The 72,089-nt window shown below is 41.6% G+C and overlaps 1 protein-coding gene across 2 annotated transcripts; it reads right to left on the reverse strand.

Moving 5' to 3' along the window:
- Positions 1–48,736: 48,736 nt before the first annotated feature.
- Positions 48,737–53,923, reverse strand: LOC136508079 (MADS-box transcription factor 13-like). 2 transcript variants are annotated; one of them, XM_066502694.1, is made up of 8 exons: positions 53,766–53,923; positions 52,372–52,571; positions 50,594–50,678; positions 49,999–50,063; positions 49,769–49,868; positions 49,510–49,551; positions 49,373–49,414; positions 48,737–49,208 (listed from the first exon to the last, which is right to left on the reverse strand). In XM_066502694.1, exons 2-8 carry the CDS (start codon positions 52,551–52,553, stop codon positions 48,918–48,920), a joined length of 807 nt encoding a protein of 268 aa, XP_066358791.1. In that variant the 5' UTR covers positions 52,554–52,571; positions 53,766–53,923; the 3' UTR covers positions 48,737–48,917. The 2 variants fall into 2 exon arrangements, with proteins under 2 accessions (XP_066358791.1, XP_066358792.1); XM_066502695.1 differs by lacking the exon at positions 53,766–53,923 and adding an exon at positions 53,059–53,567.
- Positions 53,924–72,089: the final 18,166 nt, after the last annotated feature.

The following is a 72,089-nucleotide window of genomic DNA, read 5'->3' on the forward strand; positions in this document are numbered from 1 at the left end:
ATATAATATGTTTAATGCAAAGTCTAATAATAAGTCCACATACAACAAAGTCAAATAATAGCATATGTTCACCTAGAACAAATTCATTGTTGGATTGACCACATACAACAAAGTCCACCTACTCTTCTACGAAACTAAGCCTATATCAACTTCCAAATAAGAAAAGCGATGACCATAGCCATAAATAAAAGCATGACATCTTTCCAAGACCAAGGAGCAATTCTCTTAATCTTCACATCTCCAGCGGGTGGCTTCTCTTTGATCTCCAGTGCCAGCGGATGGCCATAGTTTGCATTCATTGGACCATAGTAGCCGGTTGGCCATGGTTTGCAAGGTAGGCCGGATGACTATAGTAGGCCCTCAAAGCTTCAGCTTTTGTGTTGTATTTTTTGTGCAAATTACCAGGGTAGCGATTGACTTGAGCATAGCAATCTTCCCAGGTTCGATAAATCCCAGGCATGTGACCAACATGCACTACATACCATGCCATGGTTGCCTGTACATTTAAGTAAATTAGGCATGTGGTAAGTGGTAATGGTAACTCACTAAACAAGAGTTATTATTCAAGTTATATGGTCTCTGAAAATAGCATTATTTTTAAAATATACTAAAACTTATACAAGAAATAAATAATTTCTTGTAGTATATATAAGAAAATATTAGATGAAAGGTCAAAGCAAAACATCTACAACAGAAAGGAAATAGGCAAGTCATTGTAATTAACCAACATGACCAGTTAAATAAAGTAGGACCCTATCAAAACACCAGAAAGTTTCTACAAACATATTTCAAGGACCATATCAAGGTTAGATCCTAGCTAGGGATTCAATAAACCTAAGGATTGTAAAATTAATTAAGATGAGATTGTAGATAACACCAGAACCAGACTAGCTATTACGAAGTGAGATAAGATTGTAGAAGGTAGTGAACCTGTTTTACGAAGTGAGATTACAAAGTGAGACTAGCTATTACAAAGTGATATTGTCTCAAAAAAATAGAGGTGATTTTAATATCCTGCAGACATGAGGAATAAAAAATGTGTTTGGATCAGTGACATTGCATAGCCTGCAATGGATAGAGTTGCATACATTCTTCATCTTTAAAACTATTTAAAAAAATTAAGTCCATTTCTTGTGCCTCCGAAAACAATAAAAAGTATACAAGACAACTTACTTCCTAATATTGTTTGTCAATGTAAAGTCCATTTCAGCTGCTATTGGGAAGACAACAACCGTGGGGCATTTCATTTCATCAAACACTTAGCGGGCAGTGAGCCAGCACTCACCATGGGGGTGGGAAAGCAGCTATCTGTGCGCTCCTGAAGGCCTCGGTGGTGCTCCGACATAGGGCGGTGGACGGCGTGGGGAGTGCTTTAACGTGGTGGGGAGTGCTCCGGTGTGGGGCGGTGCACGGGCGTTGGCGTCGAAGAAGAGGAGCGCGTGGCTAGGAATGGTGACGCGGGGGCCTGTGGACGGGTTCTCCGACATGGGGCGGTGCATGGGTATCGGCGTTAAAGAAGAGGAGCGCGGGGCTAGGAACAGCGGCATGGGGGCGGTGGACGGGTGCTCTAGCGTGGGGCGGTGCACGGGCATCGGCGTCGAAGAAGAGGAGCACGGGGAACGGTTGGCGCGGGGTTGAAATTTGGATAATTTCAACCCACGGCGGCCTTTTATACCAGACCTCATCACTGCCGGTTCTAATTAGAAACCGATAGTGATGTGGGTACACCACTGCCGGTTGTAAGTAGGAACCGACAGTGATGGGGGTACATCACTGTCGGGACATTCTTTAAACCGGCAGTGATTTCCATGTAGCGGTTACAGCATAAGTAACTTATCTTTTCCACTTCTTTCAAATATCTCCTACTGGCTCAACGGTTAAGGCCCCATAACTTAGCCCCCGATACCCGTGTTTGAATCCCGGGCGGTCCAATTTTTTTGGTTTAATTTTATAATTTATTAAGCGGTCTAAAGGTCAAAAAGATAAAATAAATGTGTTGCATCCCTGAATCGAACCAAAGCCTACAAGTTCAAGAGCAGTGAATAAACCATTGAGTTATCACCTGATTTTAGAAAGTTTGAAGGAATTTATTCCTTTGAGTGATTATCTGTCCCTGCTTTGTGCGTAGGCCCTTCAACTCCCCGACCATGCTGGTCGCGTGGTTCCCATGAAGAGCCACTATTTTACCCAGTCCTTGGACTGGCCGTGGCCCTTTAGTTCCCCACGAAGAGATGTCGTGTTTACCCAGGAGTCCATCGTCTACTCGCATTGGTTCCCAACACAGGCGCACTCCATCTCCCCAACGCAGGCGCAATGGCGGTTCCCAACGCAGGTGTGCTCCATCTTCTGAGGGGTGTGAGTTATTGCACCGTGATCAGTTCCACCCACTGACACGCCTATATAAGCCAGGCCCCCATGCACATAGTCGGCCGCCATTGCACCACTGCGAGTCAAGAAAGTGAAGCACACCCTTCCCACGCACACCTCGCCCCAGCCCTCAACCTGCCACCACAATTCCTCGCCGCTTGAAGACAACATGGGCGATGCTGAACCCGTCGTCCTCACGTCGCCCCCCGATGCCTCCACCAATGCCGTCGTCATCCGAATCGGACCTCGAGGTGAACCTCGAGGATGATCCGGACCATGAGACCGCATTGGAGGAGGAGCCGAAACCTCTTTCGGTGGAGGAGGTCGTCTTCAACTCGTTGGAGACAGCTCAAAAGGAGGAGGAGGACTGGCACCTCTGCGCCATCACACAGAAGGAGACTGACGACTACATCCTAAAGCGCGTCATTGAGATCTCCAAGGAGGAGGAGCGTCGCCACGAGGAGGAGGAGCTAGCGCCGCTATGAGGAGGAGGAGGAGCGCCACCGCCAGGAGGAGTAGACTGAGCGACATCTTGCGCGATGGACGTGGAATGGCGGCGCCAGCACAGGGCTGAGCGAAAGAAGCGTGAAGAGGAGCACCGGCGGCAGCAGGGGGACGATGCATGCGGCAGCACCAACAGTAATTAGTAGCACTAGTGATTAATCTATGTCTTAGGTCGATATAATAATTTACTGGTGCTGAAAAAAAATGTGTCGTCAAATCCTTTGTTTGATCATCATCACCTTGGGTTGATACTTGCATTGCATGATCGACCTCATTTTATTTGCTTACATATTGGATGTTGCATTTTGTATGACCTCGTTTTGCTTACATCGTCCCTTGGATTGTATGTGGTGATGCATCTTGGTCGTTGTCTCGTTGTCACGAAGACCGTAGTATATGATATGCTACGTACTAGAGATCGAGGGGGCCAACAGGACTGTTGCTCTTCTAGTTAATACCATGTTGCAACATGTCTGTCATCTGTCACATCACTGCCTAGCCATTCTTTAAACTAACAGTGATTTCTGTGTAGCGATTACAGCATAAGTAACTTATCTTTTCCACTTCTTTCGAATACCTCCTACTGGCTCAACGGTTAAGACCCAACAACTTAGCCCTCGATGCCCGTGTTTGAATCCCGGGTGGACTAATTTTTTTGGTTTAATTTTATAATTTATTAAGCGGTGTAAAGGTCAAAAAGATAAAATAAATAAACCTTGACACACATCCTATACTAGCGCAACGGTTAAGTGTCTGAACTTTGTAGCCCAACCCGAGAGCTGACTCAATTTTTTTTTAATTTTTTATATATCACGACCAGTTTTCAAAATAAACCGACAGTGATAACAAGCATCACTGTCAGTTTCTTCTCATCACTGTCAGTTTTTTAAAACCGACAGTGATGTTTATATATATTAAAAAAAATCTTTTATATACTGAACAAATAGAAGCATATGTATTCCTATGTCAAAATAACTTGAAATTTTTTTGGCAAGCATGTGTACCCAAATTAAGATCCCATACAGGATCTTAGGTTTTTCTAATCATTTTTTATTAATTATATTTTTCTGTGTGCCAAATGAGACAAAAGAGGGTGAATTTCATCTTGGACCCAATAGATTTTTTCATCCACCTCCACAAAATTCTTATCCCTAAGGCACATTAGAGCCTGTGTAAAAGTTTGGCACCATTCCGGATCTTTTTGTGGGTTGACTCAGTTCAACCTATAATTAAATAGTCTTGTCGCACGGAAATTCAATTAAACCTCAGAAAGTAGCAAACCATCTCCGGAAAATCTCAAACTTGGTGTTTCCTTCACATGTGGCATGTGCAAGCCTGAGAATAATTTTGAGACAAATACGACACCGGAATGTTACACGAATTACATGCATGATAATAATTAAACACACAAAGCCATACATATTAAAATTAGAACCTGATTAAACTACGACCTTAAAAACCTAGCTAAATAAACATTAATTACTATCAGAATCACTGCCAAGATTGATCGGGCCACGCACACTAACATGCCTCTGTAGCCATATATGGTAATTGATGTCACGGATCATGTATCCGCTTGTATCGATGAAGTCCAATGCCCATATGAGTGCACTCTCTCGTGCCTTACAATACCGAAAGAATAGTCAGCTATAGATGTAACCTACTGAATGACCACTGTCCCTATTAGTAATCTTTATGCAGTACTGGCATCCTTCTATAGTGAGCTGGCCGAGGTTTCCATTGTAGAAGTCACAATCGTACTCGAGTTGCTCCGTAGCTTGGTCTAGAACAGCCCACAAGCCACATGCAGCATAGGTAAGGTCCTGTAGCACAATCTGCATGTGGAGAAAAAGAAAAAATTAGAGAATGTTATTACAATAATAAACAACAAATAACCATGACTCAGGTATAGATGACCATTTTACCACATCCGTATGGTTGTAGCTCGCCAACCATTCGCTTGCTTGTGGGACAGGGATATCACCAGCATTCAAAGCAAGTGCCTTGAAGTGTGAGAAATCAGGCACATCATAGCAAATACGTCAAAGTGCCTCTAAACAAATGCGCACGACACTTAATTAGGTGCTTATCATGTCTGGGCTCTGAATTCCCATCCCGTGGATATGGTTCCGATGATTTGAACCCCTCACAGGGATGAAAAAACTGAGTTCACACGTCCATAGCCGACCACTTGCATTAGATGCCATGTTCTCGACGATGTCCGAGATAAAGAACCAGCTAAGTGCTATTCGTAGCCAATCTATTGGGGATATAGTCTACGATATATATGCATGCAACAATGATATTAAACTAATTACAGTTATTTGTTAGCATCAAAAAAAACAAAATATGTTGGAAAATATTTCATACAATAGCTGGAACAGAGAACCGTGGAATGGCCACATTAGGAGCGAATGGCTCATCGCCATGGTGGAAACCTAGTTCTTGTGGTGGGGGGAGGTCCGTTGTTCATACCACCTGATCGATAAAATGCAAAAAAAATAGGAACATAAAATATATGCACAAAAAAATCTTTCAAGTAAAATGTGGCAACATAATTAAATATAGATCAAATGCAAGGAATAAGAATATATATAAATGTAGAATGCACAGAAACATGAATATAAATATAGATCAAATGAATATAGATAGAATATTGGAGAAGACAACATATCAATACCATTGAAAAATGCAGGAGCCATGACCAAATCACGTAGAGAGAGAGTGGATGTCTTGTGAAGTGAGAGTGAAATGTGAGAAATGAGACTGAGAGAGTTCTTGGGTGGGTGGGATCGATGTATGTGGCCGGCAGTTTGTTTTATATAGGGGGGCATGGGCATCACTGCTAGTTTTTAAATAGAACCGACAGTGAAAGTTACTATCACTGTCAGTTTTTAAATAGAACTGACAGTGAAGGTGACTATCACTGTCAGTTTCTAAATAGAACCGACAGTGAAGGTGCATATATGTAAAGAATATATTTATTTAGATACTATAGTGGGAAAGTTTTAACAACAACGATATATTTATTTAGATAGTAATGAAATACATCAAAAAATTACAAAAAATTAGAAATAAGTTACATATACGATAACAAAGACCTTACACTAAAATTCTATATACGATAACAAAGACCTATTTGCATACAGGTCAATGTTACCATCAATGTGTATCAACACATTATAATTTAACCACCTCAGTAGCATTCTTCTAGCACCAACTAGGGTCAAACAACAGCACTGAGGTGGTCTACGAGCTATACTGGTTGGAGATGATAAGTGGCATCGATGAATCCATGCCAATATTGTACATGGCCTTTTTCTTGGTATAGTCCAGAGCACATCGGATTTAGCTCGGCACCATAGCGGATGGCTCTGTGAACCTTGTGGCATCTCCAATCTTCGACGTTGCTCTATCTTCAGTAGCATTCTTCTAGTACCTCATGTGTGCACCATTTTGGTGGACTACGATGCATAACGATATTTGTGGTTTGTTGTGAGAGGAAAATATTATATCATGGCTAATAAGGCCTGGCTAAAACCAATATGCATGGAGAGGCAAGCTCCTAGCCGAGGGCCATTTTATAGAGGCTAGCAGTCGTGGTACATTTTTATTTCTGAACTAAAGTTGTCAGGGTAGGTGGGAGCAGTGTTTCAACGGTTGTGGTCATGGGAGCACTGTTGGCATGTGAGGAGCATCTACACATCACTGTCGGTTTTAGTTTAAAAACCGATAGTGAATTGGGCCTTCTGTGTCGGTTTGAGCAACTGACTGTGATAGAAGATATTATTCTAGTTTTAAAACCAAAACCGACAGTGAAGGGCCCTGCCGCCAACTTTAGGTAAAAAAAGTATAAAAAAATAGTGTCGGTTTGGAGCCTGCCATCGTAGCCTTTTGTAAAAAATATAAAAAAGTTTGGCTCGCCTGAGATTCGAGCGCGGGTCATGGGATCGAGAGTGCGCGGCCTTAACCGCTGAGTTAGGACAGGGAGTTCGGTTAGAATGGTTTTATTTTTTCTTTTATCCCATTGTAATGCACTACTAAATAATAAAGGCAAAATCAAAAAAGTTTGGCCCGCCTGGGATTCAAGCGTGGGTCTCAGAGTACAGAGTGTGCGGCCTTAACCGCTAAGCTAGGATAGGGAGTTCGCTTAGTTTGCTTTTCTTTATTTATTTATTAATAGAAATAATGCAGTTAGTTTATATTCTAAAATAACACAAAAATTTGTGTCTTGATTATTTAATTCTATGATAATTAATTAATGGTCTATAATTATCAAATAATAGTGTTTGTGAACATCATCTTAATATTTGATTACATAGTCAATAATTAAATTGTAGAGATACGCACAAAATATAAATTAAATATTCAGTGCGAATTACTAATACAACATCTGCATAATGATTACATAGTTAACAATAATCTAACTATCTTTAGGTGCATCAACAATGAGGGTCTCATTGTGATCAATTTGTACGTAAGCAGGTTTGTCACCCTCTTGAAGGATAGGTAGGGGTACGTTCGCCCTGAACGGAGGCATTTCCTAATAACCCCTGTAGTCTTCTTCATCCGCCACTTCATCGACATTGACAATCTTCCTTTTTTCTTTCTAGGACTACTTTTAGCCTTCCTTTTGTCTTGTTGTCCCTTGCATAGAAGACTTGCATAACATCTCTTGCAAGGATGAAGGGGTCATCTCTGTATGTGGTCTTAGTGAGATCAATGGTAGTGAACCCTTCGCTATCAGTGTTGATTTCCTTGAGCCAGACCCACTGGCAGCAAAAAAGAGCTGTCTTCAACAGACCGTAGGCTAGCTCCCATATCTTCTCTATGAAACCATAGTATGTTGCCTGCACATTGTCATTCTCATCATGAGCATCAAAATGAACACCACAATTTTGGTATGTGCTCTTTCTATCTTGCTTTTTTGTGTAAAATGTGAATCCATTGATCCCATACCCTTGGTACTTAAGATATGTACTCGAAGGTCCCTTGGCTAAGGCATCTAGTTGATTATCCAACTTTATTCCAAGCAAACGACGTCACAACCAGCTGACAAATTCCTCCTTATGTTTTTTATCTAGCCAAGCCTGTGACCTACTCGGATATAGAGTTTGCAGCGATTTCCTATGCTCATCAATGTATGGCATCACACCCTTAGCTTGCTAGAGAACAATGAACTGTGCCTATTTGAAAGAAACAGGGTCGTCTCCTATAACAGATTTCTCCCCGATCATTCCTTTGCCACATAGTCTTCCCTCATGACGAGATTCTAGAACTCTGACCCTTTTGATGTCCAGATAATATGTGCGGAACTCAATGGCCTCCTCCGTTGACCATCCTTCAACCATGTCACCTTCTGGCATGAATCTGTTCCTAACATACCTCCTGAAAACTTTCATCAATCTTTAGAAAGGAAACATCTGATGCAGGTACATTGGGCCAAGGGCTCTAATTTGGTCAATAAGATGAATGAGCAGATGCAATGAGATATCAAAGTAAGTCGGCGAGAAATGCATCTCAAGCCTAACGAGAGTTTCAACTATGTCCCGCTGCAGCTGCTCTAGCGTGGACACATCAATGACCTTTTTTGAGATCGTGTTGAAGAATGAGCAAAGCTTTATGATTGGGGCGTGGACCTTTGGGGGGAGGATACCATGCAGGGCAACAGGGAGCAGTTGAGTCATAATGACATGACAGTCATGGGCCTTCATAGGGCCATAGTTGAACTTGAGTTCTCTCATGTTCACTAGCCTCTTCGGGTTCGCACAGTAGCCTGTCGGGACTTTGAGTTCATTGAAGAAAGAAATAGGCGCATGCTTTTCTTCCTTCTTCAATGTCCATGACACAACCAGAAGTTCGAACTGGCCATTCTCTAGCTCCACGGGATGTAGCTCCTTCCTGATTCCCAAGTGTTGCATGTCTAGGCATGTGGCTAGTGAATCCTTCGATGTCCCCCTGGTGTCCATCAAGGTGTTAAGAGTGTTAGCGCACACGTTTTTAGTGATGTACATGGGATCAAGACAGTGGCGTACACTTAGAAATAGCCAGTAAGGTAGTTTCTAGAAAACCAATTTTTTTCCAAATGCTCCCATCAGGTGCTGCTACTGCATTGTCCCCCTTCCCGAGGACAACCTCTAGTTTGTTGAGTTCTCGAAGTATCGCAGGCCCGTCTTGATATTTTGGAGCTAAGCGTTTCTCAATAGTACCGTTGAAATCTTTTCTGTTCCTACGGTAAGGGTGATCCCTAGGTAGGAACCTATGGTGTCCCATATAAACTATCTTTGAGTTATTCGGTAGATTTACCACACTGGTGTTGTCCAAGCACTCGACACATCCACTATAGCCTTTTGTCTTCTCTCTAGACAATGAACCTCGACCTGGTAGGTTGGTGATTGTAGCGATAAGTACTCCCTTGATCGTGACATGTTCCTTTTTGTACTTGTCCCAAACATCTGGCACACCCTTTTCAAACATCTCCACTAGTTCATCGATCACTGGTTTCAAAAACACATCGATGTCATTCCTAGGCTATCTTGGCCCTTGGATCAGTAGTGGCATCTGGATGTACGACCACTTCATACAGACCCAAGGTGGAAGGTTGTATATATAGAGCATCACTGGCTAGGTGAAAGGTCCTTGTGTGGTTTTGGTAATTGAGTGACAACCTAGGTGGACTAATTGTGTTTATGTGAGATACACAGGTGATTAGTCCATAGGTACATATGTGTGAGCAACATATGCCATGAAGGTGAAAATGGCTTGGAGATGTTGCAAAGCTCACACATGTGATGATGAAGGAGCTCATTGCACATGAGACATGACATTGAGTCATGTGACCAAGGTGGAGAAGATCAAGACAAGACTTGGCTTGATGGACCAGTTGCAAGCGTGAAGGGCAAGTCGGAGGCTTTGGAGCGATGGACCATGTGGCGGTGAAGCTTGAGCAAGACTTAGCACCGATGGACAAAGGCAATGGTGAAATGCAAGTAATGTTAAGATCGATGAACCAATATGATCACATGATGATATGAAGTGGATCATATCATTGTTGATCATGTTGGTGCATGTGTTGCATCAACATTGGAGGAGATGGAATGGAATGCGCAAGGCAAAGGTATAACCTAGGGCATTTCATTTCACTGGTCATAGGTGTGTAGAGAAGTTGATGATTGGGTTTAGGATAGATGACCGTACTATCAAGAGGGACAAACTTGTTTGCATATCGGTCATCTAAGTGCCACTCGAGTGATCTAACTTTGCATCATCGCTAGGATTGAGTGGCGTGGAAAGTTGAGTGGCTAATCCTTTGGAAAATGATTGTGAAAAATCTAACACACATGCACATGGTGGTGTACACTTGGTGGTGTTGGCACATTTACAAAGGAGATAGAGTTGGAATTGATGTGGATCAACTCGGCGATGAAACGGAGGCGAGAAGGGTTCGTAACTCCACCGGCGGACAGTCCGACGGTGCCACCGGCGCCCTATATAGAAAAGAGAGGTCCCATAGAGTGGACTAGACTCTGGTCATGCAGTGACCAGACGTTGGGTTCCAGCGTCTGGTCAGTAGTGGCAGTCAGTGGGCTGGCGTCGGTCATCGACCGGACGCTGGCACTGGAAGTGACCGGACACTGGCCATATGCGTCTGGTCAGGGTGACATGTGGTGATGCAGGTAGAGCAGAGTAGCTAAAAGTGACTGGACACTGGCGCTGCGTCCGATCACGTCTAACCGAACACGTCCGGTCATGTCTGGTACCTTAGTGGAAATGACCAGACGCTAGGGTTGCTGTGTCCGGTCAATTCAAGCTACTGCGTCCGATCAACAGATGACCATTGAGATCGGGCAAACTGTGTTTGAAGCAGGGGACACGTGGCACGCATCGCATGATTGGACGCTGAGGTCCAACGTCCGGTCGATCGGACCGGAGCGTCCGGTCATCCCGAGTTTTGCCTAGTGAAGGGGTAACGGCTCTATTTGTTCGTGGGGTTTTAAATAGAAGCCATGGTCGGCCTTGGGCCATGAGCTGAGCACACTAGAGCCTTGGTGGCTTGTGTAGTAGTGCTTGGGAGCCCTCCATTTCACATATACTTGATAGTGATCATTCGATTGTGTGAGGGAGCGATTCTAGTGTGATTGCATCATGAGGTTGCATTGAGTGGCACTAGGTGATTGAGTTGCAAGCCGGTGGTGCTTGTTACTTTTGGAGGTTGCCACCTCCTAGATGGCTTGGTGGTGGTCTCTGTTGAAGCCCGCAAGAAGCTTGTATGGTGCTCCAGAGAAGAGCTTTGTGAGGGGCATTGTGCTCGCCCCATGGGAGCCACGAAGAGCAACTCTAGTTGAGCGTGTCATTGAGCTACCCTCACTTTTGGGGTAGGTTCTTGTGATGCCCAACGTGCGGGCTTGGCGGGTGATGGCAATTAGCCGCCAAACCACCAAGTGAGCGGTCGACACAATAGGGACATAGCGTGTTGGCAAACACGTGAACCTCGGGAGAAAAATCACCATGTCAACCTTGTTCTTCCCGTTGGTTTGCATCCTCGTTACACAAGCTTGTAATTACTCTCATATACATTATGCTTATGTAGTTGCTCTTGTAACTAGTTAGCTTGTGTAGCTTACTAGTTACCTTCTTGCTTGTGTAGCATAGAAGTAGCTCCCTTGCGTGGCTAATTAGGTTTGTGTAACCTTGTTAGTCACTTTGCTTTGTTTGTGTAGCTAAGTATTTGCGCTATCTAATTTGGCATTGGTTGCCTTGTTATTGAGCATTGCTAGTGAGCTTAGTTGGCTTTGTGATTTTGCTTACTAGCTTGTGTAGGAGCTCCCTTGTTGCTTGAAGTACTAGTGGCATAGGTTTGTGTGACCTTGCTTCTAAAATTGGTTAGGCGAGCTCCAGCTAGCCCGGCACCTTTGTTGCTTAATCAATATCTTTGTAAGGTGCTAGAGAACATAGATAGAGAGGTGTAGTCTTGGCTAGACTGATAGTTTTAATTCCGCACTTGTTTTGGTTAGTCGACGTGATTAATTTTAGAAAGGACTATTCACCCCCCTCTAGTCCACCATCTTGACCCTACAAGTGGTATCAGAGCTAGGTCTCTCATTTGAAAGGACTATTCACCCCCCTCTAGTCCGCCATCTCGACCCTACAAGTGGTATCAGAGCTAGGTCTCTCATTTGTGGTCTTCACCGACCCGAGAGGATGATGGCTTATGGGCTAGATGTTGATTGTCCACACATTTTTTATGGCACACACTTTACACGATGGAAAAATTGGATGATATGCAATTTTAAGTTTATTTGCCCTCAAATGTGGTGGATGGTAGATGTAGGCTTTTCTTATGTGTTGGATGAAGATAATCTAACTCAAGCACAAGAGAAATACCTAGATCTCGATATCCAAGCTACTAACATCATGTATAGATCTTTGCATGATTATATATTTGGAGAGATCATTGACATGAAGACCACCCATGAGATTTGGAGTTATCTCAATGAGAAATAAGGGACGGTCTCCGATGATGATGATGAGTCCAAGATGGAGGCACATGAGTGTGTTGAGCATAACCACAATTTGGTGATTGTGGAAGATTGCTCCACCTCATGGTCAAGTGATGATGATGATCGATCTACCACAAGTTCACTTGACAAGGTTGATGATGATGCCACAAGTGTTGCAAGTGATCAAGGTACGGCTTTAGTAATAAACAAAGTTCTTTTGCGTAAAAAGCTTTCTAACAAGATTCTTTTATTCAACATCTAAATCTGTCTCAAAATCATATATGAATCTGCCATGATCCGTAATGAGATCATGAACTTCATATCAAACCCTTTCTCAAAACTTTCTCAAGTTTCAGTTATTAACTACGATGATGAATAGAGTTGAGTCTCCATAACCGAGGAGCAACGACGATTCAAACCGATTATAACCTAGCTAGGGATTCCCAACCACATGACATATGCAGGTCCCCGACCTACATATACCAACCTACCCTCAGATCCTCTAAAATAAGAACGGGTCCACGCCACCCTAGAATACAATACTCCACCAATCTAGCCCATTGCCATGTGGGTACATGCTACTCTCGCCATCTCTCCACTCCTAGTGCGTGAGGAGCCATTCTCGTAATAGAATAGCCAAGTTAAGGCTTACTGGAGTATGTGATCAGTACTACAAAGTCTCACCTCATGTAATTCAACAACGGACATGTCTTAATTGACACAGGCAGAAAGAACCCGCTCACAAGACCTCCATGTCTTGTGGCTCTCATACACCGAGTCCGCTCGGTCTAGATTTATTACTCTACATGCTCATATCTCATGATAACATAAATAACCAGTCATAACCAAGAAACCATTTATATCTCGCAGGTGACCGGTGATCACCCGACTTGTATCGTTCTAACCATGGCTAAGCATAAATAAGCATTCTCGAATCGAAACAGGTAACAAGGTTGATATGGGAAAGCAAGGTTGGTAATGCACCAATTAGGTTTGCACTCAAATCCTAATCACTTAATGCAGTATATAAAAGAAAAAGCGATATAATTTGTAAAACACAAGGTAGGTTTAAATGCATCCAGGGCTTGCCTTGGTTAACGGAAAAGTCTAGTTCCAAAGACATTCCATAATTATCAAATCCAACCTCAACAGACGGATTAACCTCCTCCTCAACTTGATTAACTACCACGTGCTCACTTTCATTCACTACATGTAGTAACAATGCCATGTTTAATATGATGCGAGATATAAAACATGATGCTTGATGATGGATACAAAAATTAATAACTGGAATACAACTTTCCTTCGTGGTACAGTTACAAGCCAACAACTACTTAAACCATTTCGTAAATTCACACACATACTTTAAGTACCAAGGATCATCTTATACTAATGATCCAAGGTCATCACTCAATCCAAAAATTCAAACAAAAACCTAAATTATTAAGGTTTACTATTTGCTTTTATGAATTAATTATTTAACTAAAAGATATGAAATAAATCAACTTTCTCCAAATGAGCTCAAAATTTTTATGAAGGCTTATCACATGATAACTAAGTGGCAAAACCATTTTCATAATTTTTGGATAAATAATAAAGCCTAGAAAAATCATGGAAGCTCATTTATTAATTAATTAAAGCAATTTTAATCACATTCAAAATGTATTGAAAATCAACATTTAATATTTTTCCTAAATATTTTACATCACAGAGAGGTCACACAAAAATTTTCATAATTTTGGGAGCTCTAATTAATTTTATACAAAAATAACAAATCACAACACTATTCATTCAATTCAGCAAAATAGAAAAATCCATTTTCAAACACAGAGTCACTGACAAGGTGACCCCACCTGTCAGTGTCTTCCTCCCACGCTCATCAGCGATGACCATGCTTTGACCGGTGATTTCTCGTCGCCGGTGAGGTCTCCGACCACGGCCAATGCACTACTACGTTCCCCACATCACAGCGCGTCGATTGGTGGCACTAACGAGACTAATCATGGTGAGGTTCGAGCTTGACGCCAGCCATGGCGGCCATGATGGCACGGCTATGCTATGCCAGCAAAACAAGGCCGGTAGAGGTTAATTGAAAGGTCCAGGAAGCACCAGGATCTCACCCCGAACGCGTTGGAGTCGATGGCCGAGCCGGAGGAGCAACAGAAAGGCGGGTCGACGAGTAGAGCAGACACGGCGCAGCAGGCTGTCGTCGATGGCGATGTTCTGGTGGCTACAGTGGATGAAATGATCAAGCAATGAGGTACAAAGCACCATGGCAACATGGAGAAAATGGAATAACACTACACAAGGACAGAGGCTCACCACGGAGCTCTAGCCACGGTGGAGCGGGATCACTAGTGACGCTGCCGGCCGTGAGGAAGAAAGGCACCGAGCGATGTTTCTCGGCGAAGTCAAGCTACAAGGGTGGGTTAGCTGGGTGCGCGAGGAGCAAGCAGAGCTATGACGGCTTTGCTGTGACTGGAACGACGCTATGGCGATGGCGCGAGCTCGATGGAGCTATGGCGGCGGCGTCAGGAAAAATAGAGGAGAGGAAAAGAGAAGAACAGTGACGGTACAAGCTTTGTAGAGCGGCCAGTAAGCAAGGAGATGACATGCAGCAGCTTGCTCATGCCAGCGCGAAGCCGAAGAAGGCCACGGGCACGCCTGGAATGCCGAAGAAGGTCGCCGGCGGTGACAGCTGCCCGCTGGTACTGTTCCAACTAATTACCAAATTGCCACTCGTCTAATTTCTTCAAATGACTCCCAAATTTGTAAAGCAACCCAAAAATCTCCAAAAATAAAAGTTGTTCCAAATTCAAATTTCTACAACTTTGCTTTAATAACCATACTCTAATTCGGTCTACATTTTGAAATGCAAGTTTAAAATCAAAAGGGGACACTTAAAGTACATTTTGCCTTTTCAAATTACTTCAAATTTTATATAACTTTGAAAACTCTAAAAACAAACTTTGTACAACATAACAAGCTCTACATTTTTGGTTTTAGGCTCAACCCCAAAATGTGCTTAGATTTTGAATTAGGTTTTTAGGGTAGAATTTAAATACTGAAATCATGGTTTTTCGGAAATTCCAAAGCAATACAAAGATTTTAACTTGATTTAAACCATACAAGTCAACACATATACATAAAGGTAAACTTGTTTTAGTGTATGCATATCAAAATTTTACTAACACCAAAATGATGTGCAATGCATATGATGACATGGTAGGTTTTAGTATTTAAACACCCGAGGTGTTACAATCCTTCCCCCTAAAAGAAATCTCGTCCCGAGATTTAAAGTCCAAGGGTAAGTAATGGAAAAGAAATGTGTCAATCCAAAACATTCCAAACTTAACCATAAAACAACTCAGGTCCTTTTACCAAACATGGTTCGTAACATAGAGCACAACTAACATTTTCCTATAATGACGCAAGAAACTCTGGAAACTTTTCTAGCAAGTAATCTTCGGATTCCCAAGTAGCTTCTTCTTCGGAATGTTGATTCCATTGTATCTTGTAGAACTTGATTGTTCTCCTTCGTGTGACATGGTCTTTCTGATCCAGAACTCGAATAGGATATTCAAAATAGGTCAAATCAGGTTCAAGTTCAACTCCTTCAACCTCGACATTCTATTCAGGCACTCAAAGACACTTCTTTAATTGAGAAACATGGAACACATCATGTACAGCTGAGAGATGTTCTGGTAACTTCAAGCAATATGCCACCTTTCCATGCCTCTCTAAAATTTGAAATGGTCCAATATAACAAGGTGCCAACTTGCCTTTAACACCAAAACGAGTAACTCCCTTCATTGGTGATACCTTCAGATATACAAAATCTCCTTTGTTAAACACCAATGGCCTACATCGTCTATCTGCATAACTCTTTTGTCAAGACTAAGCTATCTTCAAATTACTTTGTATCTGCCTAACCTTCTCTTCTGTTTCTTTCACAAGGTCAACTCCAAAGAACCATCTTTCCCCAGGTTCAGACCAATTTAGCGATGTTCTGCATCTACGACCATAGAGTGTTTCAAACAGAGCCATTATAATGCTCTCTTGATAACTATTATTGTATGAGAACTCAGCCAAAGGCAAACATTCATCCCACCTATTGGAATAGTTAAGAACACAACATCTTAACATATCTTCAAGTACTTGATTTACCCTTTCTGTCTGATCATCAGTCTGTGGATGATAAGCTATACTATACAGAAGTTTGGTACCCAACAAAGCATGTAATTGTTTCCAAAAGTTGGAGACAAACTGTGTACCCCTATCTGACACTATGGTCTTTGGTACTCCATGTAGGCTCACAATTCTTGCTAAATACATCTTGGCATATTGGATAGTTGGATATATACTCTTGACTAGAAGAAAATGCGCTGACTTAGTTAGTCGATCTACAATAACCCATATTGAGTCAAAACCTTTAGATGTCTTGGGTAGGCCAACTATAAAATCCATACTGATATCCTCCCACTTCCAAGCTGGAATAGGCAACGGCTGTAACTCTCCAGTAGACCTCAAATGTATAGCTTTTACCTTTTGACAAGTATCACACTTTGCTATATATCGAGTAATCTCTATCTTCATCTTGGTCCACCAAAATCTCTGTTTCAAGTCATGGTACATTTTATTACTTCCTGGATGAATAGATAACTTGGTTGTATGTGCCTCTTCTAGAATTGACTACCGCAACTCAGGAACCTTTGGTACCATAAGGCGATCCTTGAACCATAGCACATCTGCATCATCTATCCTAAAGCATACTGCTTTTCCCTTCCTGACTCTTTCTTTGATATAGGCTATACCCTTGTTTTCTTTTTGAACGGCAATAATCTGGTCTCGAATAGTTGATTCAACAGTTGTATTGGTCAAACTACCTTGTTCAATTATCTCTACATTCAACTTCTCCATCTCTTGACTTAAAGTCAGATCTATTGTTTTTATTGCCAGACAATTGCAATGACTCTTACGACTGAGGGCATCTGCAACCACATTTGCCTTACCAGGATGGTAATGCACCTCCAAGTCATAATCTTTAATCAATTCTAACCATCTTCTTTGTCGCATGTTCAACTCTGATTGAGTAAAGATATATTTTAAACTTTTGTGATATGTATAAATATGGCATGTATTACCAAGCAGGTAATGCCACCAAATTTTCAAAGCATGGACAACTGCTGCTAACTCCAGATCATGAGTTGGATAATGTTCTTCATGTTGCTTCAGTTGTCTAGAAGCATAGGCAATGACTCGGCCTTCTTGCATCAATACACACCCAATACCAATACCAGAAGCATCACAATAAACATCAAAAGACTTCTTGATAACTGGCTGTGTTAATACTGGTGCAGTGGTTAATAATCTCTTCAAAGTCTAGAAAGCTTCTTCATAATCAGATGACCAGACAAACTTGAATTGGTTCTTCAACAACCCCACGATGGACTTGGATATTCTAGAGAAATCTAAAATAAACCGACGGTAATAACCCGCCTTTCTCAGAAAACTCCGAACCTAATGAACAGTAGTTGGTGATTTCCAATCTAGTACATCCTTAACTTTGCTTGGATCCACAGCAACTCCTTCAGCTGACAACACATGTCCTAAAAACTATACTTCCTTTAGCCAAAAGTCACACTTACTGAACTTGGCATACAACTGATGTTCTCTTAGGCGTGTTAGAACAATTCTGAGATGTTCTGCATGTTCTTTCTTGTTCTTAGAATATACTAAGATGTCATCAATAAACACCATCACAAACTTATCTAGCTCAGGCATGAATACTGAATTCATCAGATACATGAAATGAGCTGGGGCATTTGTCAAACCAAAAGACATTACCAGGTATTCATATAATCTGTATCTGGTGGTAAATGTCATTTTGGGAATATCTTCAGGCTTAATTTTGATTTGGTGGTAACCTGACCTCAAATCAATCTTGGATAAAACTTTGGCTCCAGCCAACTGATCAAAAAGTAAATCTATCCGAGGTAAGGGATATTTATTCTTAATGGTTACTTCATTCAATGGGCGATAATCGACACATAACCTTAGAGTCTCATCTTTCTTCTTCACAAAAATTGCAAGACATCCCCAAGGTGATGAACTAGGTTGGATAAATCCTTTATCAATCAACTCTTGCAACTGAGTCTTTAATTCAGCTAATTCCTTGGGAGGCATCCTATAAGCTCTCCGAGAGATTGGAGCTATTCCAGGCTTTAGATCTATGTTGAACTGAACATCCATATCAGGTGGTAGACCAGGTAAATCTTTAGGAAAAACATCAGGGAATTCATAAACTACCGGGATATCTCTAATCTCCTTGATGGAAGTTGCACAAACTTTTTCCACTGATCTCCTTAAGGTTGGAAGTTGGATAAGAAGCTAAGAATTACTATCTAGCAAACTCAACCTTATAGTCCTATTCAAAACATCTATAGCAGCCTTATGCTGATACATCCAATTCATTCCTAAGATCACATCTATATCCTAATCCTTGAGAATAATCATGGTAGTGGGAAAAATATGCCCACCCAGGTTTATGGGTACCTGGTATACCATTTCCTTAGTAAACAGACGTCCCCCGGGCGACTGTATAAAGAAATTTTCCTTTGTTGCCCCAATTGGAATATCATGCTTTATGACAAAGGTTCTATTGATGAATGTATGAGATGCACCAGAATCAAAAAGCATAACTGCAGGATGATCGGTGACAGGAAACATACCCAGCATCATGGGCTCCCCTTCTGGAATCTCCCTGGCCAGAATATAGAAAACCCACCCCGTCTTCTTTTCATCTTTGCCCTTCTAAGCATTTTGGTTGTTGTTCTTGTTCTGGGCTAGACCTTGTTGTTGATTTCCAGGAGCCTTCTGAAAATTTGGATTATATGGCTTAGGATACGAACATTCCCTGGAGAAATGACCTAACTTCCCATAATTGAAACATGGGTAATGGTGGCCTTGGGGTGTTGGAGCACGAACACCAGGAACATTTGACTATTGAGAGTTCTGGTTAGTTATAGCAGGACTGACATTTTGTCGTTGACCGGCTTGGAACTGCGGCGGGCGATAAGGAGGACGATACTGATTCACTGGATGATAGATTATTTTCTCTCTCTTTCGATTACCACTGAAAGGTCCAGATGGCACACTCTTTTTCTTTTTAATCTCCTTATGCTGCCGATATTTCTCCTCGGATGCAATAGCAATGTTGACTACCTCATGATATGTGACATTGGTGCAGGTAGTCATCATTGTCTGAAGTTGGGTATTTAGACCCCGCATGAACCACTTCTTCTTCTTGGCATCTGTGTTAACATGTTCAGGTGCGTACTGTGAAAGGTGATTGAACTTGCCCACATACTGCATGACTGTTTGATCACCTTGCTTCAAAGCAAGAAACTCATCAAGCTTCATGGCCATAACTCCCTCTGGAATATAATGGGCACAGAAAGTAGTACAGAACTCTACCCAAGTTAACTAGACACTGGCTGGTTGCATAGCCACAAGATTTGCCCACCAAGCACCTACTACACCTCTAAGCTATTGAGCAGTAAAAATAGGGTTCTAGAACTCCATGCATGGAATGAGGTCATACTTTTGCTCCATGGTACGAAGCCAATCATCAGCTTCCAGTGGTTCATTGGCCTTGGTGAACACTGGTGGTCTTGTATCGGTGAAACCAACATACGTAACTTCTTGCCTGTGATGATTGCGACCACGGTTCCCTTGCATCATGTTTTGATTACTTTGAGCTAACTCCCAAAGCAATCGAGCATTCTCCACAGTCACATTGACTAGTGCTACAATAGCATCAGCCAAATTTGGTGGAACTGGTGGCGGATCAGGAATACCATCCTCATCTTGCAAAGAACCAGGATTAGTCAAACCCCGAGTACGACGCATCTATTCATGACAAACCAAACTTTACTCACAAGTCTTTATTGAACTTATTAAAAGAGCTGACTACAAACACATTACACTGGTAACACTTATTTAAACACAAGTTTGAACTTAAGCTAGACTACCCAACTAAACTAGAACTCAATATATTACAACTCTACTCTTCGCCTCGATCACCTCAAATCTCATGATCGGTATCCATTTCAAAAACATCTCCGCCTTCATTATCACTTTCATTGACCATCACTAATTCTTCTAGATCCTCTTCTTCTTCCTCTTCAAGTTCATCATCATCTGCAATGATGACACCTGGGTCCATTGCATCTACTTGAGGCTCATGATTTGGATCCAAAAGATTGTTCAACCTATGGACTTCTTCATGCAGATTGGTAGAATATTCTTCTAAGTCTTCTACGTAGAACTCTAACTCATGAGCTCGGGCTCTAGCTACATCTTCTCTATGCCAAGCTTCATTTCTTCCTTCCACCATATGAACTAACATACGCTCATAGTTCTTATGAGCGGTGGTGTGACACTTCAGTTGATCCTTTAACTTGCCCACCTATATGGCATCCAAGGCCCTATCTCTAGTAGCCTGTGCTAACTCTGCTGAAAGCCTCTGTATCTCTACCTGGGGATCAGGCCTAAAGCTGCTACTTCTAGCACCATCACTCCTAGGGGCAAGCTGGTGACGAGGAACTCCTTTGGGTCCAACAGACTTACGGGGTGTTACCTTGGTACGAGCCATACTATAGAAAGCAAGATTTCCAAAATAGTAAGACGATCTCAAAATAGTCTCAAGAGCAGCAAGAATGGATTACACAACTCACCCAGACTCACTACCCAACCTAGACTCAGAGGTAAAGGAAGTAACAAGTGGATTAATCATGATGCATGAATCGTTCTTATGAACAAAAACATCAAAGCTCATAAATAATAGTTGTTATTATATAGGGCATAATAAGATTACTACTCCACCATACAAAGCCTTTTTAATCAAATAAGGAATGGCGAGAATGAAATAAGATAAGCCAGAAGCAATTTGTACCAAATTATCAATTTAAATTTATTTGTCCCAAATTGTTTTGAAGTTTTTGTAAAACAATACTACAAAAACCTTGTAATGATTGCTCTGATACCACTCTATGGCAGAACCTCCTAAATTATAGGGCCCACATGCACCTGTCACTATCCAAAGACCTCTGATGACTATGCATATGTTCCTAGTAACTTAAGAAGACTGTCGGGTGTCTACGGGGAACCCCGAATCATCCATGATTTCCGAGCAGGATCCCATTATAGAGTCATTGCAGTATTACAACATTTATTCAAATATCTACATCAGAGTAAAATAGCAGAAGTCTTACAATAACTTAGTTTACAAACCAGTTGTTTCAAACCTTACAAACTAAGTTCGATAAATATTACAAACCCTAGTAGTGGAGTGGCATTAGTAACATAATACAAACACACAATATAAGTACCCTGCCCAAGGGTCACACATTTACTCAGCATCATCGATCTAAACAACAGTCATGCAACACGGTCCAAGACAGACCTGTGCATGAGGCTCACCTGCAACAAGGGTCAATGAACCCTGAGTATAAAAGTACTCAACAAGACTTAATCGAAATAAAACTGATCAGACTCAGGAATGCAGGCTTAGGGATTCAAGGTATGGCTTTAGTAATAAACAAAGTTCTTTTGCGTAAAAAGCTTTCTAACAAGATTCTTTTATTCAACATGAAAATCTATCTCAAAATCATATATGAATCTGCCATGATCTGTAATGAGATCATGAACTTCATATCAAACCCTTTCTCAAAACTTCCTCAAGTTTCAATTATTAACTACGATGATGAATAGTGAGTTGAGTCTCCATAACCAAGGAGCAATGATGATTCAAACTGATTATAACCCAGCTAGGGATTCCCAACCACACGACATATGTAGGTCCCTGACCTACATATACTAACCTACCCTCAGATCCTCTAAAACAAGAACAGGTCCGCACCACCCAAGAATACAGTACTCCACCAATCCAGCCCATTGCCACGTGGGTACACGCTACTCTCACCATCTCTCCACTCCCAGTGCGCGAGTAGCCATTCTCGTAATAGAATAGCCAAGTTAAGGCTTACCGAAGTATGTGATCAGTACTATAAAGTCTCACCTCATGCAATTCAACAACAGACGTGTCTTAATCGACACAGGTGGAAAGAACCCGCTCACAAGACCTCCATGTCTTGTGGCTCTCATACACCGAGTCCACCCGGTCTAGATTTATTACTCCACACGCTCATGTCTCATGATAACATAAATAACCAGTCGTAACCAAGAAACCATTTATATCTCATAGGTGACCGGTGATCACCCGACTTGTATCGTTCTAAGCATGGCTAAGCATAAATAAGCATTCTCGAATCGAAACGGGTAACAAGGCTGATATGGGAAAGCAAGGTTGGTAATGCACCAATTAGGTTTCCACTCAACTCCTAACCACTTAATGCAGTATATAAAAGCAAAAGCGATATAATTTGTAAAACACAAGGTAGGTTTAAATGTATCCGGGGCTTGCCTTGGTTAACAGAAAAGTCCGGTTCCGAAGACGTTCCACAATTATCAAATCCAACCTCAAAAGATGGATTAACCTCCTCCTCAACTTGATTAACTACCATGTGCTCACTTTCATTCACTACACGTAGTAACAATGCCATGTTTAATATGATGCGAGATATAAAACATGATGATTGATGATGGATACAAAAATTAATAACTGGAATACAACTTTCCTTCGCGGTACAGTTACAAGCCAACAACTACTTAAACCATTACGTAAATTCACACACATACTTTAAGTACCAAGGAACATCTTATACTAATGACCCAAGGTCATCACTCAATCCAAAAATTCAAACAAAAACCTAAATTACTAAGGTTTACTATTTGCTTTTATGAATTAATTATTTAATTAAAAGATATGAAATAAATCAACTTTCTCCAAATGAGCTTAAAATTTTTATGAAGGCTTATCACATGATAACTAAGTGGCAAAATAATTTTCATAATTTTTGGATAAATATTAAAGCCTAGAAAAATCATGGAAGCTCATTTATTAATTAATTAGAGCAATTTTTATCACATTCAAAATGTACTGTAAATCAATATTTAATATTTTTCCTAAATAGTTTACATCACAGAGAGGTCACACAAAAATTTTCATAATTTTGGGAGCTCTAATTAATTTATACAAAAATAACAAATCACAACACTATTCATTCAATTCAGCAAAATAGAAAAATCCATTTTCAAACACAGAGTCACTGACAAGGTGACGCTACCAGTCAGCGTCTTCCTCCCGTGCTCATCAGCGATGACCATGCTTTGACCGGCGATTTCTCACCACCGGTGAGGTCTCCGACCACGACCAATGCACTACTACGTTCCCCACATCACAACGCGTCGATTGGTGGCACTAACAAGACTAATCACGGCGAGGTTCGAGCTTGACGCTGGCCATGGCGGCCATGACGACGCGGCTACGCTATGTCGGTGAAACAAGGCTGGTAGAGGTTAATTGAAAGGTCTAGGAAGCACCAGGAGCTTACCCCGAACGCGTTGGAGTCGATGGCCGAGCCGGAGGAGCAACAGAAAGGCGGGTCGGCGAGCAGAGCAGACACGGTGGAGCAGGCTGTCGTCAACGGCGATGTTCCGGTGGCTGCGGTGGGCGAAATGGTCAAGCAACGAGGTACAAAGCACCATGGCAACATGGAGAAAATGGAACAACACTACACAAGGATAGAGGCTCACCACGGAGCTCCGGCCACGGTGGAGCGGGATCACCAGTGACGCTGCCGGCCACGAGGAAGAAAGGCACCGAGCGATGTTTCCCAGTGAAGTCAAGCTACAAGGGTGGGTCAGTTGGGTGCGCGAGGAGCAAGCAGAGCTATGATGACTTTGGTGTGACTAGAACGGTGCTATGACGACGGCGTGAGCTCGACGGAGCTATGGCGGCGGCGTCGGGAAAAATAGAGGAGAGGAAAAGAGAAGAACGATGACGGCACAAGCTTTGTAGAGCGGCCAGGAAGTAAGTAGATGACATGCAGCAGCTTGCTCGTGCTAGTGCGAAGCCGGAGAAGGCCACGGGCACGCCTGGAACGCCAAAGAAGGTCGCCGGCGGTGACAGCTGCCCGCTGGTACTGTTCCAACTAATTACCGAATTGCCACTCGTCTAATTTCTTCAAATTACTCCCAAATTTGTAAAGCAACCCAAATGTCTCCAAAAATAAAAGTTGTTCCAAATTCAAAGTTCTACAACTTTGCTTTAATAACTATACTCTAATTCAGTCTACATTTTAAAATGAAAGTTTAAAATCAAAAGGGGACACTTAAAGTACATTTTGCCTTTTCAAATTACTTCAAATTTTATATAACAACTTTGAAAACTCCAAAAACAAACTTTGTACAACATAACAAGCTCTACATTTTTGCTTTTAGGCTCAACCCCAAAATGTGCTTAGATTTTGAATTAGGTTTTCAAGGTAGAATTTAAATACTAAAAATTAGGGTTTTTTGGAAATTCCATAGCAATACAAAGATTTTTAACTTGATTCAAACCATACAAGTCAACACATATACATAAAGGTAAACTTGTTTTAGTGTATGCATATCAAAATTTTACTAACACCAAAATGATGTGCAATGCATATGATGACATGGCAGGTTTTAGTATTTAAACACCCGAGGTGTTACAATGGTTCATGCTCAAGCCATGATGAAGATGCTACTACAAGCTCTCCAACTACATCACCACATTGCTTCATGTCACAAGGTGACACCAAGGTAACAAATGATAATGTGGTTGATCATGTTGATTTATATGATGAGCTTGCTAGTAGACTTGCTAGCTTGACCATGTCTTTAGAAAATGAGAAAGCTAAAACATTGAAATTATAAAATGAAAACTCATTTCTAAAGAACTCTTGTGAAGAACATAAGAAATTACTTGATGCTTATAAATCTTCACATGATGAGCTAAAATTGAATCATGAGACACTACTTGCATCTCATGATGAATTATTAGAACAACATGCTTCTCTCATTAAACTATTTACAAAGAAACTTAAAAATAATGAGAGCTCATCACATGGATCAAATGATAAATTGCAAAATGTTGCTAACCCTTGTGATGTAGGCAAGAAGCATGTATCCACCTCTTGTGATGATTTATTAGAAATGCCATGCTCTTCACAAATAGATGCTTGTTCTACTTCTATGTTTCGTGAGACTAACCTTTTGAAGGAGAACAATGAGCTCAAAAATGAAGTGAAGGATTTGAGCAACAAGTTAGAGAGGTGCTACAACTCAAAAGTCACCTTTGAGCACATGTTGAAGACTCAAAGAAACTATGATAACAAGTGTGGCCTTGGCTTCAAGAAGAAGATGACAAAGGACGAAAGAAAGAGAGAAAGAAAGTTGAAGAAGCTACAACAAAGAAAGCTCTCTCATACCATGTGCTACTGGTGTCATGAAGTGGGACACCTTACAAATGGTTGCCCTAACATTGACAAGCTCAAGAAGATAAAAGAAGAAGAGAGACTCAAGCATGTGAAGTGCTTCAAGTGTCGCACTTGGGGTCACCTTACCTCAATATGCCCAATCAAGCAATTGGTGAATCAACTAAAAGAGCCTCAACCAAAGCCACAAGTTGAGCAAGAGAAGACACCCCAAGAGCAAATCAAGATCAATCATGAAGATGGTGGTGACTTGATGATGAAGAAGAAGAAAACAAGAAGGGGTGGAAAGGCAAGTCATCCAATGCAAACTCAAGATGCCAAGATGATGAGCAAGAATAAAGATGAGAAGAAAGATTATGATCACATCAAGTGCTTCAAGTGTGGAAGTGTGGGACAATTTGCCTCTAAGTATCCTACCAAGCTTGAGAAGAAGGCTCAAGCAATCCATGAGAGGCAAGGCAATGAGAAGCACCACATGAGCAAAGAAGAGAAGGCTCAAGCAAAGAGAAAGTGCTACTCATGCCAGGAAAGGGGACACATGGCACATTCATGTCCCCTAGGTGATATTTCTAAGCCTATTTCAATTGTTGATAATAATGTGCTTAGAAAGGATGGTAATGGTACCTCTATGATTGCTATTGCAAAACATCCCTCTACTCATACTAAGGTGTTGCCTAAGTATGTTGTTCCTAACTTGAGAGGACCCAAACTTGTTTGGGTACCATCAAGAAGTGGATGATTGATTATAGGTACCATCGGCATTGGAGACTTGATTCAATTGATTTCATATTGATCATCATATGTTGAGTCAAGATATTAAGCCTAGTGCACATCCAAACCCAATGCCAAGTGAAAATTGAGTGAAGTCCAAAGTGCTATCAACATACAAGTGCTATAATTCAAGTTGTTGATAGCACTTTGGATATATTTGATGACTTGCAAATAATTGAGTTGAAGCTTGCTAGTTGGATGATTATGAGCTAACCAAGGTATATCTCTTGTTGATCATTTCATTTGGGTGCATATGAGTTGATTGAATTGGATAAATATGCAATGTTGCTTGCTATGAGATGATTGAACAGATAATTGATTAGTAGTCAAGTTTGGATTGATTTGTGTTAGATAAATTCATGAGATGACTTTTAGTAAGTGGTTTAAATGGATATATATCTTATGGAAGTATTCAAACAAGTTAGTTTCATGTTTGATTCATATTTGATGAAGTATAGCTCAATTGTTGAAATATGTCCTATAATTGAGAATCTGAGCTAGCTGTGATCTTAGTCATGTTTGAGTAATCAACACTTATTGATTGGCATAAAAATTGGTATACATGCTCTAGACTTATGGTATAAGATGCTGTACAATTTTTATGAGAATTGGATAAGAAATGCTTTGGTTTTGGAGTGGATCTTGTCAGCTATAGTGCAACAGTTTTCAGCATGTAGCAGTGGTGGAAGAATTGAAATCTGGTAGCAATCTAGAAGTCAAATGAAGTTCAAATGTTTACAGCTGCTAGATAACTTAGTTATTCACATCTCCACCAAATTTCGTGGTATTTGGATTTGTACTTTAGAAAATATGCTTATTTCTTTGAAGGGTACAAAATCTGTTAGAAAAGTGACAAATATTAGATTGATCTAGAGTCACTTTGATTGAAAGGTCCTCAAGTTAGAAACATGTTTATAAGTAATTGAGACACCTAAGTTTGGTTTTGAGATGATCTATAAGCATGACAAGAAAAGATTACAAGGCCATTTGATTATGGAGTGTACTTTGCACACATTCGGTACTCAAATTGAAAGATCAAGATCAAACTCAAGATGAAGTTGAAGTTTAAGTTCTAGTGACTATTGGAAATCATTTGGTAGAAAGAAAAGGACTTAAACAAGAAGAAAGAAAATGACTTAAAGAAGGAATCAAGGTTACTCACCAAGTTAAGCCCATCACTTGGATCAATCAATCAAGTCATTTCAAGTGAGTATTAAGAATGGTTTTTGGAGAGAGGTCACTTCCCCCTAGTGTAGGGGCTTGCCGCCTATGTGTAGGTGAACCAAGTGTGGTACTTGGAAGGCTAACATGGAAGTAATGATCCAAAGAACATTTGAGATGCTTAGTTGAAGCAATCAAAAGGGTTGATCAAGAAAAGCAAGCAACACCCAAAAGAGAGCTAGTCATAATATTTCAAGTGGTATTCTCACGTTGATGCTCTCATGCAAGCATTGATCAAAGATGAAGCAAGCCAACCACAACAAGAAAGTGCACTTGATCATAAGTGGTATTCATTTCATATGGGTGAAGAATGAAATTCAACATGGTATCTATTAGTCTTCACCAAGCTTATAATTGGACTTCACATTACTATTGGAGTAATGAATTGGAATCTATGTGACTATCCTCTACTCCAACATAGCAAAGGTATCATTGTAATATGCATGATCATTTCATCCGTTACTAGTATGCAGTTAGTGCATATAGTACATGCTTCATGCATAACAAATGAAATACTTAAATTCATAGCCTACCACTATTATTTGAATGATTACTTGATCTAGTGGGTACTATATGAATTTGTTCATGAGCTAGTGATCCCAAGTACTTGATCTAATTTGGATTGCTGACAAGTGACAAGTACAACATTGGCAAGATAACCCTTGCAAGAGGTGTGAAGAAGCCTATCATTGGTTCAAACCGGACTTGAAAGCTTAGGCAAATCAATTTAGTTCAAGCTAACCATAGAAGCTCATGGTAGTGATAAAAGTACAAGCACAAGACAACAATGCAAATGGGTATCTAGTTCGTTTATTTCAAATGGTATCTAGACTCAAGTATTTTATCAAGAATCTACAAATGATGTCTAGATCAACTCACAAGTGATATCCTATAAGTGGTACTCATGAAGATAGCAAATGTTCAAGAAATGGTTTTTATTGAAAAATCCAACAAGTGGTTCCATACTAGAAGATTCTTTCAAGTGATATCACATCTACACATAATATCAATCATGCAAGAAAATGGTTCCACAAGTGATCCTCAACTTTAAGTGATCATCTAATGAAAAATGCATCCCTCACCTACAAGAGCTCAAGTGTATCAAATGGATGACCCATGCTATCACATAGGGGGAGGTGTCACAAATTGGTATCAAGATCAAAGATTCTATATGTGGTATCTCAAGAAGCCCCACACAAGATACAAGTAGTACAAGTTACAAGTGGTATCCACAAGTGGTGTCATTCCAATAATCAAGTGATGTCCATCAAAAATAAAGATTCAAGCCTCAACCATCTAACCCAAATGCATACCTTTGCATCAATGAGAAGCACACCTTTTATGAAAATTGATGACAAAGAGGGAGAGATTGTACAAAGATATGAAAGCTTTGAGATTGAGATTGTACAAGGCGGAGAGACAAGATATAAAAGCTCAAAGAAGTAGAGGTTGGACATGGACATGAACAAAAAGGGAGCAACATTGAAGAAAAGAGATGGATCAAAATTCTTGGACAAGAGAAGCACACAAGTAGGGGGAGCAAGCTCATGAACTTTGATTGATTGCATTTGATATGTGTATATTCATGTGCTTGATTTCATTGCATAAGTTTTTAAATTCAATATGCATGCTTGTGTGGTGTATGCTAGTTGTAGAATTTGTTTGATGATTTGATAACTAGCATGCATAGGATGATAGCTAGACACTTGGTATGCTTTTCAAGTAATGCTAGTACCTTGCTTTTAATGTTGATCTCATGAGGTATCTAGTGCTTTCATTTCCAAGTGATATCTAGCTAACCATGGTGCTAAGGATGAACTTAAAGGTGCAACTCTGATTGGTACACGCTTCAAAGGTTTATTCTATACACCTTAGCATCATTTTGTAGTAATTACTCTCCCACAATTTTAATCTATGTATATGTGTGACCTTCAAATCAAACACTCTAGCACATATGTAGGGGGAGCTAATACTACCATCTTGGGTTTATGGTACTTGTCCAAAATCATTTTCATATGGTAAAATTGCTTGGGCAAGCAACATGAATCCAAAAGAGCTTAATTTCCATATCTTTGTAGAGTTGTCATCAATTACCAAAAAGGGGGAGATTGAAAGGTCCTTGTGTGGTTTTGGTAATTGAGTGACAACCTAGGTGGACTAATTGTGTTTATGTGAGATACACAGATGATTAGTGCACATGTACATATGTGTGAGCAACATATGCTATGAAGGTGAAAATGGCTTAGAGATGTTGCAAAGCTCACACATGTGATGATGAAGGAGCTCATTACAAATGAGACATGACATTGAGTCATGTGATCAAGGTGGAGAAGATCAAGACAAGACTTGGCTTGATGGACCGGTTGCAAGCGTGAAGGGCAAGTCGAAGGCTTTGGAGCGATGGACCGCATGGCGGTGAAGCTTGAGCAAGACTTAGCACCGATGGACGAAGGCAATGGTGAAAAGCAAGTGATGTCAAGATCGATGAACCAATATGATCACGTGATGATACGAAGTGGATCATATCATTGTTGATCATGTTGGTGCATGTGTTGCATCAACATTGGAGGAGATGGAATGGAATGCGCAAGGCAAAGGTATAACCTAGGGCATTTTATTTCACCGGTCATAGATGTGTAGAGAAGTTGATGACCGGGTTTAGGATAGATGGCCGTACTATCAAGAAGGGCAAACTTGTTTGCATATCGGTCATCTAAGTGCCACTCGAGTGATCTAACTTTGCATCATTGCTAGGATTGAGTGGCGTGGAAAGTTGAGTGGCTAATCCTTTGGAAAATGATTGTGAAAATGCTAACACACATGCACATGGTGGTGTACACTTGGTGGTGTTGGCACATTTTCAAAGGAGATAGGGTTGGAGTTGATGTGGATCAACTCGGCAATGAAACAGAGGCGAGAAGGGTTCGTAACTCCATCGGTGGAGTGTCCACCCGTAGAGTGCGGATAGTTCGACGGTGCCACTGGCGCCCTATACAGAAAAGAGAGGTCCCACAGAGTGGACCAGACTCTGGTCACGCAGTGATGGGACACTGGGTTCTAGCGTCCGGTCAGTAGTGGCAGTCAGCAGGCTGGCGTTGGTCATCGACCAAACGCTGGCACTAGAAGTGATCGAACGCTGGCCGTATGCATTCGGTCAGGGTGACATGTGGTGACATAGGTGGAGTAGAGTAGCTGGAAGTGACCGGACGCTGGCGCTGCGTCCGATCGCGTCCGACCGGACGTGTCCGGTCATGTCTGGTACCTTACTGGAAATGGCCGAACGCTGGGGTTGCTGCGTCTGGTCAGTTCAAGCTACTGCGTCCAGTTGACAGATGACTGTTGAGATCGGGTGAACTGTGTTTGAAGTAGGGGACATGTGGCGTGCATCACACGACCGGACGCTGAGGTCCAGCGTACGGTCGATCGGACCGGAGCGTTCAGTCGTCCTAAGTTTTGCCCAGTGAAGGGGTAATGACTCTATTTGTTCGTGGGGTTATAAATAGAAGCCATGGCCGGCCTTGGGCCATGAGCTAAGCACACTAGATCCTTGGTGGCTTGTGTAGTAGTGCTTGGGAGCCCTCCATCTCACATATACTTGATAGTGATCATTCGATTGTGTGAGAGAGCGATTCTAGTGCGATTGCATCATGAGGTTGCATCGAATGGCACTAGGTGATTGAGTTGTAAGCCGGTGGTGCTTGTTACTCTTGGAGGTTGCCACCTCCTAGATGGCTTGGTGGTGGTCTCTGTTGAAGCTCGCAAGAAGCTTATGCGGTGCTCCGGAGAAGAGCTTTGTGAGGGGCATTGTGCTCGCCCCGCGGGAGCCGTAAAGAGCAACTCTAGTTGAGCATGTCATTGAGCTACCCTCACTTTTGGGGGTAGGTTCTTGCGGTGCCCGATGTGCGGGCTTGGCGGGTGATGCCAATTAGCCGTAGAACCACCAAGTGAGCGGTCGACATGACAGGGACGTAGCGTGTTGGCAAACATGTGAACCTCGGGAGAAAAATCACCGTGTCAACCTTGTTCTTCCCGTTGGTTTGCATCCTCGTTACACAAGCTTGTAATTACTCTCATATACATTGTGCTTGTGTAGTTGCTCTTGTAACTAGTTAGGTTGTGTAGCTTACTTGTTACCTTCTTGCTTGTGTAGCATAGAAGTAGCTCCCTTACGTGGCTAATTAGGTTTGTGTAACCTTCTTATTCATTTTGCTTAGTTTGTGTAGCTAAGTATTTGTGCTCTCTAATTTGGCATTGGTTGCCTTGTTATTGAGCATTGCTAGTGAGTTTAGTTGGCTTTGTGCTTTTGCTTACTAGCTTGTGTAGGAGCTCCCTTGTTGCTTGAAGTACTAGTGGCATAGGGTTGTGTGACCTTGCTTCTAAAATTGGCTAGGCGAGCTCCAGCTAGCCTGGCACCTTTGTTGCTTAATCAATATCTTTGGAAGGTGCTAGAGAACATAGATATAGGGGTGTAGTCTTGGCTAGACCGATAGTTTTAATTCCGCACTTGTTTCGGTTAGCCGACGCGATTAATTTTAGAAAGGACTATTCACCCCCCCCTCTAGTCCGCCATCTTGACCCTACACCAGGTGCTATGATTGCTTCTAACCTGGTCGAAAGGATTCACCCCATCTGTGCTCAAAGCAAACTAAAGGTGCCTTACCTCTCCACCGATGTCCTTATAGAACATAGTATTGATAGTCCTCCAGTCATACCCATCGGCGGGGTGCCTCATCATTGTATCTTTCTTACGCTATTTGCCATGCCAGCGCAACAGCTTGGCTGACTTTGCACATGCAAACAGCCTATGCACCCGGGGAGCTATAGGAAAATACCAAACGACCTTTATGGGACCTCCTCTGGTCTTGGTACCCTCATCTGACGGCCCTTCCTTGTACTGTGGAGCATCACACTTGGGGAACTTGTCCAAGTCTTTGTATTTTTCTCCATGGTACAATATGCAATCATTGGAACATGCGTGGATTTTTTCAACCTCGAGGCCGATGGGGCAGATCATTTGCTTGGCCAAGTATGTCTTTTCTGGCAACTCGTTTTTTTTGGAAGCATTTTCCTTATTATACCTAACAACTGATCGAAGCCTTTATCGCTCAACCCATTTGTCGATTTGAACTCTAATAGCATGATGTCGGCTTCCAGTTTGCTCATTGGACAATTCCTATACAATGGTGTTTTACCATCTTGTCTCATTTTCTCTAGCTTTCTTAGCTGTCTTTCACTAAGACATCCGGTCTCTACATTACGTAGCAGTTGAGAAATGCCATCGTTATCCTCGGTGTCGTCAGCTAGCGTGTTCCTAAACACATTATTAACTATGGCCATAGGTTCCGTGTTGACACCGAGTTCCTCATCAGCATCATGGATGGCTACATCAGGCATGTCCACATCATCATCGTTTTCCTATAGAACATTCACACCAACCTCGCCATGCATAGTCCATATCATATAGTTTGGCATGAACCCCCTGGTAATCAAGTGCGATCGTATAGACTCAATTTGACGAAAGTTCCTATGATTCTTGCAATCTTTGCATGGGCAGAAGATAGGGTTCCCATTCCCAGCATGGACTTTGGCATCGGTGATAAACTAGCTGACGCCATGCATGTACCGCTTGTCCGTTCAGGACAGATGCATCCACTCTCGATCCATCTCTGCACAAAAAAATACTAAGACAGTAATTACAAAGAATTAATAAGAAATCGAGCTTCATGAACAACAATTGTAGCTCGAAAGTACCATTTTTGGAAAACATTATTGTACACTAATTATTGGAAAATTGAAATTGGTAGGCCCGGCCCTGTAAATTGAAAATCATAGTAAAAAACAATTATTGCACAATATTGAAGAACAACTATTCTACTCTACTTCTAAGAACTAATTATAGCATCACATACTAACAATGATGATCTTGACCACCATGGAATAATTAGCTAGGAATTTAAATGTGTTCATAGACACCAACCTTTTGGATGATGGATTCACCACAATTTGAGCCTTGCACAAATGCCCAATTAGAAAAGTGCTCTCTAGAATGGAGAAAGAACTAGAATGAGAATCAAGCAATGTAGCCATCAAAACAAAGCTAATTAAGCAACAAAATCAATAAAGTGGATGTTTGTTACTAACCTTAAAGCAAAAAGATCAAACCATTCTTCAAAATTCAAGCACTAGCTTCATGGTGAAGAGCAGCCGCAGCAATGGAGGGAAGGGTCCAAACATGCACCTCTGTTCTCAGGATGGAAGAGAGGACGAAGGAGAGGATGGCTGCAGCCTTTTTGTGTTGTAGGCTTATCACCGTCGATTCTTGGCTAGAACCGACAGTGATAGAGTACAATCACTGTTGGCTCTTGGCTTAAACCAACAGTGATGAGTGGCCACCAAAACACTACCGGTTCAAGCCACAAACTGACAGTGATGTGGTCCTTCACTACCAGTTTTAGCCCAACCCCAATCATTTTTTTTTATTTTCAAGCTCATAACCGGCAGTGAAGGTACATCCACCGGTAGAGAACAGAGCTTTACTCCCGATGGGGAACCCTCTCTAGTCCCGGTTCCCCACCCAGGAGCAAGCATCTGGGACTAAAGGGGGGTCCTTTAGTCCCGGGTCAGGAACTAGGACTAAAGGAGGACCTTTAGTCCCGGTGGGTAACACCAACCGGGACTAAAGGTGCCTCCTAACATGCCACGATGGTCGGCACCTTTAGTCCCGGTTGATAATACGAACCGGGACTAAAGGTTTTTTTCTTTTTTCTTTTCTTTTCATTTTTTCGTTTTCTTTTCAAAATAGGTTTTCGAAGTCGTATTGTACGCTGCTAATTATACATTTATATGCGCGTATAGTATGTTTTGGTTCAAGCACAATGCACGTATTAAATCACACAATTCAAGCATAGAAATAAATATATATATATATATATGCATGCATGCATCATATATATATTTACATGCATGCATGCATATGTGTATTTTACATTATATTATTTTATGTGCATATATTACAAAAAGATTGCATTACAGTTGTTGTGATATAACAAGTTTTCTCTCATCCTCTAGCTTGGCTTCCATGGCAGTGTTGGGTCGAAGTAGAACTCGCCCTTGGAATCAATGACCTACTCATTAAAAAATCCAGCTATAGACTCTTGAATTGCTTTGATTTGGTCTTGCCGTATGACCTTTTCCTCCAACCATCGAGTCTACAGGTTTGAATTAAAGGAAAATAAATTAATATATGTACATATATATATAAAGATATAGTAACACAATCAATAATAACAATTAAATGAATATATAGTGTATTTTTAACGTACTTTGAGTCTCTCTGTAGGAGTTCTTTGGGAGACCACCTTGATAAACTTGCAAACATAGTAACCACAGTAGTTATTCCCCTGTTCCTGCCTCAGACACCACTTTACGAGAAAAAGATTTGTCATCCAATCTGGTGATCCGGTGAAAGCTATATGTTTAATTAATAAAGATAATGCGATTTAGGGGACTTACTTTCAAAGGGATTACATTCAGTGGTGCTTTGCATTTTCCCATGTGTTGCTTCTCAATAAAGGTTTTCCAAACACTGCCCAATAAAAAATTTGCCATGTCATCAGATATAGTTAATCATCATGTTTGTGTGTATATATAGTTGCTAGAGATACCGAAATTACCTCTGGATAATATCTATCATATCTTGGTAGTCTTGTTGTGGTTTTCTCATCGAGTCATAGATTATCAAGTGACTTTTCACCAGATCGATGTCCATCAATATCCAGTGATTGCTGCATGTGTTTATAGGATATAACGCATAACACTCATTAATTAACTAGAATCAACATATGAGCCATTAAGGATGATCGACATTATTAACACTTACTTGAAGTTGTAGGGAAAGAGTATATCCTTCTTGTGGCGTTGGTTCACTAAGAAGTTCATGAGGTTACTCTCTGACTCAGACTTCCAATTAGTCTTTGGAGTAACTGGGTCTTTGAATACAATATGGGGATCAACAAAACCAATTTCATTGCAGCCTTCCTTTCTGAGCTCTGTCATTGTAAATCTACATATATATAGTACTTGTTAGGATAATTTATATGCATATACACACATATGATGAGTTTAATAATAGATCGAAAGAATTATTACTTATAGGCAATAGCAGCTAATGATAACTTTGTCCAGAGAGGTCAGGTGGCATAGTTGATGAAATTCTGCAAAGTCAACATACATAACATCATTGCCACAGAACCAATGTTCGTCTCTAATTCTGACACCAACGCAGAAGTCTCCACCGATAGACGCCTGCATGTACCACTTGTTTAGCAGGTACATTTGCGTCCCCAGATCAGATAAGGCTTGAGGGTTGTATAGACTCTAGCCTAGTACAATTTTTTTCTTCCAAATATCAACCTCCACCGCACTCTCAGTGTTTCCATCACCAAACATCTGGTAAAGGTTGAGACCAGTCTCATCAATAAATTCACCAAGGTGATCCAAATCGACATCCAGAGGTATGTTTGCCTGATGCATTAATCCTAAATTCGAACCATATTCATTACCAACAACTAGCGGGGGGACTGATTGGTGCGCTTGTTGTCCGAGTTGGGCAACTCCTTTCCCTGCTCGCTTCTTTTTCTATGCCGCCTCAATTGACTTGGTGAGAGTGCGGTCATAGTCTGTTAACGTTGATTTGGACGGCTTATGAGATTCCTACTATTGTTGCTGGTAAGAAGCCACCCTTTTTCTTAGAATATCTGGAGCTACGAAGAAGTACGGTTTCTCCGGGTTTCTCCTTGCTTCTTGATTCTTTTTAAGTTTGTCATAGAATCTAGACATATCTTTTTTATATGCATCAGTTCCTTCTTCCTTCTCTTCAGATATTATTTTGGGAATAGCCCTTGGTTTCACGGTGGCTTTCTTTGCCGGCGGGGACTAGTTCTTTGTTTGCGGGGCTAGCCTCTTGCTAGGCTTCTTGGTAGGCGGGGGAGAGGGAGGCATTGGAGACCTCCTTGGAGGTGCTGGCAGCGGCGTTGGAGACCTCCTTGGAGGTGGCGGCTACGGCATTGGAGACCTCCTTGGAGATGGTGTGGATGTAGCCTCGCCTTCCAACACAATGTCATCGTACAGAGCACTATGATGATCTGGCGATTGAACAATTGGATTTAGGTTGGGGGAGGATCTGCTACAAAAAAAGGAATGACATATTATTATGAGCAGATTGTTAATTATTTAAGCCAATACAAATTAATGATGTAGTGTTTTCATCCGCACGTACCTATGGTGAGGTAGTTCAGGAGGAGGTGGAGCCGACATCCCGGGAATGATGATGTAGCGCTTGCGTCATAGAATGAATGTCTTCTCTACTTCTCCTAGAGTCTTCTCGCCATCACCTCCAGGAATGTTAAGAGGCAAATCACTAAAACCTTTTTCAGCTTTATCTACCGAGATGGTAGCATATCCTTCTTGGATTATATTCCCATGAATCCTTGGTGTCTTGGTTCGGTCGATAGGATTAACAAGACCGATAGCCACCTTGATTGTGGAATTCCCCTTGGAATGTGTAGCTCACATGATGTACAAGGTTCAGTGATGTCATCTATAGGGAAGCGCAGTCCTGTGTCCCCTTGATTTGGTATCTCCATGGAAGCGCAGCTGCTTTTTAACTGAACAGCTTGGCTAATGTTGATTCCTGGCTCTGATGCCTGCTTGCTTGCACTCACTGCTATTTGCACTTGCCTTCTGATTTCGTCATGCATTCTCGCTTCAAGGTTTTTTTCCCGCTCCTGTGCTTCACGCACCGCTTCCTCCAACCTCTGGAGCCGCTGTGCCTCTTCTTCCTTCTTTCTCTGGTGGCTTCTATAGGAAGGTCTGTCCTGAGGGAATCTATGCTCCCACGAGACACTTCCTTTGCCTCTAGTTCGGCCACCATGTTCAATAGTCCCGATGGCGTATGTCAGCTCATCCTTCTCTCTGTTGGGCCTGAACGCACCACTAGCAGTAGCTCTCTGAGCATAAAACAATCTTTCTGCTGCTTCTTGTAGTCTTGCGCCATAAACGCACTTCCCTGTCTCCTGGTCCAGTGTTCCCCCATGAGCGAAAACCCAATTCTTTACACGTTCTCCCCACTCGAGTGATTCTGGTATGATACCCTTGGCAAGAAGGTCTGCTTCCATTTTGTTCCACTTCTTAATGGCAGTCGGGTAGCCACCTGATCCCAAGTTATGGTGGTATGTCTTCTGTTGGGCATTATGTTGGTTCTTTATCACCCGACTCACACCCTCTTCCGAAGTCTTGTACTGTACAAACTCATCCCAATAGGGCCTCTACTTTGAGATCAGGCCTAGGACAGCAAAATCTGGTGCTATGTTCTTCTTGACATACGTCGTGTATAGGTGTTTCTTCCAAGTCTGAAACTGGGTGGCTATCTTCTTCATTGCCCAATCCATAACTCGCTCCTTCAATTCATCACCATCTATTATATCATCATAACCATCTGTTTGGAGCATGAAATGTACCAAGACATCTTTCCAAATTAACGTCTTGTCACGATCGAAGACAAAACTGATATGAGGAGCATTGGTCTTCTTCTTCCATTCGCAGGTACTGATTGGGAGCCGGTCCCATACAAGGTAACCACAGTGGTGCATGAATTTCATTTTATTCGGCCCCCCAGTTCTCCTGTATCCACATTGAACTCCGAGATGATGAAGCGGCCTTCCAATGGCTTTTTGGGACCTCAAACATTTTTACTCTTCATTGTAGTTGTTGATGTCGATCCAGAGGGCTACAAAACATAAACATTATTTTTAATGTCATGAGCACACATAAGACATATGATAATATATATAGCTAATAATAAAAAATATATACTTGGCCAATATGTTGTTGCTCATTTTGTTCAAGAGCTAAGTACTGACTCCCGTCATCTGCATCCTCTTGCACGTTATTTTTAGCACCATCATCGCCGACAACTTGAGTGCCAGTGTTGATCAAATTCATCATCAACTCCTCCTCATCCATGTTTCTCGGGTCGGCCATCTAGCTTCAAAAAACAAAACCAATATATAGTACATCAAATCTTTGCTTACATGCGTAAATCTTCCGCCATATAATCCCTAAACCCTAAACGAGTAGGTTTTGACGGGTGAATGTTGGTTTGTATGATAAGAAGAATCAAGAAGCGAGTAGGTTTTGGTGGCGGTCCCGCCTGAAACAAAAGGGGGACATCACTATGCATTAGGTTTTATTAAACGGAAAATAGCGAGCCTCGCCTGAAAGAAAGGGGCATCGTTGCACGTCAAGTTTGTAAGAACAATAAATGATGAGCCTCGCCTAAAAGAAAAGGGGGGCGTTGCTGCAAACCAAAGTGATAACAAAATCGCACTGTATCCTGACTCATCGAGTAAACAGCTCCAAATAATGTTTACAATGATTGGAACCCTCGAAGAGGTTCACAACAACACGCCAAATTTACAACAAATACAACAACACATGTTACATCGATAAAAAATAGACATCAAGTCGACCCTTGGCGTTGGAACTCCCAAACATCGGGAGCATCCTCTTCAAAACACACCTCGCATGCCATATCCCTCGCCATCTCCATAACTATATTTTCAAGCACACTCTCAACCACTTCATCTGCTACACCCTTCATAGACTCAGCTATATCATCCACAACCACCTGCAAACCAACCTTCACCCACCAAAAATGATCGAACGAGGGCAGCGTAACCCTAAACCCTAGGGCGAATGAGGGCGGTGGTGCTCCACCGTATAAACCCTAGGGCGAACGAGGGCAGCGGTGCTCCGCCGTATAAACCCTAGGGCGAACGAGGGCGGCGGTGCTCCGCCGTATACATAGAAACGCATGGCGCTTATACATAGAAATGCATGGCGCTTATAGATGGCACGTATGCACTAGAATTTTTTTTCGATCTGTTCCTTTGGCGCTTTCTTTCTTATAATAGTTAGCACGACAGAGAATAATGCCCGTCTGAATGCCGTGTGCGACGTGCCATGAAAATTAGCTAAGTATACGTTTGGGTTTGTGATCGATACACACATTTGTTGACGTACGTACGTATGCAAGTGACAACCAACAAAGTTTCGCTACTGTATCAAAGCATGCACGTAGGAATAAAAGAAAACGTGAACAACATGTACATACGGTTACCATGATCGTTGCCTAAAACATATGTGTTTCATGCATGGAGATCGATGGAATAGGATCGGAGCAAGCACAACTAGCGTACCTCGGGGCAGCCGGCGGTGTGGCCGCGCGTCTGGCTAGGGCGAGGGTACCGGCGGTGTGGCCCGCGCATCTGGTCAGGGCGGAGGGTACCGGCGTGATGTGGCCGCGCGCGCGTCTAGCCGGGGCGAGAGTACCAGTGGTGTGGCCTTGGGTCTGGCCGGGGCGGCTGGGCAGCAGCTAGCGCTGCGAGGTCGTCAGCGCGTGGGGTGGCGTGGGGACCGTGGACGCGTGCGAGGCGGTGGCGATGACCGATGTCGGGTGGGGTGGCGGCGGCGTCCTCAGTGTGGTGGGCCGAGTGGCGTGGGCGCAGGGGGAGAGGAATCGGCGAAGAATGCAAGGAAGAAGATGGCACTGGTATATATATGCCATGCCCCTTTACTCCCGGTGCCATCCCCCACCGGGAGTAAAGGTCCTTTACTCCTGGTGCGTGTTACCAACCGGGAGTAAATACTCCCGGTTGGTAACACGCACCGGGAGTTGGTAATAAGCACCGGGAGTAAAGGTTTTTTTTGGCGGGCCACGAAACTGCAGGCCACCTTTACTCCTGGGTGGGCTTCCAACCCGGGAGTAAAGGTGGGCTGCAGTTTCGTTTCCCGCGTGTTTTAAGCAATAGTCTTGTTAAATACAATAGAAATGCAATAGTTTTTGTTAAATACATAGTAAATTAAATAAAAGGCATAAAATTATTTTGTTTAAAAATATGGATTTTCTTTTTCTTTATTGCACATAGGAAAATCTATAACCTAACTTTTTTATTTTTTGTTACAATTATAAAACATAATGTAACTAATATTTATTATTTTGTTAATGCAAAAATGTAGTGTTTAATTAAAATTATTAAAACTATTGGTTTTGGACAGGAAATTTGTTTGCACATCATTTTAACATTAATATTTTAATTTTTCATCACACAATATCCTAATTTACCTTTTTGAGAGAGAAATCCCACCAAATCAAACATTGATTTAATTTAAAACATGACATAATAAACATCTGAATTCACAATTATTACATAATATCTCAAACACACACTACATTAAATCACTATATCATCAAGTGGGCACCGCAGTGAACTTCTTCTTTACGTATGTCCCTTGGTTATGATCGCGTCGTAACCATGGAGTGTCCTCATCATTTACCAAGATGCTAGGGTCTTTGTTCACTTTGAATGGTGGAATTCGGTCATCCTTTTCATAATCTTCTGACATGTCCGACTTGTCCTCAATTCCTATGATGACTCTTTTCCCTGAAAGAACTATGTGGCGCTTTGGCTCTTTGGTTGAGTCATTATCGTTTTTCCCTCTTTTTGGTTTGGTAGACATATCATTGACATAGAACACCTGATTCACATCCTTGGCAAGGACGAATGGTTCGTCTTTGTACCCAATATTACTAAGGTCTACTGTTGTCATTCCATACTCGTTGTCTACTGTTACCCCGCCTCCGGTCACCTTGACCCATTGGCACTTGAACAATGGGATCTTCAAAGTAGGTGCATATTCTAGTTCCCATATTTCATCTATGCATCCATAATATGTCTGCTTATTCCCATTCGGGTCTGTGGCATCTATGTGGACACCACTATTTTGGTTGGTACTCCTTTTATCTTGGGCTACTGTGTAGAATATGTTCCCATTTATCTCGTACCCTTTGTATGTGATGATATGCCATGATGGTTGCATAGCCAATAAATACAGTTGCTCATGGATGCTCTCATCACCTTGACATTTTTTTCACAACCAACCACCAAAAGTTTCCATGTGCTTACGCGTAATCCAAGCTTCAGTCTTCCCTAGAAACTCGGATCGTAAGAGATCCTTGTGTGTCTCAATATACTGATCTACTAAAGAGGAGTTCTATAGAACTGTGTAGTGCACTTTATTGAAATAATCATCATCCATACCAATATATGTTTTCCTCCCTAGTGTCCCCTTTCCGCTTAGTCTCCCCTCATGTCTTGATTTAGGAACACCAATCGAGTCAAGGTCGGGAATAAAGTCAACATAGAACTCAATGACCTCTTTTGTTCCATAGCCCTTGGCGATGCTTCCTTCTGGGCGAGCACGGTTGTGAACATATTTCTTCAGGACTCCCATGAATCTCTCTAAGGGGAACATGTTGTGTAGGAACACAGGACCGAGAATGAAAATCTCCTTGACTAGGTGAACTAGGAGGTGTGTCATGATATCAAAGAAGGAAGGAGGGAACACCAACTCAAAGCTAACGAGACATTGAACCACATCATTCTGTAGTTTATGCTAGATCAGTTGGATCAATTGCCTTCTGAGAAATTGCATTGAGGAATGCACATAGCTTCACGGTGGCTAGACATACATTTGGAGGTAGAATTCCTCTTAATGCAATTGGAAGTAATTGTGTCATGAGAACGTGACAGTCATGGGACTTTAAGTTATAGAATTTCTTCTCTGGCATATTTATAATACCCTTTATATTCAAGGAGAATCCAGATGGTACCTTGATGTTGTTTAAGCATTCAAACATGATTTCCTTCTCCTCTTTGCTTAAAGTGTAGTTGGCAGGACGTAAGTAATGGCGTCCATCATCTATCTTCTCTGGATGCAGGTTGTCTCTTTCTCTCAAACAACGCAGGTCCTGTCGTGCTTCAAATGTGTCCTTAGGCTTTCCATACACACCCATGAAGCCAAGCAGGTTCACACAAAAATTCTTCGTCAGGTGCATCACGTCGATCGAGCTACGGACCTCTAGGACTTGCCAATATGGTAGGTCCCAAAATATGGACTTCTTCTTCCACATGGGTGCGTGACCATTAGCATCGTTCGAAACAGGTTGGCTGCCATGTCCTTTTCCAAAGATGACTTTCACATCATTGACCATATCGAGTAATAGGCCAAGTGCTATGACTACTGTTCTGCTCTCCAAAAGGATTGATACCATCTGTACTTAAAGCAAACCTTAAGTTTCTTACGTCATTTGCAAACTCCGAGAATTCCCTGTCAATTGCTCTCCACTAGGACCCATCAGCAGGGTGTCTCAACATATTGTCTACCTTACGGTCTTCTTTGTGCCATCGCAACAATTTTGCATGTTCTTTATTTCTGAACAGACGTTTCAAGCGTGGTATTATAGGAGCATACCACATAACCTTGGCAGGGATTTTCTTCCGCAGACGTTCGCCCTCAACATCACCAGGGTCATCTCGCCTGATCTTATACCACGATGCATGGCATACCAGGCATGCATCCAATTTCTCATACTCTTTACCACGGTATAGGATGCAGTCATTAGGATATGCATGTATCTTCTCGATTTCTAGCCCCATAGGACAGACAACTTATTTTGCTTCGTAGGTAGTGGCGGGCAATTCATTGTCCTTCGGAAGCATCTTCTTTTAGATTTTTAGTAACTCTCCAAATCCCTTGTCAGATACACCATTCTTTGCCTTCCATTGCAGCAATTCTAGTGTGGTTCTCAACTTTTTCTGCCCTGCATCACAAGTTGGGTACAACAATTTCTTGTGATCTTCTAGCATCCGCTCGAACTTGATCTTCTCCTTTTCATTTTCACATTCTCTTTGTGCGTCACGAATGACCTGACAAAGATCATCAGCTGGATCATCTTCTGCGGCTACCTCTTCTTCAGCTTCTCCCATTGCAGTATCATTGAAGCACGCACCATCGGGAATAATATCATTGTCGTCCCATTGTTCTTCTTCACCTTCTTCCATTACAACACCGGTTTCTCCGTGCTTTGTCCAACAAATATAGTTTGACATGAAACCCGACTTGAACAAGTGTGAATGAAGAGTCTTTGAGCAAGGATATTCCACCGTATTCTTACATATGGCACATGGGCAGCCCATAAAACCGTCGCGTTTGTTTGCCTCGGCTGCACGTAACAAAGAATGCACGCCGTCAATGAACTCTTGGGAGCGGCGATCAGCATTGTACATCCAATGCCGGCTCATCTGCATTATATGACATAAATACCATATTAAAACCTAGATCATAATTAATTATTTATACAACATGCGTGCCACCACAAAAGGTATAAATTTATGAAAGCATCGCTACAATGTAGACAATCCCAACTACCACTAAAAGAACTAAAGCTAAAATACATTTCAGGAGCACAAGGATTTCACGACCAATCTCAACTAAAACAGACAGATCCCCCGATTGTGCAACATCTTTGGGCTTCTTCGGCTGGATCACTGCCTCATTAGCCGCCGTATCTGCCTGTTGTGCAAGATATTTTTGCATGAGTTTAACATACTCTTCCTCCTAGTAGAAGCCTGAACATCGTCCACTGCCATCCCACTGAAATTAAAAAAAATAGAACTTTAATCACAACCATCATGAAAATAGGTATAAACTAACCATAATCATTAAATACGATAAAATAACTCACATTGCGATCCGGACACTTGTACAAGATACGATCCTTGTTGGGACCCTCCTTCTTCACTCGGTACTCCATCACAATCTTCGTCTCATCACGACACTTGCCGCATGGAATGAGAGGGAGGCCCGGCCTAAGTCGCTTTGGAAACCCATGAGAGCACGAGGACCCGGAAGCAGTTGCCATCTACTCTCTAAACTCATTTTTTAATACACTATAAATTTCTCATTTTATAAACAAATAAAATTAAGAAACTATAAAATTATCTATATCTCTAAACAATGAAGCAGTTGCCATCTTCTCCTTATACTCATTTTTAATACACTATAAATTTCTTATTTTATAAACAAATAAAATTAAGAAACTATAAAATTATCTATATCTCTATACTCATTTTTTAATACACTATAGCTCAAAAACATGTTTTAATAAATAACCATCCGTACTAGTTGACCTTGCTTACGTGATCATCTCGGCGAGCATTTCTCCACCGGATGGCACCGTACTTAGTCAAGAAAGAGCTCCGATTCTACGAGGATGGGAACACGGTCTTCCACGACCGTTGTCGCTCTCCCTCGTAGAATCAAAGCTCCTCCTTGATGTCCGTTACCGCTCGACAGAGAACATGCTCGCCGAGCTGAACACGGTCCGCAAGTTCAACTAGTACGGATTTTCTATAATTTTCTAACTATTTTCTAAGTTTTTCATTTCATAAAAAGTTAAAATAAAAAGTACGGTGATTGACAGACTACTGCGACGATATCAGGACATGTGAATAAATAACCATCCGTACTAGTTGAACTTGCTTACGTGATCATCTCGGTGAGCATTTCTCCACCGGACGGCACCGTACTTGGTCAAGGAAGAGCTCCGATTCTATGAGGAAGGGAACACGGTCTTCCACGACCGTTGTCGCTCTCCCTCGTAGAATCAAAGCTCCTCCTTGATGTCCGTTACTGCTCGACAGAGAACATGCTCGTCGAGCTGAACACGGTCCGCAAGTTCAACTAGTACGGATTTTCTAACTATTTTCTAAGTTTTTTATTTCATAAAAGTTAAAATAAAAAGTACGGTGATTGACAGACTACTGCGACGATATCGGAACATGTGAATAAATAACCATCTGTACTAGTTGAACTTGCTTACGTGATCATCTCGGTAAGCATTTCTCCACCGGACGACACCGTACTTGGTCAAGGAAGAGCTCCGATTCTACGAGGAAGAGAACACGGTCTTCCACGACCGTTGTCGCTCTCCCTCGTAGAATCAAAGCTCCTCCTTGATGTCTGTTACTGCTCGACAGAGAACATGCTCGCCGAGCTGAACACGGTCCGCAAGTTTAACTAGTACGGATTTTCTATAATTTTCTAACTATTTTCTAAGTTTTTCATTTCATAAAAAGTTAAAATAAAAAGTACGGTGATTGACAGACTACTGCGACGATATCGGGACATGTGAATAAATAACCATCCGTACTAGTTGAACTTGCTTACGTGATCATCTCGGCGAACATTTCTTCACCGGACGGCACCGTACTTGGTCAAGGAAGAGCTCCGATTCTACGAGGAAGGGAACACGGTCTTCCACGACCATTGTCGCTCTCCCTCGTAGAATCAAAGCTCCTCCTTGATGTCCGTTATCGCTCGACAGAGAACATGCTCGCCGAGCTGAACACGATCCGCAAGTTCAACTAGTACGGATTTTCTATAATTTTCTAACTATTTTCTAAGTTTTTCATTTCATAAAAAGTTAAAATAAAAAGTACGGTGATTGACAGACTACTGCGACGATATTAGAACATGTGAATAAATAACCATCCGTACTAGTTGAACTTGCTTACGTGATCATCTCGGCGAGCATTTCTCCACCGGACGGCACCATATTTGGTCAAGGAAGAGCTCCGATTCTACGAGGAAGGGAACACGGTCTTCCACGACCGTTGTCGCTCTTCCTCGTAGAATCAAAGCTCCTCCTTGATGTCCGTTATCGCTCGACAGAGAACATGCTCGCCGAGCTGAATACGGTCCGCAAGTTCAACTAGTATGGATTTTCTATAATTTTCTAACTATTTTCTAAGTTTTTCATTTTATAAAAAGTTAAATAAAAAGTACGGTGATTGACAGACTACTACGACGATATCGGGACATGTGAATGAATAATCATCCATACTAGTTGAACTTGCTTACGTAATCATCTCGGCGAGCATTTCTTCACCGGACAGCACCGTACTTGCCACGGAAGAGCTCCGATTCTACGAGGAAGGGAACACGGTCTTCCACGACCGTTGCCGCTCTCCCTCGTAGAATCAAAGCTCCTCCTTGACGTCCGTTACCGCTCGGCAGAGAACATGGTCGCCGAGATGAACACGGTCCGCAAGTTCAACTAGCTACTTTAACCTTCTTTCATGTAAATATGCAAGCTTAAAGTGATTTTGAGCTCAAATTGCTTACAAATGAAAAAAACCACAATAAAGAACCATATATATATATAGTGAACAAAATGAGATAAGACAATGGTGAAAAATGAGAGTATAAGATTGGTAACCTTTACAACTGAAGAATCGACGGAGAAATCGAAGAAATCGACGGAGGAATCGAAGAATGGATGGAGGAACAATGGAGGGAGGGAGGAAGCAAGAACACTACTGCAGTGAGCTTCAAAATGTGCTGAGCTCGGGCTCGGGGAGGAAGGAGACGGCCGAGATATAAAGGGGGACCTTTAGTCCCGGTCGGTGGCTCCAACCGGGACTAAAGATAACTTTCCAACCCCGGGCGCAGCCACGGCTCGGGAGTAGACCTTTACTCCCGGTTGGAGCCACCAACCGGGAGTAAAAGTATACCTTTAGTCCCGGTTGGTGGCTCCAATCGGGACTAAAGGTCTCTGCCACCTCTGTCTGGCGCAGTAGCCGTTGGGCAGGGACCTTTAGTCCCGGTTGGAGCCACCAACCGGGACTAAAGGTATCTCTAGTCCCGGACGCAAAAAATTTCGGGACTAGAGCCTATTTTGATCGAGGATCAAAGGTATGTTCTCTACTAGTGATCACTGCTGGTTCTCGCAAATCCGACAGTGATGATGCCGGCAGCGATGTGCAAATCTGACGTAGTGAATTCAAGGTATTCATGTGGACATTTATACAAGACAAGATCCTCACAACAAATAACTTAGCAGCTCGAGGTTGGCCACACAAAGTTTCTTGCATTTTATGGAATGGACCGCTGAGACCGGCCACCACCTGTGCTTGCTCTGCCCTTTTAATTTGCCGAATCAGTTTTTAGCCGGGTGCTAATTTGAGAGGGTCACAGCTTGGGGCAGCTCGTATGTCTATAGGACTTTGCTGCCATCGGTGTATGGTGGGAGGAGGTAGCCAAACAAATTCACAAAGACCAACGATGCAAATTTGATGGCACCGTGATCTCTTTTGGAATATTTGGAAGGAACAAAACCGTAGAATCAGCTTCGAAAGCCAATCATAGTCGGGCACAACAAGTGACATTGTGGGTGAAGGGAGACATTGAGCAGCATAGAAGAGCGTTTAGATTCTTACCCATGCATGTAGCCCGCGTCTCTCCCTGGTCGTTTGTTTTGGCTCGGTTTCAGCTATGGTGTGTCTAGGCCACAGACTGGACTTGTGTGTGGTTTGAAAACTCTCTTTCTGATCTTAATTGAAAGGCCGCACCACTATTCAATTGGTGAATTTAGAATAGGTTTTATGTCGCAATAAAATTTACTCATATACAAACGAAAACTCTAGATGTTATACACACTAAAGAATTGTTTGAAGCAATTATCTAAAGAATTTTGATGAACATGCATTTTGAGGTATCATGAAAGTTACTCATATTAGACTAATGCAATAGACCGAAATGTAAAAAATTCACAAACTATATGGTACATAATAGACGGAAAAAATATCCCAAAAGCCAAAATGCCAAAACTATTCCGTCTAAAACCTGTTTCACAAATCTATAATTTTATTGGCATAGGTATAGCTGTATCGCAAACTACACTTCTAGAACCAATTTCACAAAAATATAATTATTTCCTTATCAGTTCACTACCAGAGCACAGGTTTTTCCTGACGGCCAAAACTACACCATTCCCACTTTCGAAATATTCTTACTGTGGAGTAAGTACAAAAACCAACAACCAAAGTTGTGTGCAGAATATAATACCATGTCAAACAAACTGTGTCCAAAACCGGAACCAAGAGAGAGTTGAGCCAATAAAAGCAACAATTAGCATTGTCGTAAACTCATTTAAGCAATCAGTATATATGTTTTTAACTTAACCTGATCACAACCTCACAGGTGCTGTAGCATTTGATCATTATGTCTAATCGAGATTAGGTTTAGTTCTCCATCAGTAGAGTAGCAAGGAGAATCACACACAACAATACACATCACAATAAGCAGTTATGGAACCCAAGAACAGCAAGAGGCAACAGCCAGCTTCCTTGGGTCACAGTTCGCTTGAAAAGCTTCTCATGCATGCAGTTTACAACTGATGAGGGTTATTGTTGGCAGCGTCAGAGCCAGGCGGCGCCAGTTGGTAGCCGAGGTTCAGCTCGGTGGCGAGCATCTGGCGTTGCTGTGCCGCCGCCGCCTCTAGCATCTGAAAGCTGCCAGGGAAGATGCACTTCATGTCCAGCGTCGCGAAGGGACCGCCAGGGAAGAAGTATTTGGTATCCATCTCCAAGAATGGGTTCAGCTCCACGTTGGTGGCAGCAGCTGCTGCGACGGACCGGGCCACGGTCACCTGCTGTAGCTGTTGCTCTCCCTCCTCAATCTGACAAGACAATTGGCAAAATGTTCAGCTACCTTACACGCAATGTATAATTCTCAAGACTATTTATATAGTATTTCTTTACTATTTCAAGGCTGGGTGGCTATATATATGCAACAAAAAGAAAAGCTTTGGTTCTAGTTTGTGACAGTTACAGGCAAGCATACCTTGGTCCTGAGGTTCATGTGGTCATTCTGAAGCTCAGTCTCCTGCAGACAAGATATGATGCAAACGAATGAATCCAAACCCGATTAGCTAAAATGAATGACAGCTGAGGTTTATGTAGGTGACATGTATATGTTACCCTTTTGGCCATGTAATTGATCTCCGCAGCCAGCAGCTCATTCTGAAATAAATTAATTCAGCAATAAGAGTCTAACAACAACTTAGCCACCACGAACTCACAATTAAATTTGCCTAAAAAAACTCACATTACATCAGAACTTGAAGAATTATTGAAACAGAACCATCTTTTGGGAAGGAATGGTCAGATTATGTACTATATGAAGGATTAAATATCAGTTTGCTTGAAGATGGTTTGGCTAATGTTATACATTTCTTACCTTCCTGGCCCTGACCTTAGAGATGCCTTTCTCAAGGCGGCTCTCCAGCTGCTTGAGCTCCTTGAGTGACAGGTTCCCCACAGAATCACCAACCAAGTGCCTTCACAAGGGAGAAAAAAAAATCAAAATACAGGCAGTGCGTACTTTGAGTCACTTATTACAATAATCCTCTTATCAGTAGCATATAGAAAGTAAATACTGTGAAGACTGCGCAAGTAAGGCTCCTCTACCTGTTAGTGTTTTGCAGCATCTGGATTTGGTTGCGCAGTTTTGCGGATTCTTGCTGGTAGAATTGCTTCAGCAGATAAAACAAAGAGTTGGAGGAAAGGGTCAGACGGATCTCATAATTTGTACATTATCCAATTAAGGGCCAAGGCCAAATTAAGTAAAAGGAATATTCAGTTCCAGACAGTAACCAGAGGGGTCTGACAATACTTTGTTTCAGGTGTATTTCACTTTTAGAAATTTCCTTTTCATTCTATCATATTTCACTGTTTGTTCTGACACAAGCAGAGGAAGGCTCAGCATGATCATCAAAAAATGTAGATTTAGTAAATACATCAGGACATGCTAGCTGCACACATGTTTAATCTACTCATGCACTATATGTCTATATAGCATGCACTACATACAGGATACAGCCTAGTATACTAATGTCAAAGTTACTTTCAGAAGAATCTTATGCAAACTCTCAATACATACCTATGTGGTTGGCTTCAGTACGTGTATGGAAAACAGTTGTAAATCATAAAATGACCACCATATATATTTTACTGTAAGAACAGTAAGGTATATATAGCTGGCATGAGTTGGTATTATTATTACCTGGGCATTGTGCTCTAAGAGCGGGGGGCCAGAGGAAGAGCCAACGGTGTGTGCCTTCTTGTACCTCTCAATCGTAGCCTTCACACTGCAGCCAACCAGATCAATCAATGGAAATTGAACAAAGCAAAAGGCATGGTGTCAGAGTATACTGAAGTGACAATGCAGCTTCCATCTGTGCTCTTGCACACTGATAAATAACAAGGCATATATATATGTTCACAAGACAAAAGACCACAGCAGTAACAGTAACACGAAACTGGTGAAAGCCATTAATTGTGAAGTGAAATTTACATGTGTATATGAAACGTGTACCCATCAGTCAATGCATGTGAACAAGTGTCCCGGTGCAAATTTGTGCAAAGAATAAAATGCATGCAGCTGTGCTATCATCATTGCTTCTTCTGTTGAAAAGCCTGCTTGCTTGGCAGAATGAAGCACAGGAGAGGAATGGAGCATCGTGTGCATTTGTTGTTGATTGACACTTTGCATCAGAGAAGGGAGAGCAAACACCGCGAATATGGGAGGAAGGGTGAGTTTGTAAGACCGTGCAAGTTTGCAGATCGACGAGGTGAGGCGTGTACGTTCTGTAGCAGGAAGTTTAGGGTCAGGTCAGTACTGTGCACGTTGCAACGTCCTCTCAGACAAAGTATAACAGGGAGACCTGCTGGGGATATGACATATCCTTATTTTTTGTGTTCTGTGTGTGTGAGAGACCGAGGAGCATGTAAAGGCATTTGACAGGGCAGAAGACGTGTGGACAAACTTTTTCATCTAGCACTAGGCAAATGCATTCTTGCCAATCGGATTGAACCAAAGGTGTGATAAATGAGAGACAGATTAAACTAGAGAGCATGGATGCTTTAGCTCTGAAAATGTAAATAACATTTTTTTAGATCATGAAAATTAAATATCTGGTTTTATCCTCTAGGAAGATCGAGGAATGAGACCAAATGTATTACACAACACATCAAACAACTGGAGAGAGTTTACAAAACAAATCTGACTCAAAACTCAGTTCTAAAATTAAAATGTAAATAACAAGCATTTGAATAGTAAATAATGCATGAAAGGAACTTTAGTTTGCACAGTTCCAATTGATGCGTGAATACACGGGTACACGGTCAATCAAGTCCTTGTGTGTATGCACAAACAAGATATAACAGGACAAAATATAATTACCAAATTTATAAAAAGTGGTAGGTCAACAAGATAAACCATTATAACATTTGATGTATGGATGGTAAGAAGTGGCACAATCATAATAATCAACTTTATATTAGCTAACGCACAGATGAAAAATCCAGTAAGATTATATATGCATGTGCTAGTTTTTTGGTGACTTTGCATTGTAATAAAATGGTTGTCTGTGGGTATATTACTATATATATGATGAACACTGTGCCCTTCCAGTCGATCACATAATTTTGAAAACATTATTCCTAAATATGGATGATCTGATCACTGATCACATAAGACATCTTCACACATGTATGAATGAACCAAAAAAAAACTAAAATGTGTATATCTTAGAGAAATCCTTACTAATCAATTTATTCATGAACTACCAAGGAAGAACTAAATCCTACGATCCCACGAGCGCCACTGCACTACCAATGAATCAGATTTGATTTTTCTGCTGATTACTCATCTCCAGTAGACATGAGGCAACAGTCAGCAAGTCGATCAACTTGTGCATGCATTGACATGCTAAAAAAAGAATCAAGTATTCACCAGGCTGCCTAGAGCCCGAGATGCAAGATCCGCAGCACCTCACGCACCTGTTGTTGGCGTACTCGTAGAGGCGGCCGCGGCTGGAGAAGACGATGAGCGCCACCTCAGCGTCGCACAGGACAGAGAGCTCGTACGCCTTTTTGAGGAGCCCATTGCGGCGCTTGCAGAAGGTGACCTGCCGGCTCGTGTTGTTCTCGATCCTCTTGATCTCAATCCTTCCCCTCCCCATGCTGGCCGGAGATCTCAGCTGAAAGCAGCCAGCAAGTTTATTTTTCTCATGAGAGCAAGAGAATTCAAGTTGTATATATATTATTATCTGAACTCGATCTGAAGCAGATCAAGGGACCGAGGAACTAGCTTGAAAGATCTAGCCACAGTAGTACACTAGGAAAAGGAACACGGATCGATTCAAGAATTAATCCGCCCGAGGCGACAAAAATGACAGAAGAGAATACACGCAAAGATGACAAATTTTCCATAATTTGACAAATGGACAGAAACTGAAGATATATACGAAAAAGCGGATGTTCACGACTGGACAGATCGATGCCGGGCAGACTCGATCGGTGAAGTTTCTCTCGGACCGGAAAAGAACACAGATGCTGGGCAAGCTAAGACGATCATGTAAACGAAACCAGCCACAAGAATACAAGATCTACGAGTTCGTTTGTTCAGTTCGGCGCGAAATATAGATGGGGAAAAGAAGCTAAAACAAACACGAAACAACAACAAACCAGCAATAGATGGACAACAATAAGGAGCTGCTTCTTTTTCCTTGAAGAGAAAGCTCATCTTCTTCCAGCTTCTTCAACTGGAAGAACTCGTGGATCGCTCAGAAGGAGATAAAGGATCAGATGCGAAAAGAAGCAACAAAATCTTGCAAACAAACTTTAGACAATTCTAGGTAGGCAAGAATATAATCAGGGCAAGTTGAATTATCATCACAAAAGCAAGAAGCAGCCTGGAGCCGGATATATGTGTGCTGCAACTGCAACTGCATATATAGCGTCTTGCCTTTTTCTTTTCCTCCCCCATGTATAAAAGATCAAAGATCTAGTCATCGAGCTGCTACTAGGAGGGAGAAATCTCTCATCAGAAGCAAAAAGTTGAAACCTTCCAAAGCTTAGTAACGCAGGGAAAGACAGCACAGATGCATACATAGAGAAAGCAGGAAAAACGGAAATCAAGTGTAAACAAAGAAGCATCATCCAAGTAGTCAGCAGAAGCCGGCATGGTTTTCGTTCCAAGAACTCGAAGCACAGAAAAGGGGAGTTCTTTCCTCAAAGGGAGAAAGTACAAACGACGAGATCGATCTCGATGGGCTAGCTGAAACTACATACCGGATCACAAGATGTATCACAAAACTGATGCAGAAAGAAATACGGCTGGAATTTTTAGCATGTAAAGAGATAACCTAGATGGAAAAGCGATACTACTCTACCTTGTTCCTCTCTGCTAGTTTCTTGGACTTGCAAGCAAGCTAGGAAAGGGAGCTCTACTCTTACTTTGGTTCCTCCGATCCCTCCCTTCTGCGTCGTCCAGCATGAGGGGGGTAAAGTGGTTTAATAGCAGGCTGGCCAGGCCAGGCAATGCGCGCAACGGAAAGAAAGGGTGGGAGTGGGATGGGATCAGAAGCGAAGCTGCAGCAGGAGAGAAAAAGAGGAGAGAGGAGAGAGGAGCGAGAGAGATGGCACAGCAGGGGCAAAAGGCCAATACCACTGATGACCAGCGCCTGCTATCTTGCTTAACCATATATAGCCATTTAGACATCTTTACATATATTCTTAAAGCGTTTTTGTTTATGGCCTCTCCTTTTTTTCTATCCGTGTGTTTTGTGTCTCCAAGAACTGGTAATGCGCAGTTCGATCAGTATATATAAACTGAATATAAGAAACCCGTTCCGTTCTAGGGCAGCAAAATCTGCAGTTTATTTGCGTTTTGGTCATGCCATGTATGGTAATTCCAGTGTTAGCGTAGCGCCGAAATGTGCAAGAAGCAAGTTTAGATGGATATATGGATGCTTGTTATTCCCGTTGTTATCACATGTACGCGCTGTTACATATATAAATAAACATGCATGTTTTCAGCATAGATAGAGGCAACAATTGTAACTAGCTAACAAACAGTGGTACGGTATATATAATCAGCCGTATATATATGGTCAAATTTAGTTAAATTATATGATGATGGGAACTTGCCGTGTTTTTAACAGGCAGATTTGGAGTTTCCTTATTGGTGGCAGAAATAAAAGGTGTTGATCTCTTAAAAAAAAGGTGTTGATGCATCATGAAACATACACAGAAAACTATACAACCATTTAGCATATACTATACTACTAGTACTTTTTGGTTGTATCCTTTGGCATGTGCTATGTATGCACAATTGCACATATGAGAAGCCATGATGATGGATTTTATTCTGTTACATCTATCCATGATATGTGTGCTGTACATGCCATGTATGTATGGTAGTCTTCCAAGTCCCAATTGCCTAGCATTGCACATGCATGCATGAAAAGCACTGGTACACAGCAGCAGAGCAGCCAGCGCCTCTCATCTTATGAGGATGAGCTGCAAAATAAAACATGGAGAGTTCTTGTGCAAGGTAGCAGTCACATGCATGAATATGCAACGCAAATCCTGTTGCTACTCATTACTACTCACGCAGATGCAGTTATTGCATGCAACATCCGATGCACAGAGATTTGACTGCCCCCTGCTTGCTGATCTTGTGCTAATGCTGGTGGGGCAGGATGGAGCCATGGAGGAGAACAATTCCACCCATGCTCATTATGCTTCAAGCATTCAGATTGGGCGCTGTGGTGGTTAAAAGCTACTCCCTCCATTCCAAATTATAAGACATTTCAAGAATCTTGGAGAGTCAAAGCATCTTAAGTTTGACCAAAATTATAAAGATAATTGTAATGATTTATGACATCAAATAGGTATACTATGAAAATATAATTGATGAACAATCTAATGATACTTAGTTGGAATAATAAATGTTATTATCTTAGCATATAAACTTGGTCAAACTTGAGATACTTTGACTCTCCAAGATTCTTGGAATAACATTATTTGGAATGGAGGGAGTACTTAGGTTGGAAATTATAGTTTTTACTTTGGTTGTGTCAAAAATCAAACTCCTCCATCCTTGAGTGTTAGTCGTTTCCGCCAAGAAAAATTACCACTTACTTACGTGTTGTTACGAACCACCAAGAAAATTGTCATTTCGTTGGCTGCTTATAGAAACACCCAAGGAAATTACACTTTTTTCTTGAGTGTTGTCGCAAAACCTCCAAGGAAATTGCTTGTAACTAGTCTTTCTTGAGTGCTACATGAACAATTGTTTTCTCCTTTTAATCTGTAGCAAAATTTTGTAACTAGTCTTTCTCTCTCATGCTAACTCCAAATGTGGTGATTCTTTTTGCTAAATGTTTCTAAAATCATGCTCTATCAATTCATGGCGTTCCTGTTGCTTTTTTATTATTGTTTATTGGTCATTTCATTTCTCAAGCAAATGTAGAATGATTGTAAAAATTAAGTACTAAAATTTAAATTTTTTAAAACGATCTTGGATGGAGAAATGATCAATATAAAAGTTGTAGATCTCGAAAAGTTATAGAACTTTGTTGTTTACAACTTTTCCATTTAAAATCATTTGCTACATCAAAATGTTGTTTGAAATTCAATTTTTAAATTATTGAAGAACTCTTATTTCTCTTTTTAATATCTGGCTAAAACTTGTAACTAGTCTTTCTCCCTCATACTAACTTCAAATTTGATGATTTTTTCCTAATTTTTTTTTAAAATCATGCTCTATCAATTTATTGTGTTCTTACAGCTATTATTTTTGTCATCTTTTCATGTGATTTTGTTCTATCAATTCAAAATTTGAATTTCAAAAAATAGCAACTTCAAACAACGTTTTGAAGTAGTAAATGATTTTAGTTGAAAAAAACAAGAAAAAATATTTCCTTGGCGGCTGCAACATTTTCTTGGCCGTTCAGCAAATTAAGTATGACCCTAGTTTCCTTGGCGGCCGGCCTCCAAGGAAATCATCCTTGAGTGCCAAAACCGCCAAAGAAACTAATTTTTCTTGTCTTCTATCCTTGAGTGAATTTGCTTGACGGTTTGTGGCCAAGAATAATTTCCTTGGCGGTTTTTGGCACTCAAGGCAATTCGGGATTGAGGTAGTGTAACACGTCTTTTTTTTCTTCTAGAAACTTGGTCAAAGTTATATAAGTTTGACTCAGTCAAAGTTTAAGTCTACTATAATTTGGAATAGAGAGAAGTAGCTTGGAGTTTAACTTGACCTCTAAAACACTCTTCTGATGCATGCATCCCTGCTTAGAACAAAATAAATCAGTTTTTAGAATCATCCTAAGTCAAACTATCCCGAGCTTGAGCAGCTTGCTCTTTTCTATAAATTTGGCCAAACTTAAAGACAACTCTAGAAATTGATTTGCCTGGAGCATTTTTTTATGCATGATTTATTTTGATTTGATTGGTCAAAGTGATGTTGTTTATAGTAGAGGGAGGGGAAGTGTTTATGTTGAAGAAAGGAAGAAACTTGTTCTGTGGACCGTATTGCATTGCTTGCTACGGTACGGTACTGCATTATTCTAGTGTTGTGTTTATATAGCCACAAATTAATTTGAAGATTAAAACACGTACTTGCGCTTTAAGCAATGTATAGCAGTACATGCTTAGCCATATACCGCACATATTTCCATTAGCATTTGGAACAGTGGAAGGTCACATACTACTTACTGTCACTTTTGTTGATGGATCAGGGTGCGTGGAGGACAGAGAGAGAGAGAGGACTGGAAGATGTCAAAAGATTTTTTGTTTTGTTTTTGTGATGATAAGCTAAAATTAAAGGTGGAGAGAGAGAGAGAGAGAGTATGGGCCAGCAGGCAGGCAGGCAGGCACTGGGCCAATGGAGAGTGGTGAACGGGCGGTCGAAGTCGAGTTGCCGAGTTTGGGAGGGCAGCACCTGATGCCGCGCCACAAGCCTTCCCCGAACCAGACACCCACTTCGGTGCTACGCATCCGCTCGCTTTCTTCTCCGTTGCGCAGCCAGCTGCCCAAGCTGCAATCAACCACCACTAGGCCTCTGCATCCTCTGCCTCGCCTCGGCCTAGCTGCCTGCTGGTGCTGGATGACATGGCCTGCGTGCCCGGCTGCCCATCACCACTACTACCTCGTCTGCCATGCACTTTGATGACCGGATCATGGACCGGATGGGGCTCAACGATCTCTTGCACTGCAGCTGCTGGCTGCTGCAACATACGCATCGGCTAGCTCTAGCATCACTCACGCACCGTACCTAGCAGCTAGACCACACGATACCACTGTTGATGATATATAGTACAAATGATGACGACCCGCAGCCGCTGCTTAATTCTCCTTCTCCCTTCCATCAGAGACCATGTGAAAGCAGCTGCTTGCCGTGTTTATGTTAGGTTGCAGAGCAATACAAATATATATATATATATATATATATATATATATATATATATATATATATATATATATATATATATTTATTTATTTGTATACATAGAGAGAGAGAGAGAGAGAGAGAGAGAGACACAAATCAGAGATGCACATTACTGAGGCCAGCTGGGCGGCGACAGCGGTACTTTTAAGGAATTAATACATATGTTTTCTATAACAAAATGAATATGTATTGCATATACTAAAATGTTTAGTTCTACTGGTGCTTTTAGTTCTTGCTGTTATGGAGAAAATTGTTCTTAAAATACCCTAGGTAGAATCTTAGCTCCGCCATTGATTGGGGCCGTATTATCTAGCAAGTCCTAGGCGCCATGTTATCAGTCGGAGGCTAGAAGACCTCACCATACAAACACATATAAGCTCCGTTCAGTTTACCTTATAATCCACAATATTCAGCTTATTTTTTCAGTCGGAACAGTATTTTTCTCTCACAACAATTCAGCCAAAACAATATTTTTCAGCCAATTCAGCCAAGTTTTAGCAAGCCGAACGGGCCATAGTTGCATGATGAATGCGCTTACATTGCACCAAAATGGAAATATTTTCTTTTAAAACAAAGAAAGGAGCTCTGCGCTTAATTAAGACGAAAAAATTTATGTACAAGAAGGCTAGCTAGACAAGATGTCACACAGGGCACCCGAGGGGCTAACCAACCCACGCAGCGTGACTGAGTACAAACACGACACACTGTCATGGGTTATCTTTGTTGAGCATGGAAACAAAACTGCTAGCAGCTCCGACATCCCATAGTAAGGCACCCACGAGCAACCCACCGATGGTCCTGTAGCAAACGGCCGCAATCATCAATGTTGCTAAGCTTAACCCCCCACACACCCGAAGAGCATCTCCGACTTCCAATTATGAACCCACGCGTTGCCCCCAGTGGTTGTAGACCCCCACTAGAGCCCCAGCCTACGATGAGGGGGGAGGGGGACAAGCCGCGTGTCATCGTTGCCGAGCCACGTCCCCGACGCAGTAGCTCTGACTTCACATTCCAATACCCGCCCCTACGCACCAACCAGGCGCTGAGAAGAAAAGAGCAGCCGCCGAAGGAGGCATCGAAGTCGCGACGAGAATCCAAATGCGACGCCATTAGGAAGGGAGCGACGCCAATGGCACCTTCGTCACACGTCCAAAGTGGATCGGGTTTTCACCCTTGCATGGCAATACTAGAGGGTAAACATGACGCCCCTAACAGGGAAAGCGACTCCCATCAACGTCGCTGCCGCCAAGGCTTTCGTCCAAGGAACCCTCTAGTACGAACATTGGGCCAAGAAGTCGGACCCCTTGCCAGCCAGCACCGCCATCGTGTAGGGTCGAGATGGCGGATAGAGGGGAGTGAATAGTACTTTCTAAAATTAATTACGCCGACTAACCGAAACAAATGCGGATTAAAACTATCGGTCTAGCCAAGACTGCACCCCTCTATCTAAGTTCTCAAACACCTTAAAAAGATTCTAATTAGGCAACAAAGGTGTCGGGCTAGCTAGAGCTCACCTAAATAATTCTAGTAGCAAGGTCACACAAACCTATGCAACTAGTACTTTGGCAACCGGGGAAGCTCCTACACAAACTAGCAAGCAAAAGCACAAAAGCTCCTAAGCTCACTAGCAATGCTCACTAACAAGGCTACACAAGCCAAATTAGAGAGCTCAAATCACTTAGCTACACAAACTAAACAAAGTTATTATCAAGGCTACTCAAACCAATTAGTCACGCAAGAGAGCTACTTCTATGCTACTTGCGACACAAACAAGAAGGTAACTAGCAAGCTACACAAGCTAACTAATTACAAGAGCAACAACACAAGCACAATATATATGAAAGTAAATACGAGCTTGTGTATGGGATCGCAAACCAGCAGGAAGATGATAACACGGTGTGCAAGGTGATGGTGACCATGACCTTTGTATTGACGGTTCATACGCTGAAGCGACGGTGATGTTTACCTCTACATAGACATCTCGGCCGTCAAAACGACAGTGAACCCGCACCGTAGACAGTTAGGTCAAAGTACAAGGTGATGGTGTTGGTGACCACTACACAGGCAATTGATGTGCCCACACAGCGGTGATGATAGCCTCAACATAGGTGGATCATTTGCTAATGCGGCGGTGTTGAGATTTGACGCAGTTGGTTCCTAGTCGTCCATGATGGCTTCGACTATCACCGTCGAGTGAATATTGTCGAGGCCAAAATTTGGCTATGAGGGGGGGGGTTACGACATGGCTATGATAGGTCTGAATGTAGTAGTGCCTGGCAAAGGTGCTGGACCTAACAATGGTGCTGACAAAGGTGCTGAGAAAGATGGAATAGCTATGGCTTGTTCTGCTATTTGGAACCACATGGATCAAGTATTGTCATCCATTTTAGTTAAAGAGTTTGGCTATAAAACATCAAACATGGCAGAGGTCATAGCTATGTGCATACTTCTGAAAGATGGAATAAGGTTGGGCCTCCACGAGTCCTTCTTTCTGGGTTGCTCAGATAGAAATCTCGTGTATTGCATATTGTGTGGGCTTCTACCTATAGACCCCAATGATAGTAGTTTAGCTGCACATCTAAATAGGTTGTTGAAGTACATGAGGAAGTACTTTGATAAGCTTTTGCCAAGATGGGAAAGTCAGGAGAAGATGTTTTTTGTTGATGGAGTCATGAGAGAAGCAAGATGTCATAACATGTTCGCCAATGAGGAGGCTTTGGAGATTCAGTCTCTTGTTTGCAAGACTGTACACTTTATATTTAGAAAATCCTATATTTACGTTCATTCAGAAGTCAACCGTTGTCAGTAGTTTACATAAAAAAACATCAAGCCCTCTTGATTTGCAGTTTGAGAATGCTTGTTATGTGGAGGTAGATGAGGGGCACAAGATTGATGTGATATGGCACATCACTTCTGCATTGCGTCCTATGAGGGTCCATATTGTGATGTTTGATTTGCAGTCAAGGGTAAATTGCAACAAAGATATCAAGTATTTATTTGGTGACTATGCTATGAGGAGAGTTAGGAAGGAGGGGTATTCTTTTTATACCATTGATGTGATCAATACTAATTTCCCCGATTTTGAACCAAAGGGCCCCCAATGAAAACCTTCTTACAATAATACCGCAACAATAACCCAAAAAGTTGTTCTGGATCCTAGATTTGTTTACTGTGCTTCTTACAAACAGCAAGTGAAAGAGATCATCATCCAAGTTCCATGAGTTTACAAATAGCTAGTGAAAGGGATCATCATCCAAGTTCCATGAGTTTAGCCCCTTGAGCTTTGTCTCATTTCATCAAGGTAGCTCAACATACAAGAATGGAGGTGGCAATGACAAAAGGTGCAAATTTTTTGTCTCATTCCCATGAGTTTTGCAATTTCTAAGCTACTCCATACTGCTATAGAATTAATAAAATATGCTACCTTTTCTAAGTCTTCTCCTAAGCATATTACGATAGAACACTGACAGTGTTCAATCTGTTCTCAAGCAGGGTCGATGAAGTTCAAAATGCTGATGATCTGTCACTTGGACCTGATGATGAAGCAAAAGATATCCAGTTTATTCTGTCAGTTGGACCTGATGATGAAGCAAAAGATATCTAGATCATTCCCTATGTGCACCATGCTATCAAACTATTATAGTTGGATGGGCTAGTTGCTTAAAGGTTTAGATATGAACTGTGTTTTTCTTTTGTTTAGCTGTCTTTTGTCAGTCTTAGTTTGCCCAATGCAACTTTACAATGTTCCACTAGATGTATGGAATTGCGTTCTCCTACATTTGGAGGTGGATGGGATATTTCAATGACACATTCTCTCTTACAAAAGTGTTGGGTTTGTATTTTCTAAGCTGATGAGTCTCATTATGTGCCAAAGCCCCTATGCTGCTGCATGCTTCGTTAAGTTATGAAATCCATTTGCAATATGTAGTCTCCTATTATTGTCTGTGCTAATGACTCTTTGTATATATAGTTACTACTACAGTATATGTTAATATGGTGTGTGGCTCCTAGCAGTAGGCAATGTGCAGAGAGTTTTGGATTTTACTAACCTTGGGGATCTAAGAAGATAAGCACTCACTCCCTTAGTCGAGAGGTATATATAGACACTCATATGGGCCATATGGGCCAATAGTAGATTTGCCTTCACTTAACACCCCCCTTCAAACTCAAGACAGAAGTGGAGGATCTGAAGTATTGAGTTTGAGCAAGTGAAGCCGATGTTGCTCTCGAGTCTGTGTTTTAGTGAAGAAGTCGGACAATTGCTGCTTGGATGACACATACTGAAGAGCAATGATATGCTGGTTACAATAAGACTGAGTAAAGAAAGCATCGACACCAATATGCTTAGTAAGTTCATGCTTCATAGGTGTTGGTATAAATTAATGCACACAGAATAATCCGCAAGCGCACAGATATTATACCGATATAGCATTTCACCGGGAGTACCAATTTTATATCAAACTTGAGGAAACGTGTGAGAATAACCAAATCTAACTTATCCCAACTTCACAATCAAGACTAGATAATAGGAGCGTAGAGGAGACTGCTAAGGTCTTCTAGTTTTAACTTCGGTAAGCTTTGTCTTCTATTGTTCAATTTTGGGGATATTACTAGAGAAAACACAAGCAGAGTATGTCTCCTATAGTAACAATGTCCTGCTAGGCCTACTAATGGGAGATGGACTACAGAGGATTCAATGAGGCTATAAAAGTCACCCTCACGAGCTACCACCGATCTAGAAAATAGGGTACATCCACGAGTAACTAAGTCTAAGCACCACACTTACACTATGAATACTACTTTAACCCAGGAGTTACAAGGATTAAAGTACTCAAAAGAGAGTCATAAACCTGAAGAACAATATGAACAAGATGCTTACTTGAATTAGAAGTCGATTACTAGAGAAATCTCAGAAGCAAGCTCAAAAAGAACATGATTCCGCTAGGGTACAAGCAGTAGAGAGAGAGCACCGATAGACTAGGACTTCTCTAAAGCTCTTCAATCTCACTCTATCTCTCTATCTCTAATACAAGACTAAATCCTATAGAGGACTAATCTTTTCTTGATTGCTAGCTCTAATCCTGTGGACATATGAATTAGGATTTCTAGCTTCTCAGTTCTCATGATCAAAGGAGGCATGCCCTGGAGGGGGGTGTAGGCTGGCATATATAGGCTAGAGCATCAATCCTGAACCCTCGGATCAAACCAACTTGAATAAATGGTGTAGATGCATCCCAGGAGGTGGTGGAGAACTGACTTAGCAACAAGGCTGACAGGTGGGACCCATAGGCGTTGGGTGGCCTACATGTGGGGCCGACCAGCCCCACATGTCAGTGACATGTGTCCTGCTTTGGTGGAGAGCCTCCTAGAGTCTTCTAGAGTCTTCCCACGTCGATTACGTGGTGGAATTACGTGATTTTCTTTGATGAATAGGTCCTCCTTGGCGGTTTTCTGATTAAATCCTGCTAAAAATATAGATTCACCAAAACTCATAGAATTTGTCAGTTAAAACCCCTAAGTCTATGTTAAGCCAATGCTTAGCATCTTTCTTAGTAAGGAGATATTTAAGAGCAGCATGATCAGTGTAAACAATAACCTTTGCTCCTACTAAGTAAGATCTAAACTTGTCGATTGCAAAAACAACAGCTAGGAACTCTTTTTCAGTTGTTGCATAATTAAGTTGAGGTCTTGACAGAGTTTTACTAGCATAAGAAATTGCATGATGCTTTCTATCTTTCGTTTGACCAAAAACTGCCCCCACAGCATAATCACTAGCATCACATATGATTTCAAAAGGTAGCAACCAATCACTAAGTAAGATCTAAACTTGTCGATTGCAAAAACAACAGCGAAGAGCTCTTTTTCAGTTGTTGCATAATTAAGTTGAGGTCCTAACAGAGATTTACTAGCATAAGAAATTGCATGATGCTTTCTATCTTTTGTTTGACCAAAAACTGCCCCCCACAGCATAATCACTAGCATCACACATGATTTCAAAAGGTAGCAACCAATCAGGGGGTTGGATGATTGGTGTAGAGATGAGTCTTTTCTTAAGAATTTGAAAAGCATTTAAACATTCATCATCAAACTCAAAGGGTCCTTGGCTAACAAATTTGTAAGGGGTCTAGCAATATGAGAAAAATCTTTTATAAAACAACGATAGAACCCCGCATGACCAAGAAAACTTCATATCCCTTTGACATTTATTGGAAGAGGTATCTGTTCTATTACTTCCATCTTAGCTCAGTCTACCTCAATCCCACGTTCAGACACCAAGTGTCTAAGCACTATGCCTTCTCTAACCATGAAATAATATTTTTCCCAATTAAGGACTAACTGCTTTTCCTCACATCTTTGTAAAACTCTGTGTAAATTTTCTAAGCAATCATTAAAAGTTTTTCCAAAAACAAAAAAAATATCCATAAAAACTTCCATGATTTCTTCTATCATATCAAAAAATAGACATCATGCACCTTTGGAACGAAGCTGGAGCATTGCACATCCGAAAGACATCTTGCGATAGGTATATGTTCCATAGGGACAAATAAAAGTAGTTGTGCTTTGGTCATTAGGATGGATCGGGATTTGATGATAACCCGAACACCCATCAAGGAAATAGAAGAAAGAATGCTTTGCAAGTCATTCCAACATCTCATCGATGAAGGGTAACGGGAAGTGATCTTTTCTTGTTGCCTTGTTAAGTTTTCGGTAATCAATGCACATCCACCATCCTATGACTATTCATTGTGGGATTAATTCATCTTTTTCATTTTTACCACTGTCATGTCCCCTTTCTTTGGTACAACTTGTACCAGGCTTACCCACTCACTATATGGCACAGGATAGATTATCCCTACATGCAAAAGTTTTAAAACTTCTTTCTTAATAACTTCTCTCATTGCATTATTAAACCTATGTTGGGGCTCCCTAGAAGGTGAATATGCTGGATCTATGGGAATGCAATGGGTGTAAAGGGCAGGACAAATCCCCTTGAGGTTTTTGAGTGAGTAGCCAAAAGCAGAGCGATGCTTTTCTAAAATGGTAAGGAACCGGAGGGTCTCGTCCTCAGAGAGTTTATCGCTAATAATCACAGGTGACTCCCTATCATTGTTTAGAAAAGCATATTTCAAACCTAAACGAAGGGGTTCAAGCACAATGGGGGGTTTAGCGGCTCTTGAGTTCCATATAGAGGGAAAGGATCTCATGGTTTTTCTTCGTCTTGGATAAAATCCTAGGCATCTTCTTTGAGATGTTTATCAGAAGCTTCTAGAAGAGAAGCTAACATAATCTCCTCCACTAGATCTTGCTTGGGACTCAACTCTATCTTAACATGTATTTAGCGAGTTATGGGAAAAGAAAGGTTTATGCTTTTCTTGAGACTTACATTGATACACCCCTTTTTTCCTTCATGTAGGAGTCTCTCTATTGGATGCCCTATCAAAAGATTGAACTCCCAAATATTGAAAACATAAAAACTAAGACACACCTTGGTTTCGTCTACTTTGATAGGGATGAGGTGAAAAATCCCTTCACTAGGAAGGATTTGCCCTGAGAGACTTTTTTAAGAGTTTGGTTGTTGGAGTTAATTGCGTATTTTCATGAAGGGTGTGTGCAAAAGATTTAGGCATAAGATTTACTCCTACAACTAGATTATAAAAAGCATCAAAGGAGGTTTTATGAATCTGACAATGAATGGTGGTAGAGGGAGAATCTAAATGAATAACTTTAGGAGAAAGCTTGGATTCTCCCAACCACTCATTGCTTATGATTGTTGTCAACTCCTTCACAATCTTTTTAAGGAACTTCTCTTCGGTTGGGTCAGGAAGATGCTGGTTAGGTGCTGATGGTGCCAAAGATTTCCTTATTGCATAATAATTCGAGGTGTTTCCAAAGTCAGAGAAAATATCTTCCTCGAATTCAAACATATTTTCCAAAGGCAGAATTTCTTCCTCCTTCGGTGGTTCGGGAACTTGGAGGATAGTTGAGGCTTCAAGTGGAGTAGCTAAAGGTTCAAGCTCAACTATCATAGGTTCTTCCTCTAGAGTTTTCTCAACTACGTCTTCTGGGCCATTGTCACGAACGCTGGTGTAGGGGGTGTTTTCTAGGATTTTTCTCCCTTCACTAGCGGAACAATGTAAGAAGGCACCTCCGAAAGCTGTATCAAGGAACTATGGGTCTCCCCACTAAGACCCATATAAAAGTGTTGTAGAAGCATAGGGTCTTTAATGGTAAGGTCAGGGCCAAAATTGACTAGGTCATTAAAATGCGCCCGTGCCGCACCAAGATATTCTTTTGCTTTCTGTTTGAAAGATAGAACCTCTTTTCGAAGGCTAACCACTCTAGAGATGGGAAAGAAAGATAAGCAAAAGCTAAAACATAAGGCTTCCCAATCTCCTCGTACACTTCCTATGATTCGGGTATACCAATGTTTAGCTGTTCCCATCAAAGAGAACAGAAATAGCTTCCACTTTAAAGTTTCATATGACATGCCTACGATATGCAAGCATGCACAAGTTTGCTCAAACTCTCGTAGGTGGGTATATGGGTTTTCATCGCCTTCTCCTAAGAACGATTATTTCTGGACCATGTTTATTAAACACGGATGCAATTCATGGCCAGGTGTAAGGATAGGTTTCGATGATTCCGATGGCTCTAGTTGTGCGCCCATGGGAGCAGCGAATTGATTAATAGGCGTGATGTTATCCATTCTTAAAAATAAAAGATACAAGGACAAACCTGGTTCGACGAAATCATAGCAATCGTTTCCCCGACAATGGCGCCAGAAAACTTGTTGACTCCTGTGGTGGCACACAGAGACAAAATCCACAAGCGCACAGGTATCAAACTAGTTTTCACCTAGAGTATTATCGAGTATCGTATCCACGGGGAAACGTGTGTGTTGTCTATTTATGGTTTATCCAGGGATAGCAATCAAGGTATAAGGTATGAGTAGAGAGGATTCCTATGGTTATGACCCTATACAAAGCAAGGCTTATGATTCTAGTGTTTACTTCGGGACGCTACTTAGACGGTAAAGCACCGCTAATAGTTAACTCTACTAACACGACTATGGTCCTACTAATTAAAGAACCTGCTCAATTCAGAGTGGACTACAGAGGATAGATGGGGCTGTCACCACCCACTACTACCACACAACCAAGGAGCAGGAGCAAACATAGGTAGACGATAGCCTAAGCACCACACTTATGTTAATTATTACTACTCTAATCTAGCTAGCAAGAACTAGAGTACTCAAAAGAACTATGAACCCATGAACAAAAGAGCACAAAACTTACTCTAAATAGAAATCAATTACTAGAAGTATCTCGGATGTAGACTTGGAGAAGCTTAGATCCATCAAAGTACAAGCTGTAGAGGTAGCACCGACAGGCTAGTACTTCCTTCAAACTCTTCCCTCACTCTCTATCTCACTATTACTATTTACAAGACTAGATCCTATAGAGGAATAATCTTCTCTTGATGCCCTAATCCTGAGATGAGGATATGAATTAGGGTTTTAGGATGGCCACAGGGAGGGGGGTAGGGGCTGCTATATATAGGGGAAACCATCAATTCTGAGCCCTCGGATCAAACCGACTTGATACAACAGTGTAGATTTTATCTTTAAGGCGGTGGAAAACCGACGTACTAAGGAGAGACCGACAGGTGGACCCACTAGGCCGGTTGGCCCCACTTAGTAGCCTCTTGGCTCGATCTTTGGTGGAGAGTCTTCTGGAGTGTTCTAGAGTCTTTCTAAGTTGGTACCGTCGTGGATAAACATGATTTGCTTTGACGAATAGGTCTTCCTTGATGGTTTTCTGATTAAATCGTCCTACATTCATAGATTCACCAAAAACTCATAAAATTTATTAATATAAACCCTAAACCTATGTTTGGTGATGGAATTAAGTATAGATGCAGGTTATGTTGATGGTTTATTATTGATGTTAACCATCAACAACCATGCAAGCAAAACTTTGATAAATAGTGCACAACTAAGAGCGATGTTTCATAAAGTAAATCCAAGTATATCGAGAATGATCATCAACAAAAATGACATGGTGTTTATGACCACCTTTAGTAGCAAAAGGTGCAGGACCCCATACATCAGAGTGAATAAGATCAATAGGTCTAGCCGAATGAGAATCACTAGTGGAATATGGGAGTTGCAGCTGTTTTCCAAGCTTGCAACCCTTAAATTGAAAACTAGACTCAATGGATGTAGAACCTAAACAACCCTTGTTTATTAAGGTGGACAAACGAGACTCGCATAAACGGCCAAGACGATGATGCCACTTGGCGAAGGACAAAGTCAATGGAGATGTACTGGATGATGATGCAGTGGATGACACATGGGCGGTAGAGTGAGGAAGGTGCAAGGTGTCAAGAACATAGAGGCTATGAGAACCTCTATGGCAATGGCCAGTCCCAAGTACAGTCTTGGTGCAACAATCCTGAATAAAACAAAATGAGTCATCAAATCCAACAAAACAGTTGTGATCATTTACTTGACCGACTAAAAGAAGATTCATGGATAGCTGAGGTACAAATGAGACTTTAGGTATAGAAAAATTAGAAGTGCAAATAGAACCCTGATGAGTAATGTGATAGGATGTACCATCCGCTGTCTAAATAGAGGCACCATCAATAATTGGCTTGTGGGCAACATGTTTTGACTGATCTGATGACATGTGAAAAGAGGCTCCTAATCAAGTACCCAAGAGGAAGGAGCACTAATAGGTGAGGCAGCAACAACAGACACAAAGCTTGTAGGGGTGGAAACTACGCCACGACCATGAGCGACACATCATGCATGATAGCTAGCTTCTCTGGATACTAAACAAAACAATTTTATGAACGATGAGAAGTCTTCTTGCAATGCTCACAAGGCTTAGAAGAGCTGTTGTCCTTCCCTGTGTTTTTCTGAGTGGCTGCTAGAATACTATGAGGTGCTGCCATAGAAGGTGACAGAGAGCGAAGACGTGTCTCTTCAGTAATCAAGGCAGATAATACAACAGCAATAGATGGGGTGGTGGAAGCATTCAACAACTCTTTACGGATCGACTCAAAATCAAACTTCAAACCATGATAAAACTGATATATGAGGAATTTCTCAATGAACTTGTCCTTTTTAGCATAGCAACATGAACACCTTTGCTCACATTTCAGAACCATAGAGAGAAAAGGTCCCATCACACGATCAAAAGCGATGTAATACTCCTCAATAGACATATCATGCTGCTGCTGCGCATCAAAGTGAGTGGAAGAGCTCCACTATTCTAAATATATCACCCCTACAGATAGTCCCACATGTCCTTCACAGTCTCATGGTGCTCAAGACTCATTATCAAAGCAGGCTTCATACTAGTCACAATGGCACTCATCACTCAGCCATCATCATTTGTCCAAGCCATGACTTCAGCAGCCCTGGAGCCATCCTTGGACTTGTCAACTAGAGAACCACATGGAGTGTGATGGAGGCACGATGAAGAACTACACGGACGGAACGATGAAGGGCCACGAGGACAGTGTGACAAGGACCACATGGGTGGAGGGCCGTGTAGACTACGTGGCAAAGAGCCAAACATGTGGACAACATGGCGACAGGCCACGCGATAAAGATGATGCACAGACAATGTGGGAAGGGACGTGTGGATGGCGTGAATGACGGGCCGCACGGACAGAGGCAGGCCACGTGTGAACTGAATGGATCCCAAAGGAAAATAAAAATGGATCGTGGGTGAATTAGAGAAGTCTAACCCAAACCCTAATCTATGGCTTTGTTACCACATTACTAACCTTGGGGATTTGAGAACATAAGCACTCACCCCATTAGTGGAGAGGTATATATAGACATGCACATGGGCCATATGGGCAATAGTAGATGTGCCTTAACTTAAACATTGGAGACCTGGGCAACTAGGTCGCCTGTGGTATTTAAAAATGTTTGGAGTTTCTAGAGAGCTCGAAGACCTTGGCAGTTGGCACTGGGTTTGTCTATGGTACCCAAAACATCTCTGCACTTTCCAGAGATTTTGGAGACCTAGGGGATGTATGTGCTTTGCTTGCCTTTGCCTCCCACCGGCCAGCAGCAGCATGAATGCACGATTCGATTCAATGACCCATGAGGAGGGAGTGCATAGTGTTAGGTGCATAACAGGATCACTAGCCATAGATCTAGCATATATGCTGACATTTGAATGAATAGCAAACTCTAGAACATGATCTAATGTGAACAAAATAGAGAGAGAGGGATGCAGGTGGCAAACCATCAGCCGCCTTTGTAGAAGATGAGCTGGCCATCGCGGTGCTCGGTGGAGACTTGGTGGAGGCACGGTGGTGAAAGGCGGCGGTGCTTCCTGTCGCTAGCAATGCCCCCCACTTAGATTAGCTTAGGGTTAGAGGTGTAGGTGGGGTGTCTGGTGGCGTAGGTGATTCTCGTACCTTGTGCCCCGGCCCCCTCCTTCCTTTTTATGGCGTTGTGCGATGGGGGCCCACCAACCATGGAACGGTTGGGCGCTCCCGATTAGGGCGCGGATCAAGGGCCCAATTGGCCATTGGACCAAGTTAGTGGAGATCAACCTAACATTCCCCCTTTGATCTCACCTTATGACTTAAACTTAACTTACTTACTTTATCTTGTTCCCATTCCATCATAGATCAATGCGTAGAGCGTGCCTCATTATCATGGTCAGTTGCCATTAGATTAAATAGCTACAATGCACCTCTCCGTTTTGAAACAGATTCTCAACTAGGCCCTTATTGTCCAGGAATCATAGGCTTTCCCTTAAACCCATACTGGCTAAGTGTTCTCTAAACACGCTGGGTGGTAAGCCTTTTGTAAGCAGATCCACGAGCATCTTTTCTGTTCTTATATGCTCAAGACTAATTATATGATCCTAGACTTTATCTTTTACAACATAATACTTTATGTCAATGTGTTTGGCAGCACCACTTGACTTATTGTTGTGAGCATAACATACTGCTGGATTATTATCGTAGTATAACTTGAGTGGCTTATGTATGCCGTCTACCATTTTCAACCCAAGCATGAATTTCTTCAGCCAATTCACCTGCTCTGTGGCCTCATAACATGCTATAAACTCAGCATACATTATGGATGATGTAGTGATGGTTTGCTTTGAGCTTTTCCATGATATAGCTCCTCCTGTGAGAGTGAATATGTATCCTAATGTGGACTTTCTGTCATCTCCCACATAATCAGATTCTGTATACCCCTCTTTGCGTAGGGAATCAGATCTTCTGTATGTTAGCATGAGACCCTTCGTACCTTGCAGGTAACACAAAACTTTCTTTACTAATTTCTAGTGTTCTATTCTTGGATTACTCGGATATCTGCCAAGTAACCTGATAACAAATGCTAAGTTAGGGCGAGTACACACTTGAGCATACTGTAAACTTTTGATAGCTAAACTATATGGAACTACTTTTATTTGATCGATCTCATATTGGTTCCTAGGATATTGAAATTCTCCATATCTATCGCCCTTGACTATGGGAGCAGGTGAAGACTTACAATTTTGCATACTATATTTCTTTAGAACTTTTCTAAGTATGCCTTTTGTGATAATCCTAAAACCCCCTTTTCTCTATCTTGGTGAATCTCTATTCCTAGGACGAATGAAGCTTCACTAAGATCCTTCATATCAAACTTCGAGGACAAGAACTTATCTGTTTCTAGTAGTAGATTAACATCACTGCTAGCGAGCAAGATGTCATCCATATACAAGACTAGGAAAATGTATTTCCCATTTTTGAACTTTCCATAAACGCAATTGTCCTCTACATTTTCTTGAAACCCAAACTTTCTTATTATACTACCAAACTTCAAATATCACTGTCTTGAAGCTTGTTTCAATCTATAAATGGATTTATTTAGGTGGCATCTCATACGTTCTTTTCCATCCACAACAAAACCTTTTGGTTGTGCCATATAAACATTTTCCTCTAGATCCCCGTTTAGGAACACCGTCTCTACATCCATCTGATGTAATTCTAAATCGTAATGTGCTACAAGCGCCATTATGATTCTAAAAGAATTCTTACATGAGACTGGAGAAAATGTCTCATTGTAATCTATGCCTTCTCTTTGTGTGAAACCTTTTGCCATAAGTCATGCTTTAAACCTTTCTATATTCCCTTTGGAGTTATGTTTAGTTTTGTAGACCCATTTACAGCCTACTATCTTGGCTCCTTTAGAAATTGTTTCTAAGTCCCAAACACCATTGGTTTTCATTTA

Source organism: Miscanthus floridulus, chromosome 15, assembly GCF_019320115.1.
Source record: "Miscanthus floridulus cultivar M001 chromosome 15, ASM1932011v1, whole genome shotgun sequence".
NCBI classification, from domain to species: domain Eukaryota; kingdom Viridiplantae; phylum Streptophyta; class Magnoliopsida; order Poales; family Poaceae; genus Miscanthus; species Miscanthus floridulus.

Excerpts from the sequence above, each read along its gene's own strand:
- LOC136508079 (XM_066502694.1), bottom strand. The coding sequence starts at position 52,553 with ATGGGGAGGGGAAGGATTGAGATCAAGAGGATCGAGAACAACACGAGC. Across the intron at positions 49,869-49,998 it reads ATGCTGCAAAACACTAACAG|GCACTTGGTTGGTGATTCTG; the intron begins GTAGAGGAGCCT and ends TCCCTTGTGAAG. Across the intron at positions 49,552-49,768 it reads CTAAGGTCAGGGCCAGGAAG|AATGAGCTGCTGGCTGCGGA; the intron begins GTAAGAAATGTA and ends AATTTATTTCAG.